At 48.7% G+C, this 71,608-nt stretch overlaps 3 protein-coding genes across 3 annotated transcripts; 2 read left to right on the top strand and 1 right to left on the bottom strand.

Moving 5' to 3' along the window:
* Nucleotides 1-12,689: 12,689 nt before the first annotated feature.
* Nucleotides 12,690-32,785, bottom strand: LOC138364985 (homeobox-like protein HDP1). The gene is made up of 2 exons (XM_069325076.1): nucleotides 32,446-32,785; nucleotides 12,690-14,263 (listed from the first exon to the last, which is right to left on the bottom strand). The coding sequence occupies exons 1-2, from the start codon at nucleotides 32,783-32,785 to the stop codon at nucleotides 12,690-12,692; spliced, it is 1,914 nt and encodes a 637-aa protein (XP_069181177.1).
* A 10,193-nt stretch (nucleotides 32,786-42,978) lies between these two features.
* On the top strand, nucleotides 42,979-43,404 carry LOC138364984 (uncharacterized). Its single transcript, XM_069325075.1, has one exon. It carries the CDS (start codon nucleotides 42,979-42,981, stop codon nucleotides 43,402-43,404), a length of 426 nt encoding a protein of 141 aa, XP_069181176.1.
* Nucleotides 43,405-49,261: 5,857 nt separating this feature from the next.
* On the top strand, nucleotides 49,262-58,451 carry LOC138364983 (paternally-expressed gene 3 protein-like). The gene is made up of 5 exons (XM_069325074.1): nucleotides 49,262-50,666; nucleotides 55,256-55,501; nucleotides 55,841-56,331; nucleotides 57,799-57,912; nucleotides 58,233-58,451. Exons 1-5 carry the CDS (start codon nucleotides 49,262-49,264, stop codon nucleotides 58,449-58,451), a joined length of 2,475 nt encoding a protein of 824 aa, XP_069181175.1.
* Nucleotides 58,452-71,608: the final 13,157 nt, after the last annotated feature.

The raw sequence follows: 71,608 nt of genomic DNA, 5'->3' as shown, positions 1-71,608 counted from the left end.
GCCACTGCAGCACTAGAGCCCTGACTCTACAGTTGCCTCGCCTGCCACTGCAGCACTAGAGCCCTGACTCTACAGTTGCCTCGCCTGCCACTGCAGCGCTAGAGCCCTGACTCTACAGTTACCTCGCCTGCCACTGCAGCACTAGAGCCCTGACTCTACAGCTGCCTCGCCTGCCACTGCAGCACTAGAGCCCTGACTCTACAGCTCCCTCGCCTGCCACTGCAGCACTAGAGCCCTGACTCTACAGCTGCCTCGCCTGCCACTGCAGCACTAGAGCCCCTGACTCTACAGCTGCCTCGCCTGCCACTGCAGCATAGAGCCCTGACTCTACAGCTGCCTCGCCTGCCACTGCAGCACTAGAGCCCTGACTCTACAGCTGCCTCGCCTGCCACTGCAGCACTAGAGCCCTGACTCTACAGCTCCCTCGCCTGCCACTGCAGCACTAGAGCCCTGACTCTACAGCTCCCTCGCCTGCCACTGCAGCACTAGAGCCCCTGACTCTACAGCTGCCTCGCCTGCCACTGCAGCATAGAGCCCTGACTCTACAGCTGCCTCGCCTGCCACTGCAGCACTAGAGCCCTGACTCTACAGCTGCCTCGCCTGCCACTGCAGCACTAGAGCCCTGACTCTACAGCTCCCTCGCCTGCCACTGCAGCACTAGAGCCCTGACTCTACAGCTCCCTCGCCTGCCACTGCAGCACTAGAGCCCCTGACTCTACAGCTGCCTCGCCTGCCACTGCAGCACTAGAGCCCTGACTCTACAGCTCTAACATCCACCTCAATTTTCTCATGGTATTCGTTTGAACATTCCAGGTGGCCACTCTATCACCTTTTACACACACGTGATATTTTTCGTATTTTTAGCCACAAAGAACAATGTTGTGGGTATATGTTCACTATTTTCTTTGTTGTGTCCGGGTGGCTGCCTGCTGCCTTTCTGGAGTCTATGATATATTGATCTATTGGCATTTGTGTGTGTCTTCTCTCTCTCTGCCTCTCTCTCTCTCTCTCTGCCTCTCTCTCTCTCTCTCTCTCTCTGCCTCTCTCTCTCTCTCTCTCTCTCATTCTCTCTCTCTCTCTCTCTCTCTCTCTGCCTCTCTCTCTCTCTCTCTGCCTCTCTCTCTCTCTCTCTCTCTCTCTCTCTCTCTGCCTCTCTCTCTCTCTCTCTGCCTCTCTCTCTCTCTCTCTCTCTCTGCCTCTCTCTCTCTCTCTCTCTCTCTCATTCTCTCTCTCTCTCTCTCTCTCTCTCTGCCTCTCTCTCTCTCTCTCTGCCTCTCTCTCTCTCTCTCTCTCTCTCTCTCTCTCTCTCTCTCTCTCTCTCTCACTCTCTCCCTCCCTCACTCCCTCCCCCTCTCTCTCTCTGTCTCTCTCTCTGTCTCTCTCTCTGTCTGTCTGTCTCTGTCTGTCTCTGTCTGTCTCTCTCTCTCTCTCACCCTCTCCCCCTATCCCTCCTTCCCTCCCTCCTTAAACTCTCTCCCTCACCCTCCCTCCCTAACTTCAGTGTTTGGTCACAGGCCTCAACACAGCGAGAACCAGGTCCACTTCTCTCTGGTCCAATAAGGCTTGATGAGTGTTTTCCATGAAAAGTATTTGCCGATTTTAAACACAAAATTTGCATATTGATTCATTTTACGTATTTGCCGCCCTCCTTCGGGTAGGGTAGAGTGGACAGGAGCAGGGGATTAGGGTAGTGAAGGGTAGAGAAGGGCAGTGGAAGGTAGTGGAGGGTATTGGAGGGTAGTGGAGGGTAGTGTAGGGCAGTGGAAGATAGTGGAGGGATGGGAGGGGTAGTGGAGGTTAGTGGAGGGTAATGGAGGGTAGTGTTGGGTAGTGGATGGTAGTGTTCGGTAGTGGAGGGTAGTGTTGGGTAGTGGAGGGTAGTGTTGGGTAGTGGAGGGTAGTGCTGGGTAGTGGAGGGTAGTGGAGGGTAGTGGAGGGTAGTGTTGGGTAGTGGAGGGTGGTGTTGGGTAGTGGAGGGTAGTGGAGGGTAGTGTTCGGGTAGTGGAGGGTAGTGTTCGGGTAGTGGAGGGTAGTGGAGGGTAGTGGAAGAGTGGAAGATAGTGGAGGGTAGTGGAGGGTAGTGGAGGGTAGTGGAGGGTAGTGGAGGGTAGTGGAGGGTAGTGGAGGGTAGTGGAGGGTAGTGGAGGGTAGTGGAGGGTAGTGGAGGGTAGTGGAGGGTAGTGGAGGGTAGTGTTGGGTAGTGGAGGGTAGTGGAGGGTAGTGGAGGGTAGTGTTGGGTAGTGGAGGGTAGTGTTCGGGTAGTGGAGGGTAGTGGAGGGTAGTGGATGGTAGTGTTCGGTAGTGGAGGGTAGTGTTCGGGTAGTGGAGGGTAGTGGAGGGTAGTGGAGGGTAGTGTTGGGTAGTGGAGGGTAGTGGATGGTAGTGTTCGGTAGTGGAGGGTAGTGTTCGGTAGTGGAGGGTAGTGGAGGGTAGTGGATGGTAGTGTTCGGTAGTGGAAGGTAGTGTTGGGTAGTGGAGGGTAGTGGAAGGTAGTGTTGGGTAGTGGATGGTAGTGTTCGGTAGTGGAGGGTAGTGTTCGGTAGTGGAGGGTAGTGTTCGGTAGTGGAGGGTAGTGGAGGGTAGTGGAGGGTAGTGTTGGGTAGTGGAGGGTAGTGTTCGGTAGTGGAGGGTAGTGGAGGGTAGTGGATGGTAGTGTTCGGTAGTGGAGGGTAGTGTTCGGTAGTGGAGGGTAGTGTTGGGTAGTGGAGGGTAGTGGAGGGTAGTGGATGGTAGTGTTCGGTAGTGGAGGGTAGTGGATGGTAGTGTTCGGTAGTGGAAGGTAGTGTTGGGTAGTGGAGGGTAGTGGAAGGTAGTGTTGGGTAGTGGAGGGTAGTGTTCGGTAGTGGAGGGTAGTGTTGGGTAGTGGAGGTGTTACGGCCCTCTCGGGACGCAACGGGGTTCTTACTCTGATGTAGTTAGAGGAAGATATATATCCGGCCCCAAGCCAGTAGAGGCTATCAAGGGATGCGATCCGTGACGCAAGTAACTTAAAGGGAGTAGGGAAAGAAAGGTAAGAACTTAATATAATATAATATAACCATCACCATTTAAATATATAAAAGTAAAACGTACACAAGGGGGGGGGGGTATTAACACTTTACAAAGGGGATCAACACTGTAGTCTTCTGCTGGAGACTATGGATCCTCGAAGCTAGGTGCTGAGTCCGTGGTGCTTTCTTCGTGGCCTCAAGACGTGTCCTCTGAGAACGCCGAGTCTACCCTGGCCACAGGTCAGCCACAACACAGGTCCACTGGGGGCACCGTCGTGGAAGCCGTCAACCACACGTCCAGCAGGTCTGCTGGCAGGTACTGAGCCACCAAGGCTGGTACGGCCACTCCACGAACGATAAAAGGGGTACGCCCTAGACAGGAGTCTCGTGTGATATCACCAATCACCCTCCTGTCCTCAATACCCCAGTGGATTATCGTCTCCAACCGTCGGTCCCGGGTAAATCCTTCCACTGCCACTCCACTGGCAGGCTTAACACACCACAGTGTTCTTCCGGGGGGGACGACGTCACGACAGCTGCAGCAAACTTCACTGTATGGAGACTGGCTGCCTCGGGTAGACTGACTCCACCTTCAACACAATGGTCCCAGGTCGGCTCTGTAAGCAGACACGTCATTAATAACCGGGACACTAATACACCACACTCACAGGCTCAGATACAAACGCCCGACATATCCACTCCCTAGATGGCGCTGTCGTCGGAGCTCCACCTCACCAGAGGTCAGGAGCGGCGGTGTTGAGCGCTGAACCAGACTGGAAACTGGTCCTCGAGGCCAGTACACGCTGTCCTCACTAGGTGTCGTCGTTCGTTTGGCGGGGGTTTCGGGAGCTGACCCACAGATGGCGTGTTTGTCACTGCTCCAGGCTCGGACGCTGAATCCGGGTCCGTAACACCTCCCCACCAAAAGGAATTTGGTTTGGGGTTCTATAAAAAACACAAACCAAATTAGCAGGGCGACACAACTCCAAATGGACTTACTTATACTATGAACTGGAGAGATGAGGCTGTCTTGTCCACAGAACTTTTCTACCGAGAAACTCTGGCACAAAGGGAGCTTGAAAATGGCAGACGATGACCTGCCTGACGTAATCTTCCACGTCTCCACTGCGATGTCAAGCAGGGGCGTCATCTCACATTTCTCGAGTACGGATTGGTTTCGACACGATCTGGGGTGACTCGACACTTCCCTATGTCGTGGCACCGATGATGGCTGACCACAGACGGCATTTCTGGTGCCAGTCCGATGGTCCTTCAGGGAGACAGGAACCTGGAATACAGGGGTCTGATAATTCAGAGTGATCGCGACAGTGGATAAGTCAATACTTACAGCATACCCTACTAGGTTCACACCTAGGCCCAACAGGGCTGCTTGTACGTCGCAGATGGCATTCACTGCCACCGTCAGGTCGACCAACGTTCCGCATAACGCTGTGTTGAGGCTCAGCAGTCACGCGGGGGGTGTCAACCTGTCGGAAACAGTCACTCACATTATCACATGTCGTACCTCCTGTATCATCTATTACCTCCCAGGTCCCTTCTTCAACTGCAACACTTGCAGTACAACTCTCCAATCCCTGGGACCTCTTCTCGATGTTCACGGGAGCCATCATCCTTCGGGTCGTCCACTGATCCTTACTGAGAACACAGAGAGCACATAGGAGAACAAAACAAAATACCGATAGGAAACATTTGGTAAGTCGAGGGTTAAGTTTCCTGAGCTTGTCATGTCCATAGCCGGCACCATCCACTCGCCTGGCTTGGACCGAAGAGGGCACTAGACCTTTTGAACACACCTCACATACCTCTGACGTCTGGGGAATCTCTGGCTGGTCCACTACACGCTGTAACTTGCCATACCGCAAGCACATCTCAGCTTTCGCTCCAGACTCGTTGGTATCCGTGGGTGTCTGCACACAAGGCCTCTCTTCTAGCTCAGGTACCTCTGCCTTCTTAACTTCATGTTCCTCGTCGAGAGAATCAGGAGACACTGCTAGATAACTGTCGATCTGCGGAGGAGAGGACAAATTAGACATGTTCAAATCCGGGTCTGTCTTTACCTGGACATTACCATTGCCTGTTACCTCAGACCTTGCTGCTCCGGTAGACTCGTCCGCTATCTTGGGATGATTGGTGCTCCAATCGGTCACCAAGTCGTTGGCTAGTACCACGTCAATCCTAGCCACAGGGAGGGTATCGACTACTGCCAACTCACATGTGCCGCTGAAATAAGGCGAATCAAGATGTACTGGCACTAAGGGGGCGATGTACTGTGTCCTAGGAAACCCAACCAGGATCACCTCTGGACTCCCATCCACACTTACTCCCTCGGGTAACGAGCTCTTCACGATCAGGGACTGGGCTGCTCCACTATCTCTGAGCACTACAATTGATCTACCAGTATGATCACTCGTTACATACCCGGTTGAAGTGTGAGGGGCCAACAAACTTGGTCCTTCCTGCGTCGTCGTAGACTGGTTTCCTACTGGTGATGTAACACAGCTCACCAACATCACCTCCCTTCGTGCGCTGCCACCTCTTCTACCTCGGCACCTAGCAGCTATATGCCCTTTCTGCCCACAAGTCCAGCACACCATATTCCTCCTTGGACTACGGTGTTTCGGACTACTAGGACTTGTTCTTCGGGGGCTACTTGGGGGCGTCTTCTTAGCGCTTCGTGGGACGGGTCTTTCTTCTTCTTCGTCGTGAGGTCTGTCAAACCGGCGCTGGTAATTCCTCGGGACGTACTTAGCAGACGGCCTATGAGTCAGGATATACTCTTCAGCCATGGTGGCTGCTGCACTCAAGGTCTCCACCTGCTGTTCCTCTAAGTACGTCTTGAGGTCTCCAGATAAACAATCCTTGAAGTCCTCGAGCAGAATCAGCTGTTCGAGGTCTTCTGTGGTCTCCACCTTCCGAGAGGCACACCATTCCTGGAAAAGTCGCTCCTTGATCGTGGCGAATTCGGTAAAAGTGTGCTCTGAGGTCTTCTTCAGGTTTCTAAACTTCTGCCTGTAAGCCTCAGGTACCAATTGGTACGCCATGAGCACCACTTTCTTCACCTTGTCGTAATCGCTGGAGTCGTCAAGGGATAACGTAGAGTAGGCGATTTGGGCCTTCCCAGTCAAGACTGACTGTATCATGATGGCCCAATTCTCCCTTGGCCACTCCAAAGAGGCAGCGACTTTCTCGAAGGCTGCGAAGAACTTCGAAACTTCTTTCTCATGGAATTTGGGGACCATTTTGATGTTGCGTACCGGATCGAAGCCACTGGTGTCCGTTGTTTGCCTCCGACCACCGCCTAATCGCAATACTTCTAGTTCATGTTGTCTCTCTTTCCTCCCTTTCTCGCTCTCGTTCTTCTCTCTCTCGTCTCTCTTCTCGTTCTTCTCTCTCTCGTTTCTCTTCTCTTTCTCGTTCTTCTCTCTCTCGTTCTCGTTCTTCCTTCTCCCGTCTCTCTTCTCTTTCTCGTTCTACTCTTTCTCGTTTCTCTTCTCTTTCTCGTTCTTCTCTTCTTTCTTCTCTTTCTAATTCTAAACGCCTCATCGCCAATTCTTTTTCTTTCATCTCCATTTCTTTATCTTGTCTCTCTCGTTCCATTTCTAATTTCTTCCATTCTATCTCGCGATTGATCTCTAGGGCACGCATTTTGACTGTTAGGAAGCTGATATTAAGCTCACCTGCATCACTGTCAATGTCACTGCCCTTATCTTCCTTTTCTGTGGAAGCTATTTCCTCACCTTCCCTTGTACTAGGAGTCTCGCCTTCCTGTTTCTCTTCTGCCTTCAGGTGCCGGTGAACCTTGGACAAGATCTCCACACGGGAATCACTGGCACGGATCTTGATCTCCAGGTAGGCGCTCACTAGTACAAGCTCTGGTTTGCTCAGATACTTTAATCTGGCAAGACAGTCCACTCTATTCAGAAAAGCCTGAACATCGTCCAGATCATCGATGGTAGCTTTGTCTGCCATTGTCACAGATGGAACACTTAACGAGCACTTAACACACTGCTTACACGTTAGCACTTAACACACCGAGCACTGTTCTACGCCAATATTGCACCAAACACTGCACTTGCCAATATTGCACGTAATCACTCCGGGCACCGCACTACCCAATATTACACTGAGTCCAAGCGAACACTTCGCTCTACAATATTGCACTAAATCACTGAGAACCGCACTGCACAATATCGCACTTAGTCACTCTGAGCACCGCACAGGACGTATAACGTCACAATCGTCACACAGGGGGAATTATATACAGGGATTACGCCACTTCACCACCCCTGTCAAACATACTTAACAAGGGGACGGATCCCGCTGGGGATGCCAATTATGTTACGGCCCTCTCGGGACGCAACGGGGTTCTTACTCTGATGTAGTTAGAGGAAGATATATATCCGGCCCCAAGCCAGTAGAGGCTATCAAGGGATGCGATCCGTGACGCAAGTAACTTAAAGGGAGTAGGGAAAGAAAGGTAAGAACTTAATATAATATAATATAACCATCACCATTTAAATATATAAAAGTAAAACGTACACAAGGGGGGGGGGGTATTAACACTTTACAAAGGGGATCAACACTGTAGTCTTCTGCTGGAGACTATGGATCCTCGAAGCTAGGTGCTGAGTCCGTGGTGCTTTCTTCGTGGCCTCAAGACGTGTCCTCTGAGAACGCCGAGTCTACCCTGGCCACAGGTCAGCCACAACACAGGTCCACTGGGGGCACCGTCGTGGAAGCCGTCAACCACACGTCCAGCAGGTCTGCTGGCAGGTACTGAGCCACCAAGGCTGGTACGGCCACTCCACGAACGATAAAAGGGGTACGCCCTAGACAGGAGTCTCGTGTGATATCACCAATCACCCTCCTGTCCTCAATACCCCAGTGGATTATCGTCTCCAACCGTCGGTCCCGGGTAAATCCTTCCACTGCCACTCCACTGGCAGGCTTAACACACCACAGTGTTCTTCCGGGGGGGACGACGTCACGACAGCTGCAGCAAACTTCACTGTATGGAGACTGGCTGCCTCGGGTAGACTGACTCCACCTTCAACACAATGGTCCCAGGTCGGCTCTGTAAGCAGACACGTCATTAATAACCGGGACACTAATACACCACACTCACAGGCTCAGATACAAACGCCCGACATATCCACTCCCTAGATGGCGCTGTCGTCGGAGCTCCACCTCACCAGAGGTCAGGAGCGGCGGTGTTGAGCGCTGAACCAGACTGGAAACTGGTCCTCGAGGCCAGTACACGCTGTCCTCACTAGGTGTCGTCGTTCGTTTGGCGGGGGTTTCGGGAGCTGACCCACAGATGGCGTGTTTGTCACTGCTCCAGGCTCGGACGCTGAATCCGGGTCCGTAACAGGAGGGTAGTGGAGGGTAGTGTTCGGTAGTGGAGGGTAGTGTTCGGTAGTGGAGGGTAGTGTTCGGTAGTGGAGGGTAGTGGAAGAGTGGAAGATAGTGGAGGGTAGTGGAGGGTAGTGTAGGGCAGTGGAAGATAGTGCAGGGTATTGGAGGGTAGTGAAGGGTAGTGTATGGCAGTGGAAGATAGTGGAGGGATGGGAGGGGTAGTGGAGGTTAGTGGAGGGTAGTGCAGCGTAGTGAAGGGAAGTGGAAGGTAGTTTAGGGTAGAGGAGGGTAGTGGAGGGTAGAGGAAGGTAGTGGAGGGTAGAAGAAGGTAGTGGAGGGTAGAGGAGGGTAGAGGAGGGTAGTGGATGGTAGTGGAGGGTAGAGGAGGGTAGAGGAAGGTAGTGGAGGGTAGAGGAAGGTAGTGGAGGGTAGAGGAAGGTAGTGGAGGGTAGAGGAAGGTAGTGGAGGGTAGTGGATGGTAGTGGAGGGTAGAGGAGGGTAGAGGAGGGTAGTTGAGGGTAATGTTGGGTGGTGGAGGGTAGAGGAAGGTAGTGGAGGGTAGAGGAGGGTAGTGGATGGTAGTGGAGGGTAGAGGAGGGTAGAGGAGGGTAGTTGAGGGTAATGTTGGGTGGTGGAGGGTAGAGGAAGGTAGTGGAGGGTAGTGGAGGGTAGAGGAGGGTAGTTGAGGGTAATGTTGGGTGGTGGAGGGTAGAGGAAGGTAGTGGAGGGTAGTGGAGGGTAGAGGAGGGTAGTTGAGGGTAATGTTGGGTGGTGGAGGGTAGTGGAGGGTAGTGGATGGTAGTGGAGGGTAATGTTGGGTGGTGGCGGGTAGTGGAGGGTAGTGGTGGGTAGAGGTTGCTAAAGAAGGGTAAAGGAGGGTAGTGGAGGGTAGTGGGGGGTAGTGGTGGGTAGAGGTTGCTAAAGGAGGGTAGTGGAGGGTAGTGGTGGGTAGAGGTTGCTAAAGGAGGGTAAAGGAGGGTAGTGGAGGGTAGTGGAGGGTAGTGGAGGGTAAAGGAGGGTAGTGGAGGGTAGTGGAGGGTAGTGGTGGGTAGAGGTTGCTAAAGGAGGGTAGTGGAGGGTAGTGGAGGGTAGTGGACAGGGGTTTGTGTAGTGGGAGCAGTAAGGTGAAGTGTGGGGGAGGGGGAGAGACTTCGGGTGGATGATGGAGGTGGAGAAGAAATTGTCGTGTCACTGATTTAATATATATGTGTTTCAGCCCCTGTCTCGTAACTCTTTATTGTATATGTACAGGGAACCAGACCCGTGTACCTATACACAGCGTGCAATATACACCACGTGCTGCCGCCTCATTGTGTGACTAAAAGTCAACGTTTCCCATCTGTGGTATATGTGGATATGATCAACAGATGTAAATTATCCAAGCAAAAGGTGCTGGCAAGACGCTGCTATTGCTATCTTTTCATTAATGGGGAAGGGTATCTTGAGATCTTGAGAGTATCTTGAGATGATTTCGGGGCTTTAGAGTCCCCGCGGCCCGGTCCTCGACCAGGCCTCTACCCCCAGGAAGCAGCACGTGACAGCTGACTAACACCCAGGTACCTATTTTACTGCTAGGTAACAGGGGCATAGGGTAAAAGAAACTCTGCCCATTGTTTCTCGCCGGCGCCCGGGATCGAACCCGGGACCACAGGATCACAAGTCCAGTGTGCTGTCCGCTCGGCCGACCGGCTCCGGAAGGGTTTCTGCTGAACACTCGCTCAAGAAAACTGCTCAGGGAACCTCCTATGTATACTAAATCCAATCACACAGTAACAGTTACTGAGAGGCAGCGGTTGCGTGCTCGAGCCACGCATTGCCACCAATGTCTGGTGGCAGGAAGCCCTTGGCGTTATTCATCTGTCAGTTGGGGACGGAGAGATGCCCGTTGACCGTCAGTGGTGGTGGTAGTTCCCTCACTTGTCCCCCTGCTGGTGGTGGTGTAGTGGTCCCCCTGCTGGTGGTGGTGTAGTGGTCCCCCTGCTGGTGGTGTAGTGGTCCCCCTGCTGGTGGTGTAGTGGTCCCCCTGCTGGTGGTGTAGTGGTCCCCCTGCTGGTGGTGTGGTGGTCCCCCTGCTGGTGGTGTGGTGGTCCCCCTGCTGGTGGTGTGGTGGTCCCCCTGCTGGTGGTGTGGTGGTCCCCCTGCTGGTGGTGTGTTGGTCCCCCTGCTGGTGGTGTAGTGGTCCCCCTGCTGGTGGTGTAGTGGTCCCCCTGCTGGTGGTGTGTTGGTCCCCCTGGTGATGGTTTAGTAGTGGTCCCCCTGCTGGTGGTGTGGTGGTCCCCCTGCTGGTGGTGTGGTGGTCCCCCTGCTGGTAGTGTAGTGGTCACCCTGCAGGTGGTGTAGTGGTCCCCCTGCTGGTAGTGTAGTGGTCACCCTGCAGGTGGTGTAGTGGTCCCCCTGCTGGTGGTGTAGTGGTCCCCCTGCTGGTGGTGTAGTGGTCACCCTGCAGGTGGTGTAGTGGTCCCCCTGCTGGTGGTGTGTTGGTCCCCCTGCTGGTGGTGTGTTGGTCCCCCTGCTGGTGGTGTAGTGGTCCCCCTGCTGGTGGTGTGTTGGTCCCCCTGCTGGTGGTGGTGTGGTCCCCCTGCTGGTGGTGTGTTGGTCCCCCTGCTTGTGGTGGTGTGGTGGTCCCCCTGCTGGTGGTGTGTTGGTCCCCCTGCTGGTGGTGTGTTGGTCCCCCTGCTGGTGGTGGTGTGGTCCCCCTGCTGGTGGTGTGTTGGTCCCCCTGCTTGTGGTGGTGTGGTGGTCCCCCTGCTGGTGGTGTAGTGGTCCCCCTGCTGCTGGTGGTGTGGTGGTCCCCCTGCTGGTGGTGTAGTGGTCCCCCTGCTGGTGGTGTAGTGGTCCCCCTGCTGGTGGTGTGTTGGTCCCCCTGCTGGTGGTGTAGTGGTCCCCCTGCTGCTGCTGGTGTAGCGGTCCCCCTGCTGGTGGTGGTGTAGTGGTCCCCCTGCTGCTGATGGTGTAGCGGTCCCCCTGCTGGTGGTGTGTTGGTCCCCCTGCTGGTGGTGGTGTAGTGGTCCCCCTGCTGGTGGTGGTGTAGTGGTCCCCCTGCTGGTGGTGGTGTAGTGGTCCCCCTGCTGGTGGTGGTGTAGTGGTCCCCCTGCTGGTGGTGGTGTAGTGGTCCCCCTGCTGGTGGTGTAGTGGTCCCCCTGCTGGTGGTGTAGTGGTCCCCCTGCTGGTGGTGTAGTGGTCCCCCTGCTGGTGGTGTAGTGGTCCCCCTGCTGGTGTAGTGGTCCCCCTGCTGGTGGTGTAGTGGTCCCCCTGCTGGTGGTGTAGTGGTCCCCCTGCTGGTGGTGTAGTGGTCCCCCTGCTGGTGGTGTAGTGGTCCCCCTGCTGGTGGTGTAGTGGTCCCCCTGCTGGTGGTGTAGTGGTCCCTCTGCTGGACGGGAATGGAAGCAGTACTTTTTGACTGGTTACATGTTATGCTGGTGACTGTGGTGGGTCTGTGTCTGGTGGCTGTGGTGGGTCTGTGTCTGGTGACTGTGGTGGGTCTGTGTCTGGTGACTGTGGTGGGTCTGTGTCTGGTGACTGTGGTGGGCCTGTGTCTGGTGACTGTGGTGGGCCTGTGTCTGGTGACTGTGGTGGGCCTGTGTCTGGTGACTGTGGTGGGCCTGTGTCTGGTGACTGTGGTGGGTCTGTGTCTGGTGGCTGTGGTGGGCCTGTGTCTGGTGGCTGTGGTGGGCCTGTGTCTGGTGGCTGTGGTGGGCGGTACATATCTGGTGATGCCCGAAATATAAATGGTATATTGTTGGCACTTTGCTGCCCATGCACAACTGCTAGAAGTTGGCTGGCAATCTGCAGGGCCATGGGTGCTAGGGTGTTATGATATGGGAGTGTGTGTGAATGGTGCTGTTGAATGACGCACTCGCACTCGCCTGCGCCGGTACCGAGTGTGAGTGCGATCAGTCCTAAGAACTTGGCCTCGCATGCTCCTTAATAGGGAGAGGCACAATGGAGTATGGTTGTCAGGTGCTGTGTGCTGTACTGGTGCTGACCTACGGGTAGTGCTGAGGAAGGGGCCTGAAGCCAGGAGTGTCGGAGGGCGCCACGTTCCTGACTCTTCCTGACGGGGGAAGTACAAGATACAATTTCCCCGATGCTCCATCGATGAGTCTGAGCAGAAGATGCACGATGTTTGAGGAACTGCTTCTATCATCTACTTCTTATCAACTGCACCTTTTATTATTATTATGGCCTCTATGAATGTCAATGGTCTTCGCTCCCAAGCCACGCAGCTGGCGCTCGATTCGAGGCTTCGGCTTTGCAAGGTCAATGTGGTATTAAAAAAAAAAAAATCAGAGATGTGGAACTCCTGGCTTGGCTGGCCGATAGTTATCGGGTTTTGTTGAGGCCCTCAAGGTTGTTGAGGCCCTCTAGGTTGTTGAGGCCCTCTAGGTTGTTGAGGCCCTCAAGGTTGTTGAGGCCCTCAAGGTTGTTGAGGCCCTCAAGGTTGTTGAGGCCCTCTAGGTTGTTGAGGCCCTCTAGGTTGTTGAGGCCCTCTAGGTTGTTGAGGCCCTCTAGGTTGTTGAGGCCCTCTAGGTTGTTGAGGCCCTCTAGGTTGTTGAGGCCCTCTAGGTTGTTGAGGCCCTCTAGGTTGTTGAGGCCCTCAAGGTTGTTGAGGCCCTCTAGGTTGTTAAGGCCCTCTAGGTTGTTGAGGCCCTCTAGGTTGTTGAGGCCCTCAAGGTTGTTGAGGCCCTCTAGGTTGTTGAGGCCCTCAAGGTTGTTGAGGCCCTCTAGGTTGTTGAGGCCCTCTAGGTTGTTGAGGCCCTCTAGGTTGTTGAGGCCCTCTAGGTTGTTGAGGCCCTCTAGGTTGTTGAGGCCCTCAAGGTTGTTGAGGCCCTCAAGGTTGTTGAGGCCCTCAAGGTTGTTGAGGCCCTCAAGGTTGTTGAGGCCCTCTAGGTTGTTGAGGCCCTCTAGGTTGTTGAGGCCCTCTAGGTTGTTGAGGCCCTCTAGGTTGTTGGGGCCCTCTAGGTTGTTGAGGCCCTCTAGGTTGTTGAGGCCCTCAAGGTTGTTGAGGCCCTCAAGGTTGTTGAGGCCCTCTAGGTTGTTGAGGCCCTCTAGGTTGTTGGGGCCCTCTAGGTTGTTGAGGCCCTCAAGGTTGTTGAGGCCCTCTAGGTTGTTGAGGCCCTCTAGGTTGTTGAGGCCCTCAAGGTTGTTGAGGCCCTCTAGGTTGTTGAGGCCCTCTAGGTTGTTGAGGCCCTCTAGGTTGTTGAGGCCCTCAAGGTTGTTGAGGCCCTCAAGGTTGTTGAGGCCCTCAAGGTTGTTGAGGCCCTCTAGGTTGTTGAGGCCCTCAAGGTTGTTGAGGCCCTCTAGGTTGTTGAGGCCCTCTAGGTTGTTGAGGCCCTCTAGGTTGTTGAGGCCCTCTAGGTTGTTGAGGCCCTCTAGGTTGTTGAGGCCCTCTAGGTTGTTGAGGCCCTCTAGGTTGTTGAGGCCCTCTAGGTTGTTGAGGCCCTCTAGGTTGTTGAGGCCCTCTAGGTTGTTGAGGCCCTCTAGGTTGTTGAGGCCCTCTAGGTTGTTGAGGCCCTCTAGGTTGTTGAGGCCCTCTAGGTTGTTGAGGCCCTCTAGGTTGTTGAGGCCCTCAAGGTTGTTGAGGCCCTCTAGGTTGTTGAGGCCCTCTAGGTTGTTGAGGCCCTCTAGGTTGTTGAGGCCCTCTAGGTTGTTGAGGCCCTCAAGGTTGTTGAGGCCCTCAAGGTTGTTGAGGCCCTCTAGGTTGTTGAGGCCCTCAAGGTTGTTGAGGCCCTCTAGGTTGTTGAGGCCCTCAAGGTTGTTGAGGCCCTCTAGGTTGTTGAGGCCCTCAAGGTTGTTGAGGCCCTCTAGGTTGTTGAGGCCCTCTAGGTTGTTGAGGCCCTCTAGGTTGTTGAGGCCCTCAAGGTTGTTGAAGGGACGTGTTCTTATTGACAAACTAGCTGTACCCGGCCACGTGTTGCTGTACCCGGCCACGTGTTGCTGTACCCGGACACGTGGTGCTGTACCCGGCCACGTGTTGCTGTACCCGGCCACGTGTTGCTGTACCCGGACACGTGGTGCTGTACCCGGCCACGTGTTGCTGTACCCGGCCACGTGGTGCTGTACCCGGCCACGTGTTGCTGTACCCGGACACGTGGTGCTGTACCCGGCCACGTGTTGCTGTACCCGGCCACGTGGTGCTGTACCCGGCCACGTGTTGCTGTACCCGGCCACGTGTTGCTGTACCCGGCCACGTGTTGCTGTACCCGGCCACGTGGTGCTGTACCCGGCCACGTGGTGCTGTACCCGGACACGTGTTGCTGTACCCGGACACGTGTTGCTGTACCCGGACACGTGTTGCTGTACCCGGCCACGTGGTGCTGTACCCGGCCACGTGGTGCTGTACCCGGCCACGTGTTGCTGTACCCGGACACGTGTTGCTGTACCCGGCCACGTGGTGCTGTACCCGGACACGTGGTGCTGTACCCGGACACGTGTTGCTGTACCCGGCCACGTGTTGCTGTACCCGGCCACGTGGTGCTGGCCGCAACGTTCGACTGGAACGTTATGTCAAAATTTTAAAGCATTCGGTGAAGAATTTTCGGAAATTACAGCGTGTGTTGCTATTACATGCATCAGATGGCGCTGTTATTTCCTTAAAAAAGCATGTTTTTACCAGTTTGAGGTGCAGTATCTATACTGTAGGTATATAAAAACACGCGCCTATTCGAATGCTACATTGTGTCAAAATTTTCAAGCAATCGGTTAAGAGGTTTCGAAGATTTCCCTCACATGAAAAACACATAAAAATCAGTTTTTCTAAAAAAAAAAAAAATTCTTGTAACAGAAGTGACATCTATATAGTATGTATATAAAAACCCGCTCGGATGAGAATGGAACGTTGTGTGAAAATTTCAAAGCAATCAGTGAAGAACTTTCGGAGATTAGAGATTTTGAACAAACGAACATTTCCATCTTTATTTATATAGATGGGCTCCTGTTTCTCTGTAACATATGGAGATGGACGATGATATGAACATTCCGGTTGAGAGAATATCTATTCTGCGGGCAGATGAGCCGTTATTAAGTGTTTGTTCCTTGTGGGTCTGCCAGAAGTCAGGACAGAGAGGCTTTCTTTCCTGGCGAGTTTTTGTATTTTCTAAGACATTATAATAGATGCATGGTTTTGGGGGACGATTTTCAGTAAAATCATGTGACGTGAGTAAAGTACTATCGCCCTCCGTGTCGTTCGCTACAGGCAAAACTCTGCGGTGTTGAGGATTTCAGGATGTGGTTGCTGACTAGGACGGTGGTGTGGAATATACATTTGTACCTCGGGAATTGTGTTTTAGGCTAGATAGATTTTATGTAAATCGAAGAGAAGGGAGTTGTCCGATCCTACGTTATGGTCCTACTGGCTTTCTCAAGCCACTGTACGATGGTTGCAGAGACAAGTTCGAGCAGCGAGAGGACGGTGGAAACTCTATTGTAGTTTGCTGCAGTAAGACGATGTTGTTGACAGGTTCGGGTTCGTTGGAGATCGTTAGTGGATTGAAATCTGAATTTTCCTTATCTCATGGCTAAGTGGGGGTGTTACGGCCACTATGGGTTGCAACCGGGTTCTTTGCTGGAGGTACCAAAGTACTAGTATCCGACCCCAAGTCGCTAGTAACTTTTAAGGAGTGAGCTTGGTAATGCAAGTAAAAAACAATGAGGGAGTTGAAAGGAATACGACACTTCATCCTTTATCAATATATTCACATCACTTTCCTATCACCTTAAATAGAATCACATACGAAGTATTACTACACTGATATATACACATGTGTCGCTCTCATAGGACACTAAGCACTCCTCGATGCTAACGCGATGAAGTCTTGTCAGCGTCCATGTTTCCTCAACACACAGTACCGTCCTCAACCAGTACTGGGAAACACCAACGAGTCTACCCTAGCCATGGGCCAGCCTATACACAGTCTCACTAGGTGCTCCTTGTGAACGCCCACAATCACTCTCCAGCCTGGTGCTGGCAGGGAACATCAGCCTGGCGCTGCTGGGCCTCTACACGAACAAATACAAGGGTAGCGAACCCCTGGCAGGAGCTTCTTGCAACGAGCTAGTTACACTCCTCCGTAGCACCTCACTGTCGGTCGTCTCTTCCTCTAGCCAGTCCCGGGATACGCCGAAGTCTGTCACTGCCACTTCACAGGCAGACAGCAGAACACTACACAGTTCTTCTCCGGTGGCGGCTCACTGCTCACATAAAGCAGAATGGAGTAGAGATAATAGGCTGCCCTGGGTAGACTGCCTGTCTTCGTACCACTGCAGCCCTACGTCGCCTCTGTGGATATAGACATGTCATCAGTAAACTGGCCAGTACTTGGGACACTAGGAAATACCACTTACGGACTCTGACATTAACATACAACTCCTCCCACAATAGATGGCGCTGATTTTCTAGGCGCCACCTCACCAGAGGTCAGCTACAGCGACTCTTCGGGCTGACCAAGGCAGGAATCTAGCGTCTCTTGCAGGTATCATACTGCCACCATCAGATGGCGTCGTCCATTTAGTGGGGGTTTAGGGAGCAGACTCACAGATGGCGTTGACGTTGCTACTCCATGCTCCGACGATTGAGTCGGGTTCGACACAGTGGGGAGTATGAAGAGTTCAGTGTCGGTGGTTGTTTAGGTTCTATAGCAAAGATAAAAGCAGCTGACTGGGTTGAGTTGTGGAATGCGTTGCAGGAAAGGTTGACCTACTTGTGTTTCTTGGTAAACACCAGGTTTGAAAGGTTTGCAGAAATTTTGGTATGCAAGGACCAGATTCGTAGTTTAAGGGACAATGTAGCTGATGGGGTGAAGGTGAGGGCTGGGGGTGACGAGCAGTTGTTCGGAGTCTCTCACAGGTTTTGAATCGGAAGGAGAAGACGGATCTCGATTCGATGTTGTTGACAGGTCATAACATATCTGATGATTTGACTTTGTCAAATACAGTTGCAGTGTTTTTTGTTCGTTTGGAAGGAACTTGAACGTTTGTGTAGGAGGCTGGAAAGGATTTGAGATTTGCAGGAGTACTTTCTCGAGCATAATCTTTAGATTTATCGCCAAAGGACCTTCAGACACAGGTAGCTGACGTCGGTCGTTGGTCATTTTGTCTGCCGCTTTGATATTTATCAGGCGGAATTCCTTGAGCCCGGGCGGTTAGCTGAGTTCCAGTCTCTTCCCTGGAAACACAAACCGTAACTGGCCCTATTTTCCGCTTGTTACAACTTGTAATAAAGTTGTTACATCTTGGCTTAACGTGTTTATGACGTATTAGAACGTTGTTACAACTTGCTATATTGGTTGTTATAACTGGTTAGGAGGTGTTAAAACTTGTTCGAACGTTGTACCAACGTCGTAGTTTCGGTGTGTGTTGGCGGGTTGGAATTGTACAAATGTTGCCCAAACCAGGAGACGTGTGTTTTATTTCCAAATGATGTCCTGTCATTCTCCTATATCAAGATTATAAGATCATTTCAAAGTTGTTGGCGAGTAGGAAGAGGTTGAGGATGCTCATTTTCATTGAGCAGTTTTGAATTGCTGGAGGGTAGTCGCTGGTACAGTGCAAGAATTTTATTAGAGATGATTTTCATGCATCGAGCAAAGTGGCACCTGCTGTCATGATAAAGATCTGGACTGGTTGAAAACTTTGGAGTGTGTAGACATAGGGTTTGTGTTGGGAATCCTTGGTATGTTCGGGGTTCTTGGTATGACGGAGGGAAGGAATGGTGCCCAACCACTTGGATGGTCGGGGATTGAACGCCGACCTGCATCACTCATTGTGCAGAAGGATTGCCTACAACTCTCACATTCACAAACTAGTTTCAGTGAAGGTGTCCATCATTCCGTCCGCTGTGATCCCGAAGCCTTTCATTATAGAAGTTCTCAGGGCATGATAATCAGCGTTTATGGTGTTCCAGGCCGCGGTAGATCTCAAGAACTCTTCCCCCTCAGTAATGTTGCAAGGGCCCCAACGTGCTGATCTTGGCCAGTCTGTGTTGGTGGCCATACATACAAATCATCTGATGATTGTAGGCATTGAGTCCTTGAATATCGTTCCTGATTTGGACTTCACCACTACTGAACAATTGCTTGCCTGAGGATCGTTCTGCCTAGCTTGGGCAAGCAAAGAAGTTACGCATTCTTCACTCTTCTTGGCCGTTCCACATCTGGAGTTTCCCTCCGGTTTCATGCACACTGCTTGATAGATGAGATCTGCAATCGCAAGTTAATCTCGTGGTCTCGTTTCTACTCGTTCTGGTTCTTCCAGTTGTTGAAAGCTCGTCTTTTAGTTTTCACTGAGTGTAGAACATGTCCACCCTCAGAAAGACTCGCTTAGAGAGCTGCACATGTCCATTGAGATCTCTCTGAAGAGGCCAGTTGAGAGCTCGGAAGCGAAGTTAAGCATTACCTATTCGCTCGGCGCTTCTCTATCTGCTTCTTCGTTGACTTCACCAGCTGTGGTGTCATCTGTGCCGATGCGAGTGTCAGGAAGCTCCTCGTCTCCACTACTGCCGTCTGTATCAGTCGTAGCACTTCTGCCAGGAGCTCGTACACTGCGTCTTTACACCACGCCTTCGTGAGGGTGTCGAATGCCTCGGGCACAGTTGTGTTCAACCATATAAATTTCGAAGTCTGAAGCCTTGAATTAAACACTTGCAGCCATCCTTGCGCACACACACTGTGTACCTAACTGAGCACACATTGCCAACTCTTTTCTGTAGTGCTTCTCTCACACGAGTGGTGCACTTAAACTTTAAGAAAAACTTTTACTCTATTTTTATTTTACAAAGTACATCTCGAGACTTAACTGGCAGGCTCTGCCTTAACCTAGAACGTTGGGAGCCAGATGTAATAACTGGGTTCTCAAGGGAAACCTGCAATTGCAACTTCCACCTGCAATAGCCCCACGCTGAGTTACCCAAAGAGCCAACAAGATATGAATACTCCAGTGGCCGAGATAGTAACACGAAGTAAGGGTCTCTTCCACTATGATATTGTAATGTTGCATTAAGGTTGTCGTCCTACCTAAACGGCTGCCGCTAGAGGGCATAAAACGCTAGGCTGTAATACAGAAAAATATTTGAATGAAGTAAAGCTGTGAAGCAGCTCTACTTTAGAGATGTTGTCAAGAATTATTAAGTCGGTCAGCGAGTCGTGCATCAGAGCAGTACGAGGAAAACGTTTGAAGCAAAATAATAGTTTATTACAGAAACTGAACACTATTACACATTCGCTTTATATTAAGAGAGAGAGAGAGAGAGTGACTGCCTGAAGAGCTTAACAAACAGGGACCAAGTCTCCAGTCACTTGTAAGGCCATAAAGTGAACCAACCTGACACAGATTACTCTCTTGGCACTGGCAAAACAAGGGATAATTGTGGGGTGTACTGCTATATACTTGACCATTTGTTTGAAACACCACAATCAATGCCTACTATATATTATCACAGAATTATATATAAATTGTACACAACAAAGATATATCAATTCCTGTAAAAGATAGCACAAAAACTTATGACACAATGAACAATGTAATCACTATTATATAACGGGCCCACCGACCATGTATATACTTAGTATATATAAAATACTCCAGTCTACCGAGACAGCAAATTAATACTTGATACAAACGAGTCACACAGACAACGTTCAGTGTGAAATAAATACACTGACTGAGGTGATAATGACTACGAGGGTCACAAGTGACCCCAAGTGCGTGATCACATGATCAGACTCTTAGCGCATTTGTTACGACGTCTCCACACACGACGTCAGCGAGACGTCAGAGAGACGTCAGCGAGACGTCAGCGAGACGTCAGCGAGACGTCAGAGAGACGTCAGAGAGACGTCAGCGAGACGTTACCATGGTCTACAGACCTTTGTCCGTTCCAGACAGTGAGGAAGTCTCACTTATTCACTGGGAGCCGGTCGGCCGAGCGGACAGCACACTGGACTTGTGATCCTGTGGTCCCGGGTTCGATCCCGGGCGCCGGCGATAAACAATGGGCAGAGTTTCCTTCACCCTATGCTCCTGTTACCTAGCAGTAAATAGGTACCTGGGTGTTAGTCAGCTGTCACGGGCTGCTTCCTGGGGGTGGAGGCCTGGTCGAGGACCGGGCCGCGGGGACACTAAAGCCCCGAAATCCTCTCAAGATAACTCAGGATGTCGATTCCTAAAAATCAATCACTATGTAGCAACATGAAAGCTTTAAGCACATACATATTGGCCAACTTCCCCCATTCATTCAGACACATCTACACCTCAGTGTCTATGCTACGGCCTCCCTCAGAACTCGTCTACACAGCTCCAGACGATGAATGGTGTTATCATCTGTTAGCAATGACTGCATCTTTCCAATTAGTCGCAAATGACATTACATGCAGGCAAGTCCGGTGGCAATGGAACAGTTAATGCACAAAGGAACACTGGCGCTACAGTTACAGGGAAGACCAGGTTATCCCAGCGTGCTAACACAACCTTTGTCACGCGGGCAGCGAACACTCCATCGTCACGACACACACCGAAACTACGACGTTGGTACAACGTTCGAACAAGTTTTAACACTTCCTAACCAGTTATAACAACCAATATAGCAAGTTGTAACAACGTTCTAATACGTCATAAACACGTTAAGCCAAGATGTAACAGCTTTATTACAAGTTGTAACAAGCGGAAAATAGAGACAGTTTCGGTTTGTGTTTCCAGGGACTCCAGCGTGACGACACAGTCTATGTACTTCTCGCCCGTATATGTTTACACCAGAGTGAGGATAACATATTGTCCTACTCACTTGCGCCACTTTAACATAAAAAGTTGAGCTAGGCACTTATGCGACTGTATGTAATAATGATTCCACTGACACACGAATCTGTACACCTGTTGATTGACGGTTGAGAGGCGGGACCAAAGAGCCAGAGCTCAACCCCCGCAAACACAACTAGGTGAGAACTAGGTGAGTACACGGCACTAAAACTGTTATTCCTCTCGATACTCCTCACGTGAGAATCAGTAGGCTATTAGAGGATTTTTTTTAAGTGAAAGGACAATGTAGTTATTATAACGAGTTAAGCAGTTTGGAGACTTTTCTCAGCCCAAACTGGATACACATGAAGAAGTGATTATTAACTTTAACTTTGAGTCCAGAGATGTTTGATTTGGCCGAATCAGGAGTCATCTCTACGACGGGGACTTTAGACACAGTGATGAGAGCGGGTCCAACACTGTGGCTGGTAGGCCCAGCTCCCTGTCTGGTAGGCCCAGCTCCCTGTCTGGTAGGCCCAGCTCCCTGTCTGGTAGGCCCAGCTCCCTGTCTGGTAGGCCCAGCTCTCTGTCTGGTAGGCCCAGCTCCCTGTCAGGTAGGCCCAGCTCCCTGTCTGGTAGGCCCAGCTCCCTGTCTGGTAGGCCCAGCTCCCTGTCTGGTAGGCCCAGCTCCCTGTCTGGTAGGCCCAGCTCCCTGTCTGGTAGACAGAGATCTATAAACCAACAGGGAGACAGTTACCATAACAGACCAATGACAGCAGCTTTTATAACATTAGGAAGAACTCAGCATCTTACAGACGCAGGGGAAGCACGTATGACCTCACACTTGGTGATGGTGCAGCACGCTCTCGTCAGCGTTCCCAACGTCAAGAAACTGTCGTACTAAAATGCCCTTACCCTAACCTAACCAGAGCACCCACGAACAAAAAACGGGACAGTGTGTCAATTCCGCGAGTCGCTACCATTTTCTAGTTCAACTTTTTTTTTCATAGTTAAAGTATACGTCAAAATGCGACGTGCTGTTAGTAGGACGAGTCGCATTGTGGCCTCACCTCTAGGCTGAGGAAGTCCCCAAGGGACTGCCTCTGGCTAGTCAACCTGTCAACCTGTCAACCTGTCAACCTGTCAACCTTCAACCTGTACTCCGACAAATTACGTCTGAATTTGGCCGTTTGACTGTATGGTCGAAACTGTATGTAATTTGAAAATTAAAAATAATTGGAAGTAAATTTTGAATTTAGTTTTTCCAAAACAGCAAGTTAAGGGTCCTCTGGTAGGTGAGGAGGGCAGGAAGTTCTCCTAAGGTTTCAAAACGTCATGAAACCCGTTAATTGAAAGTTTCCTCTCCTAACCTAACCGAGTTAACCGGAGGACTCAAAATAGAAAACGAAACAGTATGTCACTTTCATGAGCCGATTTCATTTAAAATTACGCCCATGTTTGGCCATACTGGGCAAACGAGCGAAAAGCGACGTAATTTTAAGAGGACGGGTTGTTGAGACTCCTCTACCTAACCCTATCCACTACCTCTTGACTCCTCATGTTATGCCCAAGGCTGAATAACATGTGTTCAGATAGTTGAACAACAGCTCACTGTAGCACTCTCCATATCGATGTACGGCGGCCATGTTTGAAAGGCTCGTGTCGTGATCTACTTAATTATAGCAGACACCACCACGCTAGCTGCATAATATAGCAGTTAACGACCATAAACATGAGTGCACAAGGCGACGGAATTCACTCAATTGCTCCCATCATGCACAACTCTTTGCACTCAAGGCAATGTGAATTCCTCGACTCTCTAAATAATATATGAAATAGACTCTCAAAGAAATTTGATATTTTCATATGAACGTTTCTTTTTTTGGAGAAATTCCCTTCGTCAGAGATGGAAGAGAACTAACCGAGAGAGGGAGATGACGAGATTTAAGGGAGGAGAGAGAGAGAGAGAGGGAGAGAATCATTAATGAGAAGAAGCGGTGTGTGAGAGAAGGGAAGGAAGATAAATGAGGAAGGGGAAGAGGGAACAATGAGGAGGAATGGAAGCTTGGCAGAACTTCCAGTCTGTCAAGAATTGGTGATAAGGAATAATATTAAAGAACAGAATGAGGGGCAGAATAGTGAAGAAACAATATGAAGCCTTAAAGTAACAGTAGATAGAGACACACACAACACGGGACAAGGGAAGCCAAGGAAAAAAGACACATATGATTAACAAATCTATTCATTCCTACGGTAATGAAATAGACATTGATAATTAAACTGCTTCCAGGTGCTGAACGACATCCACCAGTTCCAGACAAATAGCAAAAGCCAAGAAGTACAGGTCAGTCCACACTGAGAGCTAGTAATGGGGGACCATTAAACCATCAACCACTGAGGTAATTTGAACATTCCAGCAATTTTGCTTTAAAGGATTGATTCGACCTTGAACATTCCATTATTAGTGTTGAGACCATTATTACAATGAACAAAGAGCGCTGACTCAGGACAATTTCTTTGAGAACCCTTAATTAAAGGCAATATATTTTATTCCTTCCCAATTTATGGAACGATTGGCCAAGCTGGCACTAAGAATGAGTAGCATTTCATTCACTTGGTCCGTCAGAACCGCGAACTGTGGACGACACTAGTCGAGGTCCGCCGCCCTACCAACCAGGCTATGAACACGAACAATAACGAAGGATGCCAGAGGTATCCAACTGGGACTCGAGGCGTCTCGTGGGGGTGACACTTGACTGTGGAGGTGTCACCTGGCAACCCGTTCTCGCAAATTTAATAAGTCAATATTGACTTATTAAATATGTGCATAGGTGACATACTTAACATAATAGATACCCTTAAAAAGATTCATAGAAAACACCGACCTTACCTAACCTTGTTAGTATCTTAAGATAAGCATCTTATTGCTTCGTAATTACAATTATTACCTAATCTATAATAGGTATAGGTTAAGTAATAATTGTAATTACGAAGCAATAAGATGCTTATCTTAAGATACTAACAAGGTTAGGTAAGGTCGGTGTTTTCTATGAATCTTTTTAGGGGTATCTATTATGTTTAGTATATCACCTATGCACGTAGTTAATAAGTCAATATTGACTTTTCGAATTTGCGAGAATGGGTTGAGGTGATCAACGTCCTGGTCACAGAACTTGCTCACCATAAAATCGATAACAACATCCTAATAAAATAGGCTCATATGGAGATGACCCCTCCCCCCCCACCTCCAAGGGGGGCAGAACTCCCATAACTACTCACCTTCCTCATAACGAAGCCCCACTCGAGTTGCCAACTCACAGGTACCTGCTTACTGCTAGGTGGATAGTGACATTAGATGGAAGGAAACGTGCCCAACCACTTTTGTGATTGGGCACAAAAGGTTGGGCGCTTTTACCACCAAACATTATATAGTAATTATTTACTAAATAATTACAATTATACTCCAACATCAGCAGGAGTTACATAATGCTTAAAGTGCCAAGTCTCCCTCACCACCTTCCCTCTCCCTCACCACCTTCCCTCTCCCTCACCACCTTCCCTCTCCCTCACCACCTTCCCTCTCCCTCACCACCTTCCCTCTCCCTCACCACCTTCCCCCTCCTTCACCACCTTCCCTCTCCTTCACCACCTTCCCTCTCCTTCACCACCTTCCCTCTCCTTCACCACCTTCCCTCTCCTTCACCACCTTCCCTCTCCATCACCACCTTCCCTCTCCATCACCACCTTCCCTCTCCATCACCACCTTCCCTCTCCATCACCACCTTCCCTCTCCTTCACCACCTTCCCTCTCCTTCACCACCTTCCCTCTCCTTCACCACCTTCCCTCTCCTTCACCACCTTCCCTCTCCCTCACCACCTTCCCTCTCCTTCACCACCTTCCCTCTCCTTCAACACCTTCCCTCTCCCTCACCACCTTCCCTCTCCATCACCACCTTCCCCGTACCACCATATATTCTGTCTATCATCCCAACAAATTTCAAGTAATATTTTTTTAAGAATTTTAAAAAATTCTTAAAAAATTAAAAAAGAAAAAATTCGCGAAGTGAAAGTAAAGTACTTATTGTTAATAAAATAAAATACTATGCAAATAAGGACAAAACTGACATCGTGTGTCACTTTTAATATTATTTAATAGTAAGTAATAAATATACACATAAAAGCCTTGATTTTATAAAGATTTTTTTTTTATTTTCTTTGTAATTTGGTATACAGTTATTTATAATACTCATATAATACTTATATTATGTATAATACTCATATAATACTTATATTATGTATAATACTCATATATCGATGATCTAGTGACCTAGACCGTCTACATTAATCTAGTAATCTTGGTAAATCGCTTGAATGCAACTGACAAAGATTCGAGTAAATAATTTTTAACATATATAATTACATAAAATATGTGTTCACCGCCAGCTCTGCTGCGAGTATTGCTCCAACTTTTGATTAAATTCTTTTTATATTAGGAGCTGTAGATTGCTGTCGGTTAATTAATAACTATTACATATAAATACAAATATTTTCATTTTTGGACATACTAAATAAAATAAATACATTCAGCTTCAAATGATTTAATCCCCAGATCTTTTTCCAGTTTCGGATTAATCTTTTCACACATTCGTAAATTATATTGTAACGTATATTTAATTTAAAAATACTTGAAAGTCATTCGAAACATTGTTGTTAAGACTTCGTCTCATAGATTTATTAAATATTAATTAATCATTAATAACATTTTCTTTGTTACAAAAATATTGTTCTAAGTTAAACGTGTCGTTGTTAGATGTTTCATCAAACTGCAGTTTCCTTCACTTTATTCCTCTCACTCTCTAGTTACTAATTACTCTGAGTAAATTTACATTGTTCTCAGTATCTTTGAAGTTATTTTTCATCCATAATGAATAATATAAAAGACATAATGATTGATGAATAAAAAAACTGATGTAAATTCCACTGTGTCTCAAGAAAAGGTTTGTTAATGCTATTTGCTCGCAGTAAGTTCCTCTCATTACAATGAGAGAAAGCTATTGCATTTTCATTAAAATAGTTAAGTAATTGTTTAGCCTTCAGGATACAGGTTTTTGATCGTCTTTGGTACTAGCTGTAATTAATTAATGCTTCTACAATGTTGTTGCAAATGTAGCTTAAACCAGGAGTGGAAGAGGCCTCGATGTTCATCTGGTGTCACTTAATCTTCTAGTTTTTTGGACTGAGCGTCCGGCAAACAGTTCCAGAATAATCCAGCGTCGAGCGGACGAAGAGAAATGTGCACATGAAAGGCAAAATAATGCAATGCTTCCGGACATGATTCTACAGCCCACTTTCCAATTATATTAATGGTATGACTAGCACATGGAACACAAGTTGCTCTTTCAACACGTTATTCTAAACTCTCTTGTAATCCCATTTTTTGCAGACATGTTCACAGTATTGTTATATGTGTGGTCACTACAGCTTTAATGTCGATAGATCAGTCTTTTAATGATGCTAATAAAACATTTACACTTAAGCTGACTCGTGAAGACAACCGAAAATCCTTTCCTTAATATCTTTTTCAACAATTCATAAGATTAAATCAAATTGGTCCCCGCGTGTTTAGCTAAGGGTCTAATCAACAACTAGCGACAATACAAAGCATCTTTAACTTCAAAACTAACCATTTCCTGTCTTCACTTCCGTCAAGCTAAGTGACATTTCCTGTCTTCACTTCCGTCAAGCTAAGTGACGTTATTTTTAAGAGGTCGGGTTGCACACACAGCGGTAATATACAATATACGTTGCTCTGCCACGGTTGGTGAATCAGTTTTTTATGAAATTGTCAAATTTCACGAGATAATCTTGCAATTTAAGAAATTTCAAACAATTTAAATCCATGACTTCTTTGTGCCAAGAAACCGGTATTTGAAACTCAGTATTCCCCCATCTTTATGACTGAGTTTGTATGCCTCTTTGACTCTCCCGGGGTGGAGGCCAGACACTAGACGCTTATTCAAATTTACAGGATTAATGGTGATTTTATGAGGGGAGTCATAAAAGGGGTCGGCTGGTACTCCAGTCAGAGAAGGCATTGACCCACTGCTGATCGATCATGAAGTCTGTGGATGTGAATGTTCTGCTCCAGTGTTGAGGGAAGGGACGGGCGTTTGTGAGCAGGGAAGGCGGAGGAGGGTGCATATGAGCAGGGAAGTGGAGACTGGAGAAGGGCCTGAGTGAGTCAGGAACACGTGAGATGGGGAAGTGCGTGTTTTGGCACGGAGGTAGGAGACAGGAGAGAGACTGAGCGTGAAGGGCAGGGAGGCGCCTGAGTACGGGCGGGTGCCAGGTGGGAGGGAGTAGATGGGATGGACATACCTGGTTGATACCTGGTTGATGGCGTTCTGGGAGTTCTTCTACTCCCCAAGCCCGGCCCGAGGCCAGGCTTGACTTGTGAGAGTTTGGTCCACCAGGCTGTTGCTTGGAGCGGCCCGCAGGCCCACATACTCACCACAGCCCGGTTGGTCCGGCACTCCTTGGAGGAATAAATCTAGTTTCCTCTTGAAAATGTCCACGGTTGTTCCGGCAATATTTCTTATGCTTGCTGGGAGGGTGTTGATCAACCGTAGACCTCTGATGTTTATACAGTGTTCTCTGATTGTGCCTATGGCACCCCTGCTCTTCACTGGTTCTATTCTGCATTTTCTTCCATATCGTTCACTCCAGTACGTTGTTATTTTACTGTGTAGATTTGGTACTTGACCCTCCAGTATCTTCCAGGTGTATATTATTTGATATCTCTCTCGTCTTCTTTCTAGTGAGTACATTTGGAGGGCTTTGAGACGATCCCAATAATTTAGGTGCTTTATCGCGTCTATGCGTGCCGTATATGTTCTCTGTATTCCTCCTATTTCAGCAATCTCTCCTGCTCTGAAGGGGGAAGTGAGTACTGAGCAGTACTCAAGACGGAACAACACAAGTGATTTGAAGAGTACAACCATTGTGATGGGATCCCTGGATTTGAAAGTTCTCGTAATCCATCCTATCATTTTTCTGGCTGTCGCAATATTTGCTTGGTTATGCTCCTTAAACGTTAGGTCGTCAGACATTATTATTCCCAAATCCTTTACATGCTGTTTTCCTATTATGGGTACATTTGATTGTGTTTTATACCCTGTATTATGTTTAAGGTCCTCATTTTTACCGTACCTGAGTACCTGGAATTTATCACTGTTAAACATCATGTTATTTTCTGATGCCCAATCGAAAACTTTATTAATATCAGCTTGAAGTTTGAAGGTCTTCAGCCGAGATAATTTTAATACTGATTTTTGTGTCATCTGCAAAAGGATGATACGAAGCTGTGACTTGTATTTTTGTCTATATCTGATATGAGAATAAGGAAAAGCAGCGGTGCTAGGACCTGAGGTACAGAGCTTTTCACTGCACTTGGACTAGATTTTATATGGTTGACCGTTACTCGCTGAGTCCTGTTTGACAGAAAACTGAGTATCCAGCGTCCTACTTTACCGGTTATTCCCATTGACTTCATTTTGTGTGCTATCACGCCATGGTCACATTTATCGAAAGCCTTTGTGAAGTCCGTGTATATCACATCACCATTCTGTTTTTCTTCTAATGCCTCAGTGACTTTGTCGTAGTGTTCAAGTAGCTGTGAGAGGCACGATCTTCCCGCTCAAAATCCATGTTAGCCTGGGTTGTGAAGGTCATTGGTCTCCATGAAATTGGTGACCTGACTCCTAATCACTGTCTGAAATACTTTTATGATGTGCGATGTTAGTGCATCTGGTCTATAATTCTTTGCCAATACTTTGTTTCCTCCCTTGTGTAGAGGGGCTATGTCTGCTACTTTAAGTGCATCTGGTATCTCCCCCATGTACAAGCTCTTCCTCCACACTATACTGAGTGCCTGTGCTATTGACACTTTGCATTTCTTTATAAATATTGAATTCCTTGAGTCAGGACCTGGGGCCGAGTGCATGGGCATGTTTTCAATTTCTCTTTCAAAATTTAGTGCGCTCGTGTTGATATCAGTTATATTTACAGGGGTTTGAATATCCCGCATAAAGAAATTGTCTGGATCTTCCACTTTCATGTTGTTTATTGGAGTGCTAAACATGTCCTCATACTGCTTTTTTAGGATTTCACTAATTTCTTTGTCATCCTCCGTGCATGAACCTTCACTTGTACGAATAGGTCCAATACTGGCAGTGGTTTTGCTTTTGATTTCGCATATGTGTGAAGAAATATTTTTGATTTTTCTTTATTTCCTGAATTACTTTCTGTTCTAACTGCCTTTCTTCAGTTTCATATGAGTGTTTCAATTTCTGCTCGATTTCTTCAATCTCCCTATTTAAATTATTCCTTCTTTGACAGGAAATTCGTGTCTGCATAAGCAGTTCCGTTATTTTTTTCCTGCGTTTATATTGTCGTCTGCGTTCTCTTTCTACGTTGGATCTCTTTCTGCCTTTCCTCAAAGGAACATATTTCAGACAGACTTGATACGCTTCCGAAGTCAGTTTTTCTATTCCTTCTGTAGGACTTGTATTACTTAGAACAGTTCCCCATGGAATGTTTGTAAGTTCCCTGTTTATTATCTCCCAGTCTATCCCTTTATTATTAAAATTGAATTTACTGAATAGCCCCTCTCGCTTTATCAACGTTTTAGGTCTATTCTGAGTATTGATGGTCGTTTGCACTTCAATGAGCTTGTGATCTGAGTATGTGGTATCTGATATCGTAATGTCTCTGATAATGTCTTCATTGTTCGTAAAGACCAGATCTAGAATATTTTCATTTCTCGTTGGCTCCGATATCTGCTGACTGAGTGAAAATTTGTCACAGAATCTAAATAGTTCTCTAATCTGTTGTTGGTTGTGTGTGTACTCACCTAGTTGTACTCACCTAGTTGTGTTTGCAGGGGTTGAGCTCTGGCTCTTTGGTCCCGCCTCTCATCCGTCAATCAACTGATGTACAGATTCCTGAGCCTACTGGGCTCTGTCATATCTACATTTGAAACTGTGTATGGAGTCAGCCTCCACCACATCACTTCCATGTGCATTCCATGTGTGTGTGTGCGTGCTTGGATGCAGGAGCGCATGTGGGACTGATTGGTTATGCCTCAGAGTGTATGTGGGAGGACATGGAAGAGGTGTGTGTCCGGGGCCATGTGAAGGGTGTGTCCGGGGCCATGTGAAGGGTGTGTCCGGGGCCATGTGGAGGGTGTGTCCGGGGCCATGTGGAGGGTGTGTCCGGGGCCATGTGGAGGGTGTGTCCGGGGCCATGTGAAGGGTGTGTCCGGGGCCATGTGGAGGGTGTGTCCGGGGCCATGTGGAGGGTGTGTCCGGGGCCATGTGGAGGGTGTGTCCGGGGCCATGTGGAGGGTGTGTCCGGGGCCATGTGGAGGGTGTGTCCGGGGCCATGTGGAGGGTGTGTCCGGGGCCATGTGGAGGGTGTGTCCGGGGCCATGTGGAGGGTGTGTCCGGGGCCATGTGGAGGGTGTGTCCGGGGCCATGTGGAGGGTGTGTCCGGGGCCATGTGGAGGGTGTGTCCGGGGCCATGTGGAGGGTGTGTCCGGGGCCATGTGGAGGGTGTGTGTCCGGGGCCATGTGGAGGGTGTGTGTCCGGGGCCATGTGGAGGGTGTGTGTCCGGGGCCATGTGGAGGGTGTGTCCGGGGCCATGTGGAGGGTGTGTCCGGGGCTATGTGGAGGGTGTGTGTCCGGGGCCATGTGGAGGGTGTGTCCGGGGCCATGTGGAGGGTGTGTCCGGGGCCATGTGGAGGGTGTGTGTCCGGGGCCATGTGGAGGGTGTGTGTCTGGGGCCATGTGGAGGGTGTGTCCGGGGCCATGTGGAGGGTGTGTGTCCGGGGCCATGTGGAGGGTGTGTGTCCGGGGCCATGTGGAGGGTGTGTGTCTGGGGCCATGTGGAGGGTGTGTCCGGGGCCATGTGGAGGGTGTGTGTCCGGGGCCATGTGGAGGGTGTGTCCGGGGCCATGTGGAGGGTGTGTGTCCGGGGCCATGTGGAGGGTGTGTCCGGGGCCATGTGGAGGGTGTGTGTCACGGGCCATGGGGAGGGTGTGTCCGGGGCCATGTGGAGGGTGTGTCCGGGGCCATGTGGAGGGTGTGTCCGGGGCCATGTGGAGGGTGTGTCCGGGGCCATGTGGAGGGTGTGTGTCCGGGGCCATGTGGAGGGTGTGTGTCCGGGGCCATGTGGAGGGTGTGTCCGGGGCCATGTGGAGGGTGTGTCCGGGGCCATGTGGAGGGTGTGTCCGGGGCCATGTGGAGGGTGTGTGTCCGGGGCCATGTGGAGGGTGTGTGTCCGGGGCCATGTGGAGGGTGTGTGTCACGGGCCATGAGGAGGGTGTGTCCGGGGCCATGTGGAGGGTGTGTGTCCGGGGCCATGTGGAGGGTGTGTGTCCGGGGCCATGTGGAGGGTGTGTCCGGGGCCATGTGGAGGGTGTGTCCGGGGCCATGTGGAGGGTGTGTCCGGGGCCATGTGGAGGGTGTGTCCGGGGTCATGTGGAGGGTGTGTCCGGGGCCATGTGGAGGGTGTGTGTCCGGGGCCATGTGGAGGGTGTGTCCGGGGCCATGTGGAGGGTGTGTCCGGGGCCATGTGGAGGGTGTGTCCGGGGCCATGTGGAGGGTGTGTCCGGGGTCATGTGGAGGGTGTGTCCGGGGCCATGTGGAGGGGTCAAAGTGGGAGATGGGGATCGTTTGTGGTGACGGGAAATTTAGACAGTGTGACGGTGATTTCAGTGATGAAGAGTGTGGAGACATAGAAGGTGTGTGGGGAGAGAGACGGAGAGTGTAGGGAAGACCAGTTCACCTGATAGACCCGGGCACCGCCGGCAACCCTGTCCAATATCCATAAAAAAGAATGTCTTTCTGTTTGTATTTGTTTATTTCATTGTTTATCTGCCTGCTTTTCCAAGGTTAGAGGCCAGACTTTTGAGCTAAGCCTCGCCCAAGTGTCCATGGTGGGTCGTGGTTGGTGGCCAGTGTCGCTAGAGGAGGGCCTGGTAGCCTGGTGGATAGCGCGCAGGACTCGTAATTCTGTGGCGCGGGTTCGATTCCCGCACGAGGCAGAAACAAATGGGCAAAGTTTCTTTCACCCTGAATGCCCCTGTTACCTAGCAGTAAATAGGTACCTGGGAGTTAGTCAGCTGTCACGGGCTGCTTCCTGCGGGTGGAGGCCTGGTCTAGGACCGGGCCGCGGGGACACTAAAGCCCCGAAATCATCTCAAGATAACTCAAGATAACAGTGGTTGGGGACGTCGGCCCATGCCCACCTTTAAGTAGACATGGCTCCGATGTGCCACAACAAATGACTCACATGAAGCCTGAAATGTTCGAGTGATTGTCCTTAGAGTATTATCCATGGAATGGGATGCCGTTATCGACTTTGAATCAGTCGATAATGTTATTCTATCCATGTAATGGTGACGAGGAATAGCACTATCCATGTAATGGTGACGAGGTACAGCACTATCCATGTAATGGTGACGAGGTACAGCACTATCCATGTAATGGTGACGAGGTACAGCACTATCCATGTAATGGTGACGAGGTACAGCACTATCCATGTAATGGTGACGAGGTACAGCACTATCCATGTAATGGTGACGAGGTACAGCACTATCCATGTAATGGTGACGAGGTACAGCACTATCCATGTAATGGTGACGAGGTACAGCACACTGGCCATGTAGTATTACCCAGGTACAGTACACAAGCTGAATTGATGTTCATTAAAATAAAGTTAGCTAATCACTCGAGTGTGTTTACACATGCACACGCCCACACTCATGCGCACGCACTCACATGCACGCAGGCACGCACACGCAGGCACACACACACAAAGACCGAGACCGTGTGTTAAAGATAGTGTTTGCAAACGAGAACACAAAGGAGAAGATTCTAACAAGAAAGAGCCACCTGCAATATTTGGGAGAATTAAAAAATGTATTCCTCCAGAGGGACACGACGAGGGAGGAGACAGTCATGGTGGCAGAAGCAAGGAAGAAGTGCAGGGCGAGAGGGGAAAACCAGGAAATCACAGCTCCCAACACATCATCCCCAGTGTGAGGGGGGAACCCAAAACCAACTACCCAGTAACACCAGAGGGGAGGGAAACCCCACAACCCTCCTCTGCATAGAAACCCCCCCAACTCCAAACCGTCCCTGTACCCACTCAAATGCTCAGCCAAATCTCCCTCCCCCCCCACACCCCATTCCCACCCTGCTACCCCTCCCCTCCTCCCGCCGATTCCCCCTCCCCCTTTTCCTTCCTGTCCTCTCTTCCCCTTCATCCCATACCCTCCCTGTCCGTCCCACTTCACTTGACCCCCACTCCTCACCCCAGTATCGTCTGAGACCCTATTATCCACCTCAAAAATCCTCACACCCATGGAACAGCTTCTCCCACCATCAGAACACTCACCAAGGAGGCGATTTGAGAAGGGACAGAAGAAAGTGAGCCTCAAGGCAATGTTCACTAAAGTAGATGGAATTACGAATAAAGCAAATGAACTTGGGGAATTGGTACTAGAAGAAAACCCAGACATAATAGCACTCACAGAAACAAAGCTAACGAAAACCATAACAAATGCAATGTTCCCACGGGACTAAAATGTTATGAGGAAACAGAGAGAAGGAAGAGGTGGTGGTGGTGTAGCTCTGCTGTAAGAAAAGGTAAGAAAAGGCTGGGATTTTGAGAAGATGGTTATTCAAGGCTCTGAAGATTTCAATGACTACATAACAGGTATCATAACAAATGGGGGACAAAAAATTATAGTCATAGTCATATATAATCCACCACCAAATGACAGAAGATCCAGACAGGAATATGATTGAAACAACATGACCATCATTGACATAACAGAGAGAGCAGCTTCTGTTGCTAGCAGGAATGGATCTGGACTACTAATCATGGGACACTTCAACCACAGAAAGGTAGATTGGGAGAACAGAGACTCGCATGGAGGACCAGAAACATGGAGAGCTAAGCTGTTGGACGTGGCAACAAGGCACTTTCTAAGCCAGCACAGCAAGGAATCAACAAGAATGAGAGGAGAAGATGAACTAGCTGTGCTCGATCTGATATTTACCCTAAATAAGTGGGATATAAGGGAAGTTAAGATGGCAGTCCCCTTGGGCATGAGTGATCACAATGTATTGATCTTTGAGTACCTGGTAGAGCTGGGAATTATCTCCCCCAAAATAACTAGGAAACAAAAGCCTGGCATACCGAAAGGGGAATTATGAGGAGATGAGAAGCGTCCTAAGGGAAATACCTTGGGACACAGACCTTAGAGCTAAGTCTGCACAAGATATGATGGACTATGTCACCCAAAGTGTCAGGAGGCAGCAAACAGGTTCATCCCGGCCCAAAGGGAAAAATCCGAGAAGCAAAAGAAGAATCCATGGTATAATAGGGCATGTATGGACCTGAACAAAAGGGCGTGGAGGAACTTCCGGAATAACAGAAAACCAGAAAGCAGAGAGAGATACCAGAGAACTAGGAATGAGTAGGTTAGGATGAGAAGAGAAGCAGAGAAAAATTATGAAAATGGTATAGCAAACAAAGTCAAGACCGAACCAAAGCTACTCCACAGGGAGCCGGTCGGCCGAGCGAACAGCACACTGGACTTGTGATCCTGTGGTCCTGGGTTCGATCCCAGGCGCCGGCGAGAAACAATGGGCAGAGTTTCTTTCACCCTATGCTCCTGTTACCTAGCAGTAAAATAGGTACCTGGGTGTTAGTCAGCTGTCACGGGCTGCTTCTTGGGGGTGGAGGCCCGGTCGAGGACCGGGCCGCGGGGACACTAAAAAGCCCCGAAATCATCTCAAGATAACCTCAAGAAGATAACAGTCACATCAGGAGAAAACGACAGTGAAAGAACAGGTAATGAAACTAAGAACAGGCGAGGATAGGTATACAGAGAATGACAAAGAGGTGTGTGAAGAACTCAACAAGAGTTCCAGGAGGTCTTCACAATAGAACAAGGTGAGGTAACTGTGCTACGAGAAGGGGAAGTAAACCAAGTGGTCTTGGATGGGTTCGAAATTACGAGAGAGGAGATCAAGAGACACCTGCTAAGCTGGATGTTAGAAAGGCTGTTGGTCCAGACGGGATCTCGCCATAGGTACTGAAAGAGTTTGCAGAGGTACTTTGCTTGCCACTCTCCATAGTGTATAGTAGGTCACTGGAGACGGGAGACCTATCATTAATATAGAAGATGGCGAATGTAGTCCCAATATACAAAAAGGGCGACAGGCAAGAGGCATTGAACTACAGGCCAGTGTCCTTGATTTGTATACCATGCAAGGTGATGGAGAAGATCGTGAGAAAAAACCTGGTAACACAAACCTAGTAAAAAACCTAGCGGGACCAAAGAGCCAAAGCTCAACCCCCGCAAGCACAATCAGGTGAGTACATCTGGAAAGAAGGGACTTCCTGACAAATCGCCAACATGGGTTCAGGGAGGGTAAATCCTGCCTGACTGACTTAATAGAATTCTACGACCAAGTGGCAAAAATTAAGCAAGAAAGAGAGGGCTGGGCGGACTGCATTTTCTTGGATTGTCGGAAAGCCTTTGACACAGTACCGCATAAGAGGCTGGTACATAAGCTGGAGAGACAGGCAGGTGTAGCTGGTAAGGTGCTCCAGTGGATAAGGAAGTACCTAAGCAATAGGAAGCAGAGAGTTACGGTGAGGGGTGAGACCTCAGATTGGCGTGAAGTCACCAGTGGAGTCCCACAGGGGTCCTATCGATACTCGGTCCTATCTTGTTTCTGATATATGTAAATGAAGTCCCGGAGGGTATAGATTCATTTCTCTCAATGTTTTCTGACGACGCCAAAATTATGAGAAGGATTAAGACAGAGGAGGATTGCTTGAGGCTTCACAAGATGAATACAAGATGAATGAATGGTCCAACAAATGGCTACTAAAGTTCAACCCGAGTAAATGTAAGGTAATGAAACTAGGCAGTGGAAACAGGAGGCCAGACACAGGATGTAGAATGGGAGATGAAGTCCTTCATGAAAGGACAGAGAGAAAAATCTAGGAGTTGATATCACACCAAACCTGTCTCCTGAAGCCCATATAAAAATAATAACATCTGCGGCGTATGCAAGGCTGGCTAACATCAGAACTGCCTTGAGGATCCTGTATAAGGAATCATTCAGAATCTTGTACACCACATATCTAAGACCAATCCTGGAGTATGCGGCCCCACCATGGAGCCCGTACCTTGTCAAGCACAAGACGAAGCTGGAAAAGGTTCCGAGGTATGCCACTAGACTAGTTCCAGAACTAAGAGGCATGAGTTACCAGGAAAGGCTGCGGGAAATGCACTTTACGACACTGGAAGACAGAAGAGTAAGGGGAGACATGATCACAACCTACAAAATCCTCAGGGGAATCGACCGGGTAAACAAGGATAAACTATTCAACACTGGTGGGACGCGAACAAGGGGACACAGGTGGAAACTGAGTACCCACATGAGCCACATGGACGTTAGAAGGAACTTTTTCAGTGTCAGAGTAGTTAACGGATGGAATGCATTAGGCAGTGATGTGGTTGAGGCTGACTCCATACACACTTTCAAATGAGGTACCGGGGGCGTCCTGTGAGTACCGGGCCACCTGGTGAGGTACCGAGGGCGTCCTCTGAGTACCGGGCCACCTGGAGAGGTACCGGGGCGTCCTCTGAGTACCGGGCCACGTGGTGAGGTACCGAGGGCGTCCTCTGAGTACCGGGCCACCTGGAGAGGTACCGGGGCGTCCTGTGAGTACCGGGCCACCTGGTGAGGTACCGAGGGCGTTCTCTGAGTACCGGGCCACCTGGTGAGGTACCGGGGCGTCCTCTGAGTACTGGGCCACGTGGTAAGGTACTGGGCCACCTGGTGAGGTACCGGGCCACCTGGTGAGGTACCGGGGCGTTCTCTGAGTACCGGGCCACCTGGTGAGGTACCGGGGCGTTCTCTGAGTACCGGGCCACCTGGTGAGGTACCGGGGTTCTGAGTACCGGGCCACCTGGTCAGGTACCGGGGATCTGAGTACCGGGCCACCTGGTAAGGTACCGGGGCTCTGAGTACCGGGTCACCTGGTGAGGTACCGGGGGCGTCCTCTGAGTACCGGGCCACCTGGTTAGGTACCGGGCTCTGAGTACCGGGCCACCTGGTTAGGTACCGGGGCTCTGAGTACCGGGCCACCTGGTGAGGTACCGGGCCACCTGGTGAGGTACCGGGCTCTGAGTACCGGGCCACCTGATGAGGTACCGGGGCTCTGAGTACCGGGCCACCTGGTGAGGTACCGGGCTCTGAGTACCGGGCCACCTGGTGAGGTACCGGGGCTCTGAGTACCGGGCCACCTGGTGAGGTACCGGGCTCTGAGTACCGGGCCACCTGGTGAGGTACCGGGGCTCTGAGTACCGGGCCACCTGGTGAGGTACCGGGCTCTGAGTACCGGGCCACCTGGTGAGGTACCGGGGCTCTGAGTACCGGGCCACCTGGTGAGGTACCGGGGCTCCACGGATGTGTTTGGCCGGGGATAATCTCTCTAATTGAATGTCAACAGATGGAAGGAGCCCGTCCTTTGTCACTCACTGTCCAGCCGCACTCTGTCACTCACTCTCCAGCCGCACTCTGTCACTCACTGTCCAGCCGCACTCTGTCACTCACTCTCCAGCCGCACTCTGTCACTCACTGTCCAGCCGCACTCTGTCACTCACTGTCCAGCCGCACTCTGTCACTCACTGTCCAGCCGCACTCTGTCACTCACTGTCCAGCCGCACTCTGTCACTCACTGTCCAGCCGCACTCTGTCACTCACTGTCCAGCCGCACTCTGTCACTCACTGTCTAGCCGCACTCTCACTCACTGTCTAGCCGCACTCTGTCACTCACTGTCCAGCCGCATTCTGTCACTCACTCTCCAGCCGCACTCTGTCACTCACTGTCCAGCCGCACTCTGTCACTCACTGTCTAGCCGCTCTCTGTCACTCACTGTCCAGCCGCACTCTGTCACTCACTGTCCAGCCGCACTCTGTCACTCACTGTCCAGCCGCACTCTCACTCACTGTCTAGCCGCATTCTGTCACTCACTGTTTAGCCGCACTCTGTCACTCACTGTCTAGCCGCACTCTGTCACTCACTGTCCAGCCGCACTCTGTCACTCACTGTCCAGCCGCACTCTGTCACTCACTGTCTAGCCGCACTCTGTCACTCACTGTCCAGCCGCACTCTGTCACTCACTCTCCAGCCGCACTCTGTCACTCACTGTCCAGCCGCACTCTGTCACTCACTGTCCAGCCGCACTCTGTCACTCACTGTCTAGCCGCACTCTGTCACTCACTGTCCAGCCGCACTCTGTCACTCACTGTCCAGCCGCACTATGTCACTCACTGTCCAGCCGCACTCTGTCACTCACTGTCTAGCCGCATTCTGTCACTCACTGTCTAGCCGCACTCTGTCACTCACTCTCCAGCCGCACTCTGTCACTCACTGTCGAGCCGCACTCTGTCACTCACTGTCCAGCCGCACTCTGTCACTCACTGTCCAGCCGCACTCTGTCACTCACTGTCTAGCCGCACTCTGTCACTCACTGTCTAGCTACACTCTGTTACTCACTCTCCAGCCGCACTCTGTCACTCACTGTCCAGCCGCACTCTGTCACTCACTGTCTAGCCGCACTCTGTCACTCACTGTCTAGCCGCACTCTATCACTCACTCTCCAGCCGCACTCTGTCACTCACTGTCCAGCCGCACTCTGTCACTCACTGTCCAGCCGCACTCTGTCACTCACTGTCTAGCCGCGCTCTGTCACTCATTGTCTAGCCGCACTCTGTCACTCACTCTCTAGCCACACTCTGTCACTCACTGTCTAGCCGCACTCTGTCACTCACTGTCCAGCCGCACTCTGTCACTCACTATCCAGCCGCACTCTGTCACTCACTCTCTAGCCACACTCTGTCACTCACTGTCCAGCCGCACTATGTCACTCACTGTCCAGCCGCACTCTGTCACTCACTGTCTAGCCGCATTCTGTCACTCACTGTCTAGCCGCACTCTGTCACTCACTCTCCAGCCGCACTCTGTCACTCACTGTCGAGCCGCACTCTGTCACTCACTGTCCAGCCGCACTCTGTCACTCACTGTCCAGCCGCACTCTGTCACTCACTGTCTAGCCGCACTCTGTCACTCACTGTCTAGCCACACTCTGTCACTCACTCTCCAGCCGCACTCTGTCACTCACTGTCCAGCCGCACTCTGTCACTCACTGTCTAGCCGCACTCTGTCACTCACTGTCTAGCCGCACTCTATCACTCACTCTCCAGCCGCACTCTGTCACTCACTGTCCAGCCGCACTCTGTCACTCACTGTCCAGCCGCACTCTGTCACTCACTGTCTAGCCGCGCTCTGTCACTCACTGTCTAGCCACACTCTGTCACTCACTGTCCAGCCGCACTCTGTCACTCACTGTCCAGCCGCACTCTGTCACTCACTGTCCAGCCGCACTCTGTCACTGTCCAGCCGCAGTCTGTCACTCACTGTCCAGCCGCACTCTGTCACTAATACTCCGGCAGAATTTCCATCCCGTTAACGGCAGGCTGTCTCTATGGCAGGCTGTCTCCACGCCAGGCTGTCTCCACGCCAGGCTGTCTCCACGCCAGGCTGTCTCCACGGCAGGCTGTCTCCATGGCAGGCTGTCTCTATGGCAGGCTGTCTCCACGCCAGGCTGTCTCCACGCCAGGCTGTCTCCACGCCAGGCTGTCTCCACGGCAGGCTGTCTCCATGGCAGGCTGTCTCCACATCAGGCTGTCTCCACGCCAGGCTGTCTCCACGGCAGGCTGTCTCCACATCAGGCTGTCTCCACGGCAGGCTGTCTCCACGGCAGGCTGTCTCCACGGCAGGCGGTCTCCACGGCAGGCTGTCTCCACATCAGGCTGTCTCCACGACAGGCTGTCTCCACGGCAGGCGGTCTCCACGGCAGGCTGTCTCCACGGCAGGCGGTCTCCACGGCAGGCTGTCTCCACATCAGGCTGTCTCCACATCAGGCTGTCTCCACGGCAGGCGGTCTCCACGGCAGGCTGTCTCCACGGCAGGCTGTCTCCACGCCAGGCTGTCTCCACATCAGGCTGTCTCCACATCAGGCTGTCTCCACATCAGGCTGTCTCCACGGCAGGCGGTCTCCACGGCAGGCTGTCTCCACGGCAGGCTGTCTCCACATCAGGCTGTCTCCACGGCAGGCGGTCTCCACGGCAGGCGGTCTCCACGGCAGGCTGTCTCCACATCAGGCTGTCTCCACGGCAGGCTCTCTCCACATCAGGCTGTCTCCACATCAGGCTGTCTCCACGGCAGGCTGTCTCCACGGCAGGCTGTCTCCACGGCAGGCTGTCTCCACATCAGGCTGTCTCCACGGCAGGCTGTCTCCACGGCAGGCTGTCTCCACGGCAGGCGGCCTCCACGGCAGGCTGTCTCCACGGCAGGCTGTCTCCACATCAGGCTGTCTCCACATCAGGCTGTCTTCACGGCAGGCTGTCTCCACGGCAGGCTGTCTCCACGGCAGGCTCTCTCCACATCAGGCTGTCTCCACGGCAGGCGGTCTCCACGGCAGGCTGTCTCCACGGCAGGCTGTCTCCACGGCAGGCTGTCTCCACGGCAGGCGGTCTCCACGGCAGGCTGTCTCCACGGCAGGCTGTCTCCACGGCAGGCGGTCTCCACATCAGGCTGTCTCCACGGCAGGCTGTCTCCACGGCAGGCTGTCTCCACGGCAGGCGGTCTCCACGGCAGGCTGTCTCCACGGCAGGCGGTCTCCACGGCAGGCTGTCTCCACGGCAGGCGGTCTCCACGGCAGGCTGTCTCCACATCAGGCTGTCTCCACGGCAGGCTGTCTCCACATCAGGCTGTCTCCACATCAGGCTGTCTCCACGGCAGGCTGTCTCCACGGCAGGCTGTCTCCACGGCAGGCTGTCTCCACATCAGGCTGTCTCCACGGCAGGCTGTCTCCACGGCAGGCTGTCTCCACGGCAGGCGGTCTCCACGGCAGGCTGTCTCCACGGCAGGCTGTCTCCACATCAGGCTGTCTCCACATCAGGCTGTCTCCACGGCAGGCTGTCTCCACGGCAGGCTGTCTCCACGGCAGGCTGTCTCCACATCAGGCTGTCTCCACGGCAGGCTGTCTCCACGGCAGGCTGTCTCCACGGCAGGCTGTCTCCACGGCAGGCGGTCTCCACGGCAGGCTGTCTCCACGGCAGGCTGTCTCCACGGCAGGCTGTCTCCACGGCAGGCGGTCTCCACGGCAGGCTGTCTCCACGGCAGGCGGTCTCCACGGCAGGCTGTCTCCACGGCAGGCGGTCTCCACGGCAGGCTGTCTCCACGCCAGGCTGTCTCCACGGCAGGCGGTCTCCACGGCAGGCTGTCTCCACATCAGGCTGCCTCCACGGCAGGCGGTCTCCACATCAGGCTGTCTCCACATCAGGCTGTCTCCACGGCAGGCTGTCTCCACATCAGGCTGTCTCCACATCAGGCTGTCTCCACGGCAGGCTGTCTCCACGGCAGGCTGTCTCCACATCAGGCTGTCTCCACGGCAGGCTGTCTCCACGGCAGGCGGTCTCCACGGCAGGCGGTCTCCACGCCAGGCTGTCTCCACGGCAGGCTGTCTCCACGGCAGGCTGTCTCCACGGCAGGCGGTCTCCACGGCAGGCGGTCTCCACGGCAGGCGGTCTCCACGGCAGGCACGGACCCGCTTGACATGTCATAAACAGATATTATTGTCAAGTTATAATGTTATTATAATGTAAATCGTTGGTTAAAAATATGTATGCTGAAATGTTTTCTTTGAAGAATTTGCTTTCCTGAAAATCGATTTCTTGGGCATGCTAAAATAGTTTTCAAATTTCACATTAACGTGCATAATACGCCGTATTAACGTAACCATAGTTAATGAAACCTTAGCCTAAAGTACCCTTAACCTTAAGTAACCTTAACCTAAAGTAACCTTAACCTAAAGTATCCTAAACCTTAAGTAACCTTAACCTAAAGTAACCTTAACCTAAAGTAACCTAAGATAGAGTACATAATAGTACTAATTATGAAGTCGTTCCTAATCCCTGCCGCTTAGCGGGTCTTCTTCCTAAGAACTGGTTACACATTCCTTCTTTGAAGTTTACCCGAGCACGTCTGCGGAAGATTTCAAGTTGCAACAGTAGAGCTGTACGGTGAAGGTGCTCAACATGACCATGACAAGTTGGAACTGTAGAGCTGTACGGTGAAGGTGCTGAACATGACCATGACAAGTTGGAACTGTAGAGCTGTACGGTGAAGGTGATAAACATGACCATGACAAGTTGGAACTGTAGAGCTGTACGGTGAAGGTGCTGAACATGACCATGACAAGTTGCAACAGTAGAGCTGTACGGTGAAGGTGCTCAACATGACCATGACAAGTTGGAACTGTAGAGCTGTACGGTGAAGGTGATAAACATGACCATGACAAGTTGGAACTGTAGAGCTGTACGGTGAAGGTGCTGAACATGACCATGACAAGTTGCAACAGTAGAGCTGTACGGTGAAGGTGCTCAACATGACCATGACAAGTTGCAACAGTAGAGCTGTACGGTGAAGGTGCTGAACATGACCATGACAAGTTGCAACAGTAGAGCTGTACGGTGAAGGTGCTGAACATGACCATGACAAGTTGCAACAGTAGAGCTGCACGGTGAAGGTGCTCAACATGACCATGACAAGTTGCAACAGTAGAGCTGCACGGTGAAGGTGCTCAACATGACCATGACAAGTTGCAACAGTAGAAATGCACGGTGAAGGTGCTGAACATGACCATGACAAGTTGCAACAGTAGAGATGCACGGTGAAGGTGATGAACATGACCATGAGAAGAAAATGCAGCAGTACAACTTGATGAAGATGATGAACATTTTACCAGTGCAAGAGAATGCAGAGGCACAGTTCGGCGAAGGAGATGAATATGACCAAAACAAAGCAGGCAGAGGAGAAGAACAAGAGCAGGCAGAGGAGAAGAACAAGAGCAGGCAGAGGAGAAGAACAAGAGCAGGCAGAGGAGAAGAACAAGAGCAGGCAGAGGAGAAGAACAAGAGCAGGCAGAGGAGAAGAACAAGAGCAGGCAGAGGAGAAGAACAAGAGCAGGCAGAGGAGAAGAACAAGAGCAGGCAGAGGAGAAGAACAAGAGCAGGCAGAGGAGAAGAACAAGAACAGGCAGAGGAGAAGAACAAGAACAGGAAGAAGAATCCATCACACCGAGCTGAGTGATCGCCAGCGGGGCCGCTCCCAACACGGGCTTCAACACTCCCGCTGCCGTCGTTAAGCGCGAGTCAGCCTCCGCAGCGAAGCGATATCGTGCGGGCAAAAAGTAAGAATGTGTGTGGCATAGCGAGGAGGCGGCTGGCGGCCGGGAGGGTGCTCAACCCTCAGTATTGCACCGGATACTGCAACACTGTGTTACTGCAACACTGTGTTTTCTCCCGTCTCTCCTCTCACTCCGGCTGCCAGGATCTGAGTTGGAGAAAATGGGGAAATGTTTCTCAAAAATGGGTTGGACGGGGGAAAAAATATAGATTAAAGCCAAATTCCGAGTCTTGAGAAGAAGTGGAGCAATGTACCTTTGCTTAGACGATCGACGAAACAAACGTTGATGTTAAGCAACGAGCAAACGCTGTGCAACACTGTGCAACACTGTGCAACATTGATAACACTCATGGAAAAACTTTGTACAACATGCACATTATTAACACCTCTCTTGGACAACCACTGGTTGACAACTGTCTTTACTTCTGTCATGGTTGACTTTGCTGATGTTGCTTCTGTCATGGTTGACTTTGCTGATGTTGCTTCTGTCATGGTTGACTTTGTTGATGTTGCTTCTGTCATGGTTGACTTTGCTGATGTTGCTTCTGTCATGGTTGACTTTGTTGATGTTGCTTCTGTCATGGTTGACTTTGTTGATGTTGCTTCTGTCATGGTTGACTTTGTTGATGTTGCTTCTGTCGTGGTTAACTTTGTTGATGTTGCCTTTGTCATGGTTGACTTCTTAAAGATGATGTTCTTGTTAAAGTTGACGATGTTGTTGTCATAAATGACTGCTTTGCATATGTTTATAGTTGACGACTATGGTGAGTTTATGTTGATGTTCCTGGTGTTGTTGTGGTTGACTGTGTTGATTGTCGGAAAATCCGACACCATTTAATAATAATATCATACAGACAGATAAGAGCTGTGTTGTATAAACAAGTTACCCATAGAAAACGTAATTTGTAGTGGAATTACCGTCTATAGAGAACGGGATATCATCACCACATACTATTATAGTTCACCAGCTATTCTGCTGGGAATTATTCTTAAATACATTAGTCTTTGGACTTTACCATCATAAAACATCTCATATAAATTAACTTAATTATCAATATTAAAGTAGAGTAAATGTGACCCTTCTATCACTTTCTGAAATCTGGACAAAGTAGGCCAGGCGTCAGTGGGGAAGGAGGGCAGCCATTGTTATATTGAGACCAGAGGCTCACACGGGAGCAAATTCGGCTCCTGTTAAATTTACTTGGACGTAGTGTTATGGAACCCAAAGGTGTACCATTGTCAACACGCTGTCTACAAATTCAAGTTAAGTGTCTATCCGAAACCCGTTTATCATTCATTTATGGCCATTAATGTCAGGATATAGGGTTAGCCGGTTAGAACGCGAAATCGCCTCATACTAAAGGTAATTAAGCCAGGTCTTTAATGTTCCATGTACTGTATAGTGTTTTCTCTGATATAGCTTGTCATATATAGGATTCTGGCTTCACAGCTAGCGCACTTTTGACAGGTCAAGACGAGGATGCAAGATTATGTGCACCAGTTACTGGATGATAGAAGCTACCTCAAAGAGGATAATTTGGTGTCTACACTCTAGTTATACCTGGTGGACTAACCTGCTGTACTATAAGAGAAGGAACCTCATCAATGTATGTAGCTATTACTGTAATTTGATTGGCTGCATATGTGTAATATAAACCCCCCCTAATGTGTAGAGGATCGATTTGTGAGATTAAGAGATTATTGCAGAAATACAGTCCACTTATCATTATACAAATTGCTATCGAAGTATATAAATTAACGTAAATATAAATTCATATAAATTAAATAAATATAAATCTCACAGGTCGGTTCTCACATTGATGTTCCTGGTGTTGTGGTTGACAGTGTTGATGTTCCTGGTGTTGTTGTGGTTGACTGTGTTGATGTTCCTGGTGTTGTTGTGGTTGACTGTGTTGATGTTCCTGGTGTTGTGGTTGACTGTGTTGATGTTCCTGGTGTTGTGGTTGACTGTGTTGATGTTCCTGGTGTTGTGGTTGACAGTGTTGATGTTCCTGGTGTTGTTGTGGTTGACTGTGTTGATGTTCCTGGTGTTGTGGTTGACTGTGTTGATGTTCCTGGTGTTGTGGTTGACTGTGTTGATGTTCCTGGTGTTGTGGTTGACTGTGTTGATGTTCCTGGTGTTGTGGTTGACTGTGTTGATGTTCCTGGTGTTGTTGTGGTTGACTGTGTGGATGTTCCTGGTGTTGTGGTTGACTGTGTTGATGTTCCTGGTGTTGTGGTTGACTGTGTTGATGTTCCTGGTGTTGTGGTTGACTGTGTTAATGTTCCTGGTGTTGTGGTTGACTGTGTTGATGTTCCTGGTGTTGTGGTTGACTGTGTTGATGTTTGGTACGACCTGGTTGTGGGTTATAATAATATATGGTGTAATAAAACCTGGCGACTTACACATCAATTCACCCCACAACAGTGGACAAGGCTCTCCAATGCTAATTAATGATAATATGAGTCCATAACCTGGCTGCTGGCGGCCCGGCCCCCTGTCAAACGTCACAACATGTCGTGCTATTACACACAGAGATCACAATAACGTGATGCATCAATGAACAAATTCACAAGGGCCGTGACGAGGATTCGAACCTACGTCTGTGAGCATCCCAGACGCTGCCTTAATCGACTGATTAACTCTTTTAACCATGTCGTAGCTCAGTTGATTAAGACAGCATCTGAGATGCTCACAGACGTTGGTTCGAATCCACGTCACGGCCCTTGTGGATTTGTTTATGTCATATTATCCTAAGAGATGACGGTAGCCTAACCATGCCCATTAAATAAGTAAAAAGGGATTAACAATATTTGTTAACCCAATCCCCCACACACCCTTGTAACAAAGTTCTGGCTGATGAAAGTTACTTTACTGTTCTCTACTCCCCTTGTAATAGGAGCACGGACTCACTTAAGGCAATTCAGTAATATTACACTGCCGCCAAAATTACCATTACCCTCAACCGGCAATCCCATACTATGTATCCTCTTGCAAAGCACTTTAGATGACACTAAAGAGGGACGGCAAGAAGCTTTTAACAACTACCAAAGTATATACACACACAGAAGAGGTGGCACTACATAACAGAACAGGACCTACTGACATTGTTACGGGCTCACTATAGCCCGTGCTACATGGACATTCGTTCTGTGTAGCTAAATCTAAAACAACAACAACATTACTGACATTGACGACTGCGGCTGAAGGCACTACACCTTCCCTGTAACATGTCCCGGCTCCGACTGAATTCTGAGACCCTTGCCTGCTGGCAGCATTACAGAAAAAACTCTCGTACTGTGTACATCCTGTCCTTTTAAGTCAACTTTGCCAACTATAACATAACTATCTCATAAATTTATATTCCTACTGGCTATGTAGTATTTAATCTATATAAATAATAATGTAAATGTTCGTTTGTTCAAAATCGCTAATCTCCGAAAGTTCTTCACTGATTGCTTTGAAATTTGGACACAACGTTGAATTCGAATACGAACGTGTTTTTATATACTTACTATATACATGCCACACCTGTGACAGGTAGAAACATGTTTTTTTAAACAGTATCTGTTGCACGTAAAGTGCAACAGATACTATACTAAATTTGTTATGACTGGATTTCAATGTTTCCGATTACATAGATAAATTGAATTTTCATAGATTTTGATTGATTTTCATTTTGATTTAATTATTTTTAGTGACATAGCATTGCAATTGCGCTATGTTGTTTACCATACCGTTCATTTCATTATGTTACGTCTGTGACAGGTAAAAACATGCTTTTTTGAAAAACTATTTTTGATGTGAGTTTTCATGTGAGGGAAATCTCTTAAACCTCTTTACGTATTGCTTTGAAATTTTGACACAAAGTAACAATCAAATACACTTGTGTTTTTATATAACTACTATATACATGCCTCACCTGTGACAGGTAAGAAGAAGCTTTCTTATTAAAACAGTGCCATCTGTTGGGCGTAAGATCAACACATGCTGTAATCTCTGAAAGTTTTTCAACAATTGCTTTGAAATTTTGACCCAACTTTCCATTCGAATATGCACGTGTTTTTATGTACCTACTATATTGAGGCCACACCTATGACAGGCAAAAACACGCTTTTTTGAAAAACAGCACAATCTGTTGCACATAAAAGCAACACACGCTATACTAAATATATGTTATGATTCCATTTCAATGTTTCCAATTGCATTGATAAATTTAATTTCCATTAATTTCGATTTATTTTCATTTTTATTTAATTATTTTGTGTGACACTGCACTGGAACTGAGCTGTGTTGTTTACCTTCATTTCATCAGTATAGTTTATTTCTATATTTTTTCATTGTTTTTCATTTTGTTTTTTAACTGTTCTTATTTTCAGTGATTGGAACATCAGATCAATGGGGAATGATGGGGAGGACGAGGGGACGGGAGAGTGGGGAATGGTAGGGAGGACAAGTGGACAGAGGAGTGGGGAATGGTGTGGAGGACGAGGGGACAGGAGAGTGGGGGATGATGGGGAGGACGAGGGGGCAGGAGAGTGGGGGGATGATGGGGAGGACGAGGGGGCAGGAGAGTGGGGGGATGATGGGGAGGACGAGGGGGCAGGAGAGTGGGGGATGATGGGGAGGACGAGGGGGCAGGAGAGTGGGGGATGATGGGGAGGACGAGGGGGCAGGAGAGTGGGGGATGATGGGGAGGACGAGGGGGCAGGAGAGTGGGGGGATGATGGGGAGGACGAGGGGGCAGGAGAGTGGGGGATGATGGGGAGGACGAGGGGGGTAGGAGAGTGGGGGATGATGGGGAGGACGAGGGGGCAGGAGAGTGGGGGATGATGGGGAGGACGAGGGGGCAGGAGAGTGGGGGATGATGGGGAGGACGAGGGGGTAGGAGAGTGGGGGATGATGGGGAGGACGAGGGGGCAGGAGAGTGGGGGATGATGGGGAGCACGAGGGGGCAGGAGAGTGGGGGATGATGGGGAGGACGAGGGGGCAGGGAAAGGTTGCTGTGGCTCACCAGCCACAGCAACGCGTGGCCGGGTACGGCTAGTTAATTAATAATGCCAGTCTAAAACCTAGCCAATAGTTGGCATATTCTCAAATAATGATGTCCCCTGCACCGCCGTAACACCAGGAAGTAGCTCAAGGGATAATAATTAAACACTCTCTCTGCTTTATTCTCTCAACCGCTTGCTCTACTGCAACTAGGCCACACTGGTCGTTACACTGTTGTTGTCATAATTGTAATTTGAAGTTGAACTGTTTTCTTAACTGACGAATGTGTTGATAGTGAAGCTTTTTTCATAGTTAACAACGATGTTAATGTATATAATGTTGCCAGAGTTGATGACTCTAGTGATGTTCCTGTGTTACCGCAGTTGATGAGTGTGATAATGTTGCTGCAATGGTTTTAGATTATTGTGATATTGTCAACTATGACAACTGTAGGAACCAGCAGAAGGAACCATAGAACAATACCCAGCAGAAGGAACCATAGCACAATACCCAGCAGAAGGAACCATAGCACAATACCCAGCAGAAGGAACCATAGCACAATACCCAGCAGAAGGAACCATAGCACAATACCCAGCAGAAGGAACCATAGCACAGTACCCAGCAGAAGGAACCATAGCACAGTACCCAGCAGAAGGAACCATAGCACAGTACCCAGCAGAAGGAACCATGACACTATACCCAGCAGAAGGAACCATAGCACAATACCCAGCAGAAGGAACCATGGCACTATACCCAGCAGAAGGAACCATGGCACTATACCCAGCAGAAGGAACCATAACACAATACCCAGCAGAAGGAAACATAACACAATACCCAGCAGAAGGAACCATAGCACAATACCCAGCAGAAGGAACCACAGAACAATACCCAGCAGAAGGAACCACAGAACAATACCCAGCAGAAGGAACCATAGCACAATACCCAGCAGAAGGAACCATAACACAATACCCAGCAGAAGGAACCATAGCACAATACCCAGCAGAAGGAACCACAGAACAATACCCAGCAGAAGGAACCATAGCACAATACCCAGCAGAAGGAACCATAACACAATATCCAGCAGAAGGAACCATAACACAATACCCAGCAGAAGGAACCATAGCACAATACCCAGCAGAAGGAACCATAGCACAATACCCAGCAGAAGGAACCATGGCACTATACCCAGCAGAAGGAACCATAGCACAATACCCAGCAGAAGGAACCATAACACAATACCCAGCAGAAGGAAACATAACACAATACCCAGCAGAAGGAACCACAGAACAATACCCAGCAGAAGGAACCATAGCACAATACCCAGCAGAAGGAACCATAACACAATATCCAGCAGATGGAATCATAACACAATACCCAGCAGATGGAACCATAGCACAATACCCAGCAGAAGGAACCATAGCACAATACCCAGCAGAAGGAACCATGGCACTATACCCAGCAGAAGGAACCATAGCACAATACCCAGCAGAAGGAACCATAACACAATACCCAGCAGAAGGAAACATAACACAATACCCAGCAGAAGGAACCATAGCACAATACCCAGCAGAAGGAACCACAGAACAATACCCAGCAGAAGGAACCATAGCACAATACCCAGCAGAAGGAACCATAGCACAATACCCAGCAGAAGGAACCATAGCACAATACCCAGCAGAAGGAACCATAACACAATACCCAGCAGAAGGAACCATAACACAATACCCAGCAGAAGGAACCATAACACAATACCCAGCAGAAGGAACCATAACACAATACCCAGCAGAAGGAACCATAGCACAATACCCAGCAGAAGGAATCATAACACAATACCCAGCAGTAGGAACCATAGCACAATACCCAGCAGAAGGAACCATAGCACAATACCCAGCAGAAGGAACCATAACACAATACCCAGCAGAAGGAACCATAGCACAATACCCAGCAGAAGGAACCATAGCACAATACCCAGCAGAAGGAACCATAACACAATACCCAGCAGTAGGAACCATAGCACAATACCCAGCAGAAGGAACCATAGCACAATACCCAGCAGAAGGAACCACAACACAATACCCAGCAGAAGGAACCATAGCACAATACCCAGCAGAAGGAACCATAGCACAATACCCAGCAGAAGGAACCATAACACAATACCCAGCTTCATGGAACAGTAAGTACCATACCCACCACCACCACCATTTACATGGAACAGAAGACTCTTTTGGGAAATTTCCACACCAAATATACAAACTCTTATGTAACCACCTAAAGATGTCGTTAATTTACATAATTAATTCATAAAAAAGTTGCAGAAAACGCGGTTATGTTCCCAAAGTCGACTTCACAATCGTTCAGCCAACGTTTTGGCTAATTTATTATCAAATCTACCTGACTTACGTTTGGTTACACAATAAAATGAACTTACTAAATTAATTAAAGAAAATAAAATTTTGCCTTGAGGGGCGAGTTTATTGGGCAGTGCCACTCATCCTGTGATATATTGCCATACAACCCGTTCTCGCAAATTTAATAAGTCAATATTGACTTATTAGTTGCGTGCACAAGTGACATACTAAACATAATAGTTTCCCTTGAAAAGCTTCATAGAAAACACCGACCTTACCTAACCTACTTAGTATTTTAAAATAAGCATCTTATAGCTTCGTAATTACAATTGTTACTTAACCTATTATAGGTATAGGTTAGGTAATAATTGTAATTACGAAGCAATAAGATGCTTATCTTAACATACTAAGTAGGTTAGGTAAGGTCGGTGTTTTCTATGAAGCTTTTCAAGGGAAACTATTATGTTAAGTATGTCACCTATGCACATATTTAATAAGTCAATATTGACTTATTAAATTTGCGAGAACGGGTTGTGCCATAGCAGCATGTACAACACTTCCCGCTGGGTTGTTCATCCTGTCACTTGTACCCAGACACAACTTGAACTTGCCTAACTGTCTCAAGTGAATAGCTCCTCAAACAAGTAGATTATCATCTGTCAACCTTAAAATCTTACGTTATCCTGCGGGTGCAAAATGGGGGAATCTTTAAGAACATTATCAATATTTTACAAATAGTGTTTTCCTAATTCAAACAATGTGGGGTTTATTATTCTACACGTATTTCTAATGTCCCTCACGTGTTCACATTCTCTCAGGTAGCGGTAAAGGCAGTGTCCGTCACTCTCATCACAGATTTTGCAATTCCGCTGCTCAACTGTTATTTCCATTCCGAATCTTCATGGATATTTGTATCCAAGACGGATTCTTGCTATTACTGATTCTCTCCCACAGCCACTTTCTCTTAGCCCATAATGATTCGAATTGCCAGCTGCAACCATGTTGTACCATCGTACGGATTCATTGGTTTGAGCTTCTATCCTCCTTTCCTCAGTTACCTTGTCATGGTGAATGGTCCTGACAATGCCTCTAATTTGTAAAAGAGTCTTTGGCTATGAAGTATTCAATATGGTCTCCTTCAGCTCCTTCAGCAGCTAGCACTTCTGCTCGTTCATCCCCACATGTTCCAACATGGGAGGGGATCCACAGAAACTTGACGACTCTTCCCTGGTTGATTAGTACTCTCACAGCTCTCTTAATTTTAGCGACTATCGCAACATTACTGCCCGATTTTTACTTAGGCTTTGTAATCCTTATCTTGAATTAGTGCTGATCACTGTGCCATTAGTGTTTCGTTCAAGGAATCTAACACCATAACAATGGCAGTTAGCTCTGCTTGCGTTGAAAAAGCATAGTTCTCAATACGTGTTTTTCTTCATTTCTCGGTTGAAAGGTATTATTCCTAATTATAGTGTAAGCTGCACCAGCCCTGCCATTGGCAGGATTTGATGACCCGTCAATGTAGATTTGATCTAGTTCATCTCCGGCTTCTTCATAAATTTTCTCGAGATACATGTGCCTCATTTCTTGTGCTATCATGTTGGATTTTTTCGTTGCCATTTCATTGATAATAATCCTGAATGAGTCATCCTCCCAGGCAGGTAACCTCTCTACAGGCATGAGTTCACGGGCTTGCTATAGAAGGTGAGATTCTTCGAGGTAGCAGACTGATCTGTGATACCATTTTTGATTCTCCTGTTTCCTCCTGTAAGTAACACAGAACTCAGATTTTCTTGGCAATATCATTGTAATATGGATCTCTGGCTATCATTATGGGACTCTGGCTATCCTAATTGCAAGCTTAGCATTCAGTTCCTTAATTCTGTTTTTAACACTGGGGGAGGGGCAACTTCTCTCATAGAATAGGCATTTTGGCAGTTCTTTGAACTCCACGAATGCTTGTCATGGCTTTATTTTGAATGCTTTCAAGTTTTTTATATCGCTTTGGGAGTAGGTGCATAAAACTGGTGCGGCATAGTCTATGACGGAAAGCACATAGGCTGTGTACATCATTTTAAGCACGACAATAGAGGCTCCATGCTCATTCCAGGTCATAGTTTTCAGTGCCCTGAGTCGACTTTTGCATGTTCCTATGAGTTGATCGAGCTCCTCTTTCTTCCCCTTGTGAGAGACGACAATGACGCCAAGGTACCTGTAGTGGTCAACCCATGCAAGTGTTACACCATTAATTTGTAGTTCTTCATTTCTCCCCGCTTGTGATGAGAGTTTGCTTTTGTCTTGTGTGTAGAAAGAGTGAAACCGAGCTCAATACATTTCCTTTCAAGGAGTTCAATGGACTGTTTAATTTTTGCCTAGGTTGGGGCTTGTATTAGCACAACTTCTGCATACTCACTTGTTGTTTTCCTTCCGGAAAATCAATATTTGCAATGGCGTCATAAGTATGTTGAATAGTGGGCTTAAGACCCCTCCTTGGGGGTCCCGAGTTCCATATTTATCTTTCTTGAGACTGCTCCATTGAAGCCGACCTTGGCTTTCCTCCCTGTGAGGTAGTCTTCAACCCATTTCATGAGTTTCCCCTTGACACCCATGCATGCAAGCTCGTCCAGGATCGCAATCCCCTGCGCATTGTCCAAGGCTTCTTTGATGTCAACAAACAGAACGTACCTAGTCGTGCCATTATCCAAGTAATTAACTATACAATTTGCTGTGCTCCATCCTTTAACAAATCCATTGACGCCCCACCCCTAACCTGCCTATTTTGTGCAACAGTCGGTTGAGGATGATCTTTTCAAGCATCTTGCACGTGCATGACACGAGACTGATAAGTCTGTAATTGCCAGGGTCATTGGGCTTCGGTATGGGAATGATTATTGTGTTTCCATTGCGTGGGCAACACTCCACTTAGGAATGGTTTGTTAAACAGGTGACAAACAATGACATGTTAAGCATACTAAATTAATTGTATAGTAAATAGTTAGATTTGATCTCAAACTCATTCTTTCTCCCAAATCTCAAATATAAACAGATGGTTCTGGACCAGGGAGAGAGGAAGGAGGCAGCCATTGTACTGAGTGTGGTGAACGAAAGCGGGCCTCCCACAACACAAATTTCCTCCTGCGAGTTCTAGAAAACCGTGTGACATACAAGAAAGGAGTAAAGTCACTATTTGTTGCTGCAACTTGTAAGACAGGAGGAAAGTGCCACAGTTCGGTTAGTATATTTGCTAAGATTATATTGGTCAATTATTTCTGTGTCTAGGACTAATCGTTAGGGCATAGGAAAACAACACCCAACAGGGTAAGTTGTTCACTAATAATCACTCAAATTTCATATGTAACACTTGTACTTTGCAAGTTATTGTCAGTTTTTTTACGATATAACTTGTTGGCTGGTAAATTGTGATGCATGAGACGACAAGTTGAGGTGTACCACCCAGACGCCCTTAACACCTGTCCACCAGTTATACAGGTGTCCAAGGGTATCTGATGTTGGATGATCAGCCAACACTACTGAAACACCTTAAGCCATTAAATACTTTAACTAACGTAGTGTAATTTAACACATTAATAATTATATCTACCATTTAATTATGGTAAGATTAAAATATGAAACCCCCTAAAATATGTGAAGGAAAGTTTACTGGTGACAATAAATGCTAAAATAGTCCGTTTTGAAGAAATGACACAATTAAATAAAGTTTCTTGAATTAATAATCAAATCAATCACCGGTAGGTTTCCCCACATATTTTAACATTCTTTGAACTGGGATAGTCTAGAGACTAGAGTATTATTACATTAAATAATCAATGCATTTAATATTAAACTCATAATATTGAACATAAACAATTGAGAGGTGGGCCGAAAAAGCAGAGCTCATTCCCCACAAACACAACTAGGTGAATACATATCTCCAATCACAGACTGGCTAGTCAGTAGTCAGCCTCACAGCATTTTCGCTGAGTTTATCTGAGCATTTTCGCATTTTCACAGCATTTTTGGTAACTGTTATATCCGTGGAGTTTACCGCATACGTTAAAACCACCCAAATTGTGGCTATGCCTTTGCAGAGTTTATCCACATTAAATTTATGGTGTTTAATTTCACGAAGTCACTAATAAAAGAATAAATGGAGTTGCGCCCTAGCTGCCGTGGGGTGTGGATGTGTTGCCTGAACCCTCCGATAGTTGGTGGTTGTTTGCTGATCGGATGGGCATGTGGGCGTCCCTGCCCTCCCTGCAGTTGCTGCTTGGCTGGTGTTGACGTAGCATGCTTTCGATGAGAGGCATTCTTTCCCCTGTTGTGAGAGTGAACTCCGTGGGCCTGGAGTTTACAGGCCATGTTGGTTACCCTGCAGTTGAGCTTGTCATGTGTGACATGCTCCGTGTTCCGGTAGATGTCGTCTACGGTGTTGAGCTGGTAACTGCTCACCAGGTTATTGTCAAATTAGTGAGGAAGGAGGTGTACCATGAGTTCCTCCATCGTAACGTGGGGCGTTTCTTGTCGCTGCCAGATAGTGCCGGCTCTTTGACCATTATGGACCCTAGTGGTGTCCTGACATATGTGAGTGTGCATGGGGCGCCCTTGGAGTTTCCCGAGGACCTACTCCGGCGTTACTTCCAGCGGTTTGGCACTGTCGTCAGTGTGTGGGTGAACACGCTGTCCTCGGGAAGGTATACGGGTATGCATACGAACATTTGTACCCTAGGGATGCGCCTGAGGTTGGACATTCTTTCTTCAATCCTGCTTCTGGAGTACTACATCCGGGTATATTATGCCTGGCAACCCCATACCTGTTTTCGGTGTGACCTGTTGGGGCATCAGGCTGCCGGATGCTCTGGGGCTGCAGTCGCTCCTGTGAACCTGTTCCGGGAGGAGGAGGATTTCCTGCCGCTCCCTGTTGGGGTGGATTCCGTGGGCGAGGATGTGGACGTCCCGTTGGCTGATGCGGATCCCCCTGCGTAACCCGGCGGTCCTCCAGATGATGTGGCCCCTCCTCCAGGTGTTACAGTACCGTTGGCTGATCTTCCTGCTCCTGTCGCTGTCTCAGCTGCTCCCATGGGTCTTCCGCATGGTCTCTGCGAATCGTCGACGTCTTCATCTTCCTCGTCTCTTGCTGCTGCGACTGTCCCTGCATCCTTGCCAGGTGTCACGACTGTGCTGGGTGCTGGGCAAGGGGAGGCTGCGGAGCATCCTGATGTGTGCGGCCCGGTTCCCTCTGTGGTTGAGGCTGCTGCCATTCTGCGACGGGCATCGGTTCACACAGCTTGTGAAGCCCATCTTTCTGGGTCCACCTCCGGCTCTGAGGATGTGTGGTCGGAGCCCAAGCGTTCCCGGCGTTCCTTTACTGCCTGGGCTGATGTGGGAGATTTCGATGTCAGTGGGTCTTCGGGCGATGATGTGGTGGTTCCGGGTGCTTCGCGCTCAACGTCGATGGTGGTTGCTGACGTCCACGTGCTTGCTGATGCCGATGTTTGTGAATATGATTTACTTTCTGTTCTTTCTTCTGCAGAAGGTTCTTCGCAGTGGGGGTGTGGTCACTCCTACAGACGTGGGTGGTGAGGGTACTGGTGCTTCTAGCCATGGCCTCGTGCTGGTGGTGAAGAAGGATGCCCGGCGTGGGTGGGGGGGGGGTCCCTGCAGGTGCAACGTCCGGTGGTTGACGTGGGGTCCTGTGAGGCAGCGGAGGAGGCTCCCAGTGTGCTGCCCATTGCCCAGCCCATGGGAAGAAGCCCCTGCCTCTCATCTTGGCCTCCAGCATGGCGTATGATGATAAGAACCCCTTGCTGTTTGACATTGTTGACCGCATGCATCCTGTTCCATGGAGCCCTCCTTCCGTTTGGGTTCCGCGGGCTCGGTGTTTTGTTGTGGGTGTGCCGGAGTTGATGCCTCTTCCTCGTACGGTTTATAGTAAACCGGTACCGGATAACATCATGTTGCTTTGGGAGGCGTATTGTGTTCGATTCCCGGCAGTGGAGTGGTCGGATAAGTATGAGCTGTTTGAGTAGTCTGTGTGCTTGGTGTGTTGGGGCCTGTGGTTTGGTGAGCTATGTGTTGTACTTATTGTGCGCCCTTCACGCCGGTGTTAAATGTTTCATTCTCATGATCTTGTTTTATTAGAATTATTGTATTTCTTAGCATGCTTTGCATGTAAATATAATAATAAAAAAAATAAATGAATCAATACTACCAAATAACACCGAGGTTAATGAGAGGCCACCAACACCAATTGTATATAATTTCTCTTGAGTAGAAAATTATTTAACATATAAATTATAATCTCAATTAAAATACATTACAGTGGTCTCTACTGCACAACAATATTCTATAGCTTGTATTAGGGTAGAAAGTTACCATTGACTAGAGTTGAACGAAATATTGATCAACCTAGTCCCATTTATATTGACACTGACTAGTGTTTATTGGTCACCTAGTCCCATTTATATTAACATTTACTAGTGTTTATTGATCACCTAGTCCCATTTATATTACCATAGTCTAGAGTTGTACTAAATGTTGAACAACCAAGCACCATAATTGTGCAGACCCTTCTATAGGGTGGGACCTATACCAGCACAAGTTGTGTTATGTATCTATATTTATTTTCCTATTTTATATGTTTACCTATAATCATTTCACCTTTGAGTGTTAATAAGTGTCTCTGTACCATCCAAGGGTGATTATGATGGGCTAATTTGATGTACTACAACATTGACACTTATTACCACTCAAATCATTTGTGTGTATGATTATACATATATTACTTTATGTGCGAACCTACAAGGAGGTAGGATATTGTAGCCTAGTGATAGGATATAAACCCTACGTTATCACTACTCAATATTGTTCATTTCTATGAACAAATACCCTAGTTATCTTCACTTAGAAGCTATGGGATGATGTGAGCTAAATTAATCAGTCATAATGGCTGATCCACAGAGAATAAAGCATGTCAAAGCAGCAGAAAAGGTTCACCAAAAATTGCTCAACAAATGTGAGAATTTGTCACAAGAGTCTCCAGTTGATTTCATCCAGCCGGAAATCGATCTACGGGTGACTGATAACGAATCAAGTGAAAGGAATTATACAGTTATACAGTGATGCGCTCCTTGCTAGTAACACTGACCCCTGATGATATGGATCAAATCATGGCAGAACTGACAATGTATGAGTATCATACTCAGACTAAGTTGAATCTTTGGCTCAACTTACTAGGTGGGCATAAAGTAGCACCTAACATAGTAGTGTCTCCATCTAGTGCAGCACAGTCAGAGGCACGATAACCTCCACTAGACTTACCAACCTTTGCTGGACTGGACGCAGAAAATTGGGTCTCTTTTTGGATGTCTATTTACACTCATGTTCCTTCTAAGGCATCCATACCAAAGGTGACAAAGTTCACGTACCTTCAAAGCCTCCTCAAAGGGGAAGCCATGAAGGTTATAGCTAATCTGTCTCTTGGTGAGGACACCTATGACATAGCTATACAGTTCTTGAAGGACAATTACTACACCCAAGAGCTTAGTATAGCTAATGATTTCTATCAATTGATGGATTTAAATCCTTCCAGCAATCGACCAGATACTCTTTAAGACTTTAGGTTAGAAGTGGAGTCGCTTGTGAAATCCCTTAGCACCAAAAGTGATGTGCAGAATTCCGAATGGTCACTAAAACTGTACATTCAGGGAAACTTCCTCGAGATGTTTTAGGAGAAATCTGCTCTCACAATATGACGGACATCCTATCCCTAAATGAAATCTTCGAGGGATTGAGAATAACTGTCAAAAGAATGAAAGCTCACAACAAAAATAAATCAGACACTGAAAAGTCATTCACTGATAAAGCAGTTAGACCAAAGTGTACGACAAGCACTCCTACTAAATCTAAATCAACCACCTCCACTCCAAGGTAGAAATTTGGCAGTGTGAGCACATATGCAGTGGGTCCCTCCATGCCTACAGTTACTGTGTCAGCCAAGGCAGAGACTTTCAAAGGTACTATAGACTGGATGACGTGTTTGGTCTGTAATGAAGAGTATTCCATATTCCACTGCACTAATCATATTACCCTGATCATATTACACGTGTAAAGCAATTCAAGGAGTTACATAAATGCACCAGGTGCATCAGGTCTCATAACACCGATACCTGTACAATCCAACTACGCACCTGCAACAGGTGCAGTAAAGGGCAGCACGATTCAGTACTGTGTGGGAATATTAACATAAAGTCCCTTAATGCCAAAGTGGAAGTCGAGACTTCCACCACCGTCCGAGACTTCAAAGTACAACAGGATATATGTGTCCAATCGACAAATTCAAAGAATAATGCGATTTAGCCAACTGCCCAACTTACCCTTAAAAACAGAAGGGCCGAGGTCAACACCCACGGGTTATTTGACCAAGGGTCCCAAAAAACATTTGTTATCCAAGAAGTGGCAGATAAATTAAATTTAAAACCTGTTTCACAGGTAAAACTAAATATAACAGGGTTCTTGACTAACACAGCACCCCAAGTCTATAAGGTGGTCCAACCACTAATACGTTTAGGTGTTTATGCCCGACTTGTACAGGCCTTTGTAGTAGACAAAATTCCCTCTGACCTATATATTTATGGTCTAGTGACAACAGCCAAATTCCTACAAGAAAAGGGAATTAAGTTGGCTGACAGCAAAATCACATCTGACCACTTCTCCAACATTGGATTCCTTGTAGGTGCAGATTATTACCATAATTTCATCACTGGATAAACAAAAAAGCAGAGAATGAACCTGTTATTGTCTGCAGGAGGCAATTTCCTCACAGGCCCAGTATTGAGTCTGAAGCAACCCCACACCTGTAGACAACCAACAAGTCAACCCAGTGATGGTTGCATGATTAGGCAGAGAATAGTCACCACATAAGTTCAGAGACATGTCTGAAGATGAGCTTGATCCCCCAGTACATACATTATGGGATCTAGGCACCTTAAGCATCGTTCCTGAACAACCTAGTCCAGATAATGATTGTACATAGAAACAATACCTGGACTCAGTTGTCTACAGGGACAACCAGTACTGGGTCAGGTGACCATGGAAGCTGAATCCTCCTCAGTTGCCAATAAATTATTTCATGGCACAAAACCAATGAAGGTCTCAGGTGTTGCACTTAAATAGACAACCTGAGAACCTGAAGTTGTACCATGGTATAATCCATCAACAACTTGATAACAAATTCATTGAAGTTGTAACCAATGATGACCCCTAAGGAGGATATTATTTGCTGCACCATGCAGTACTGAAAAATTCAGCCACTACTCCACTGAGAATAGTATTTAACTGAAGTGCTAAAACAAAGCAGAATAGTGTCTCATTGAATGACTGCCTTCAAACTGGCCCTAGCCTGACTCAAAGGCTGTACGATGGGCTGTAAAAGTTCTGCATAGGGGACTTGTGCATACACCGCCGATATAAGTAAAGCATTCATTAGAAGAGGCCTCCAAAACGAGGACTGAAATTACACCAAGTTCCTATGGATAAAGATTCCTAGTAATCCAAACAGTGAAATAATCAAATACAGGTTTGCTTCAGTTTTGTTTGGAACGACTTCTTTACTGTTTCTGCTTCAAGCAACATTAGACACACATTTGAAGACGTCCAATAGCCCAAATAAAACTGAAATTTGCAATAACCTGCAGGTAGACAACTTCCAAGGAACAACCAGGAGTGAACTACTAAACATATATAATGAGGCCAATCGAGAGTTGTTGGAAGCAAATACGGCTCTCCAGTCATGGTCCTCCACTAATGTAAAACTAAATCAACTAATTGAGTTAGAATTTCCCGACTACCAAGTACCTCAGAGAATGAGAGTAAAAGGAGTCGAATGGAAAACAACATCTGATCAATTAACAATAAAATTGGTGGAGCCAGTAACCACCAACATAACAATGAGGAAACTACTATCGCAAGTCAGCAAACTCTTCGACCCCCTTTGAGACTATTAAGTCTCATCTTGATAAATCTTATTTCTGTGTCTAGGACTGATCGTTAGGGCATAGAAAAATAACACCCAATAGGCTAAGTTGTTTACTAATAAACACTCAAATTTCATGTGTAACACCTGTACTTTGCATGTTATTGTCAGTTTTTTATGATATAACTTGTTGGCTGGTAAATTGTGATGCATGAGACAAGTTGAGGTGTACCACCCAGACGCCCTTAACACCTGTCCACCAGTAATGCAGGTGTCCAAGGGTATCTGATGTTGGATGATCAGCCAACACTACTGAAACACCTTAAGCCATTAAATACTTTAACTAACGCAGTGTAATTTAACACATTAATAATTATTTCTAGCATTTCATTAAAATATGATGCCCCCCGAAATGTGTGAAGTTACTTGTGATAATAACTTATAAAATACATTCCACTTAGAAGTAATAAATAGAAGTGAATACAGTTTATTGAATTAATAATCAAATAAATCACCACCAATCTTGAGGGTAGATTTCCCCACAACTCTTCAAGCAGCTACTTCAACCTAACCCATCTCATATGCCATGCCATACAAAACACTTTGTATGGCAATTATGGAAGTTTTTCTTTGTTTACTATCCTATTCAAGAGAAGAAACTACACTTAAAAGTTAACTTTGCAGTTTAGATAAAAACAACAAAACCGCTTTTATGGTTGGTAGAACGTACTATAAAATGCTTGAAAAAGCGAGCAATACCAATAACAGATTGCAATCGGATTTGTGTATTTTGGTTTCATTGGGCAGAACAAGAGGACAAAAGCTGGGAATGTTATATAAGGGATGACCGTGGGTCTAACAGCCCGTTGCATGTAGGCCCGCACAATGGACACGGCTCCTGAATATACAGTTGCCAATCCCACGCGGTCACTACCAAATATGTCATCACAGATTGCAACTTTTATTGCCTTGTGTATTTGTGTAGTGTGGCGTACAGTCCCGCCGGTCTCTCCTGCCTCGCGCCACAGTGGTCATTGGGCACGGACTTGTTATGAACCTTGCTGGAAGGAACACGTGCGTGACTGTCACGACCAGACTGGCACTCAGGAACACGTGTGTGACTGTCACAACCAGACTGGCAGTCAAGTACACGTGCGTGACTGTCACGACCAGACTGGCACTCAGGAACATGTGCGTGACTGTCACGACCAGACTGGCACTCAGGAACATGTGCGTGACTGTCACAACCAGACTGGCAGTCAAGTACACGTGCGTGACTGTCACGACCAGACTGGCACTCAGGAACATGTGCGTGACTGTCACGACCAGACAGGCAGTCAAGTACACGTGCGTGACTGTCACGACCAGACTGGCACTCAGGAACATGTGCGTGACTGTCACGACCAGACTGGCACTCAGGAACATGTGCGTGACAGTCACGACCAGACTGTCACTCAGGAACATGTGCGTGACTGTCACGACCAGACCGGCACTCAGGAACATGTGCGTGACTGTCACGACCAGACCGGCACTCAGGAACATGTGCGTGACTGTCACGACCAGACCGGCACTCAGGAACATGTGCGTGACTGTCACGACCAGACCGGCACTCAGGAACATGTGCGTGACTGTCACGACCAGACCGGCACTCAAGGTGCTTCTGGATCCCGGTTGAGAAATATTGAGAGTTGTTTTAACTGGTTGGTGGTGTGCGAGAGCTGGGAGACCTGCCGCTTTAACTGTTAGTTCACTGAAATTTGCGACAGTTCTGAGAACTGTCTTCTGAGCACAAGGCATTATAGACTTAGGGCCGCAACCCCGCTGTAGTGACTCGGACCGGCTGAGTCACTCCCATTCTCCCTCCCTCCTTCACCTTCCCTCCCTCCCTCCTTCACCTTCCCTCCCTCCCTCCCTCCCTCCCTCCCCTCCTTCACGTTCCCTCCCTCCCTCCCTCCTTCCCATTACCTCTCCCTCCTTCACGTTCTCTCCCTCCCTCCTTCATCTTCTCTCCCTCCCTCCTTCACGTTCTCTCCCTCCGTCCTTCACGTTCCCTCCCTCCCTCCTTCCTTCACGTACCCTCCCTCCCTCCTTCCCATTATCTCTCCCTCCTTCACGTTCTCTCCCTCTTTCATGTTCCCTCCCTCCCTCCCTCCATCACGTCCCCTCCCTCCGTGTCCCAAAACATGCAATATACGCAATATAAGTCTCATTAAAATGAGACTTATATAGACAAACTTATTGCATAAAATTAGAATGAGAATACATATAGAAAAGATAACGATTATAGACAAATAATATCATGAAGTAATTTTCCTTCGACAGACCCAGTGACGCTCCTGTATCACAGTAACTCTTAACACTCAGCTCCTGTATCACAGTAACTCTTAACACTCAGATCCTGTATCATTCATGTCGTTTCTACGGGAGTTGAAATACTTATCAACACGCAATGTGTTCGTGACAGGAACTCTTTAATAATTCCCAACATTGAGCGGCGAGTGTTCTTGTCTTCCCTCCTGACTACTTCATGTATGCTCTCCCTAACACCTGCGGAGTCATTATGTTCATCACTCTTTCCTAAGTTGTATTTCCTGATGGTCAAAGTGGTTTTTCTGGGAAAGTATAAGTGGCCAGAGATAAGTGATTCTGAAAACGTAGCTCCTGGTGTTTCGCTGGATAATTGTGCCTCTTAAGTCTCAGGATTATAATTTATGTGTGACAATTTGTTTTTTCCTTCAGGTGAAGGTGTGGACATCAGGCTCAGGATTCACAGACACTTAAGTGTCAATACACGAAGCCTCGATCACGGCCCTGGAAACACAAACCGAAACTGTCTCTATTTTCTGCTTGTTACAACTTGTAATAAAGTTGTTACATCTTGGCTTAACGTGTTTATGACGTATTAGAACGTTGTTACAACTTGCTATATTGGTTGGTATAACTGGTTAGGAGGTATTAAAACTTGTTCGAACGTTGTACCAACGTCGTAGTTTCGGTGTGTGTTTGGGGGGGGAGGCTTTGGTTACATCAATTCAACAGGTAATGAACCGCAGTACGCTAAAGTGATAATAATATTAATTTTGTGTTGAAAAAATCTAAATTCTAAAGCTGTATAATATATATAGACTAAACCACCAGACTGATGTACATCAATCTGGTGGCTTAGAAGATTGAATTGAAAGATGTACATGTTTCGAAAATGGATCGTACAGTGCGTGATGTATCCCTGACCCAGGCCAGGGAACACCAGCCCGTGTGAGGATGGTCTCCCTGAACACCACCATAACATTTCTTACATCAGTAAAACAGCTCACTAAGTTCTCCACTTGGCGCTCACAGACTCCAGCAATTCCCTGGGCAAGAGGCTTGTTCAATATGTTGTTCTGTTGTTGTTGTTGTTTAAGATTTGCTACCTGGTACAAAAGTTCCAAGTAGCACGGGCTATGGTGAGCCCGCAGTCCTGCGTTGTTCTATTTTTTTTTTTTGTATATACAATAGTTTTTACAATGTTGTAAAGCCGCCAGCCCGTACAGCGCCTCGAGCAGGTCCTTAATCCTAATATTTTCCCGGGAATACGACCCGCCAAGTCGTTTAACAACCAGGTGCCCTGGTTGTTACCTGGTTGATGGGGTTCTGGGAGTTCTACTCCCCAAGCCCGGCCCGAGGCCAGACTTGACTTGTGAGAGTTTGGTTCACCAGGCTGTTGCTTGGAGCGGCCCGCAGGCCCACATACCCACTACAGCCCGGTTGGTCCGGCACTCCTTGAAGGAAACAATCTAGTTTCCTCTTGAAGATGTCCACGGTTGTTCCTGTAATATTTCTGATGCTCGCTGGGAGGACGTTGAACAACCGTGGACCTCTGATGTTCATACAGTGTTCTCTGATTGTGCCTATGGCACCTCTGCTCTTCACTGGTTCTATTCTGAATTTTCTTCCATGTCGTTCACTCCAGTACGTTGTTATTCTACTGTGCAGATTTGGGACCTGTCCCTCCAGTATTTTCCACGTGTATATTATTTGGTATCTCTCTCGTCTCCTTTCTAGTGAGTACATTTGGAGAGCTTTGCGATGATCCCAATAATTTAGGTGCTTTATCTCGTCTATGTGTGCCGTATATGTTCTCTGTATTCTCTCAATTTCAGCAATCTCTCCTGCTCTGAAGGGAGAAGTGAGTACTGCGCAGTACTCAAGACGGGACAACACAAGTGATTTGAAGAGTACAACCATTGTGATGGGATCCCTGGACTTGAAGGTTCTCGTAATCCATCCTATCATTTTTCTGGCTGACGCAATACTTGCTTGGTTATGCTCCCTAAACATTAGGTCGTCGGACATCATTATTCCCAAATCCTTGACATGCTGTTTTCCTACTATGGGCAGATTCGATTGTGTTTTGTACCCTGTATTATGTTTAAGATTCTCATTTTTGACGTATCTGAGTACCTGGAATTTATCACCGTTAAACATCATGTTATTTTCTTCAGCCCAATCGAAAACTTTGTTAATATCTGTTTGTAGTTTATCAATGTCTTCAGCAGAGGTAATTTTCATGCTGATTTTTGTATCATCTGCATAGGATGACACGAAGCTGTGACTTGTGTTTTTGTCTATATCTGATGTGAGAATAAGGAACAGTAGTGGTGCAAGGACTGTACCTTGAGGTAAAGAGCTTTTAACTGCGCTCGGACTCGATTTTACTTGATTGACTGTTACTCTTTGTGTTCTGTTCGACAGGAAATTGAGTATCCAGCGTCCTACTTTACCAGTTATACCCATTGACCTCATTTTGTGTGCAATCACTCCATAGTCACATTTGTCGAATGCCTTTGCAAAATCTGTGTACACGACATCTGCATTATGTTTTTCCTCAGTGATTTTGTCATAGTGGTCAAGTAGCTGTGAGAGGCACGATCTTCCTGCTCTATATCCATGTTGGCCTGGATTGTGGAGGTCATTGGTCTCCATGTTGGCCTGGATTGTGGAGGCTCTATATCCATGTTGGCCTGGGTTGTGGAGGTCATTGGTTTCCATGAATCTAGTGACCTGACTCCTGATCACTCTCTCAAATACTTTTATTATGTGGGACGTTAGTGCAACTGGTCTATAATTCTTTGCCAATGCTTTGCTACCACCCGTGTGTAGAGAGGGGAAACTGTGTAAGCGAGTACACTGGGTAAGCGAGGACACTGTGTAAGCGAGTACACTATGAAAGTGAGTACACTGGGTAAGCGAGGACACTGTGTAAGCGAGTACACTATGGAAGCGAGTACACTGTGTAAGCGAGTACACTATGGAAGTGAGTACACTGGGTAAGCGAGGACACTGGGTAAGCGAGGACACTGGGTAAGCGAGGACACTGTGTAAGCGAGGACACTGTGTAAGCGAGTACACTATGGAAGCGAGTACACTGTGTAAGCGAGTACACTATGGAAGTGAGTACACTGGGTAAGCGAGGACACTGTGTAAGCGAGGACACTGTGTAAGCGAGTACACTATGGAAGCGAGTACACTGTGTAAGCGAGTTCACTATGGAAGTGAGTACACTGGGTAAGCGAGGACACTGGGTAAGCGAGGACACTGTGTAAGCGAGTGTACTCGTGAGTGAGTAAAACCCATTTTACTGCTGGGTGAACAGAGGATACAGTTAAAGATTGACGTCTGGTCAATCCTCCCAAGCCAGGATACGAACCGAGGCCAAAGCGCTCGCGAAGTGCCGAGCGAGCATTTTACCACTACGCCACAGAGACTACTTATCACCCGTACATCCTTAACAACTGTGCCTATTTTGCCTGAGCTTCTCATAAGGAAACTTAGCGAGTAAATCAGATTCTCGCTTACACAGTGTACTCGCTTACACAGTGTACTCGTTTACACAGTGTACTCGCTTACACAGTGTACTCGTTTACACAGTGTACTCGCTTACACAGTGTACTCGTTTACACAGTGTACTCGCTTACACAGTGTACTCGTTTACACAGTGTACTCGCTTACACAGTGTACTCGTTTACACAGTGTACTCGCTTACACAGTGTACTCGTTTACACAGTGTACTCGTTTACACAGTGTACTCGTTTACACAGTGTACTCACACATTGTACTCGCTTACACAATACTCACTTACACAGTATACTCGCTTACACAGTATACTCGCTTACACAGTATACTCGCTTACACAGTATACTCGCTTACACAGGGTACTTGCCTATAGAGAGTACTCACTTACACAGTGTACTCACTTACACAGTGTACTCGCTTACACAGTGTACTCGCTTACACAGTGTACTCGCTTACACAGTGTACTCACTTACACAGTGTACTCACTTACACAGTGTACTCACTTACACAGTGTACTCACTTACACAGTGTACTCACTTACACATTGTACTCGCGTACACAATGTACTCACTTAAACAGTGTACTCGCTAACAGAGTGTACTCACTTACACAGTGTACTCGCTTACACAGTGTACTTACTTACACACTGTACTCACTTACACAGCGAGTACATTAAGTAAGCGAAATTATTCTCACACCTTACATAACTATACCATAAAATGTGAAGAAATTCAGAAATTTCTAAATAACTTATCACAAAAGTTCATGACATGAACAAGTATTTCAAAGGGATTTACTACCAGAATTTTTTTGACAATAATTTAGAGGTAGTTAAGTTTACGTGAGTGCGTGCCGGTGAGTGCGTGCAGGTGAGTGCGTGCAGGTGAGTGCGTGCAGGTGAGTGCGTGCAGGTGAGTGCGTGCAGGTGAGTGCGTGCAGGTGGTTGTAATTTTCCTACCGCCGCCCCCTGCTTGCGTGTGACATGCTCCTTGTAATTACAACTCTCTAAATTAACAACCATTCACTCATTGTGTTATGGCGCCTTGAGGGTATTATTTTAATAAAAGGTGAAGAGGTTATTGATTTATTCAAGTCAGAAAACTACGTATTAAATCATCATTTCTTTAACACCTTTTGTTAAGCAAATTTTTGGGATTCATTTTCTGGACTGTTTATGAGTTTCTGTTTGCTTCTCCGCGAACACTGAGAGGACCCAATGGGTAGAGGGCGCTGGGAGGGTATGGCCGCGGGTAGTACAGGGCGCTGGGAGGGTATGGCCGCGGGTAGTACAGGGCACTGGGAGGGTATGGCCGCGGGTAGTACAGGGCGCTGGGAGGGTATGGCCGCGGGTAGTACAGGGCGCTGGGAGGGTATGGCCGCGGGTAGTACAGGGCGCTGGGAGGGTATGGCCGCGGGTAGTACAGGGCACTGGGAGGGTATGGCCGCGGGTAGTACAGGGCGCTGGGAGGGTATGGCCGCGGGTAGTACAGGGCGCTGGGAGGGTATGGCCGCGGGTAGTACAGGGCGCTGGGAGGGTATGGCCGCGGGTAGTACAGGGCGCTGGGAGGGTATGGCCGCGGGTAGTACAGGGCGCTGGGAGGGTATGGCCGCGGGTAGTACAGGGCGCTGGGAGGGTATGGCCGCGGGTAGTACAGGGCGCTGGGAGGGTATGGCCGCGGGTAGTACAGGGCGCTGGGAGGGTATGGCCGCGGGTAGTACAGGGCGCTGGGAGGGTATGGCCGCGGGTAGTACAGGGCGCTGGGAGGGTATGGCCGCGGGTAGTACAGGGCGCTGGGAGGGTATGGCCGCGGGTAGTACAGGGCGCTGGGAGGGTATGGCCGCGGGTAGTACAGGGCGCTGGGAGGGTATGGCCGCGGGTAGTACAGGGCGCTGGGAGGGTATGGCCGCGGGTAGTACAGGGCGCTGGGAGGGTATGGCCGCGGGTAGTACAGGGCGCTGGGAGGGTATGGCCGCGGGTAGTACAGGGCGCTGGGAGGGTATGGCCGCGGGTAGTACAGGGCGCTGGGAGGGTATGGCCGCGGGTAGTACAGGGCGCTGGGAGGGTATGGCCGCGGGTAGTACAGGGCGCTGGGAGGGTATGGCCGCGGGTAGTACAGGGCGCTGGGAGGGTATGGCCGCGGGTAGTACAGGGCGCTGGGAGGGTATGGCCGCGGGTAGTACAGGGCGCTGGGAGGGTATGGCCGCGGGCAGTAAACTGACTTATAGTGTTGTGAGAGAGAAAATTCGTCTCTGTCAACACCTGCAGAGTTGAAAACCTGAAAACAGTTGTCGGGGACTTCCTGCCGTCAACAGTAACAGCTGTCAGGGACTTCCTGCCGTCAACAGTAACAGCTCTCAGGGACTTCCTGCCGTCAACAGTAACAGCTCTCAGGGACTTCCTGCCGTCAACAGTAACAGCTGTCGGGGACTTCCTGCCGTCAACAGTAACAGCTGTCAGGGACTTCCTGCTGTCAACAGTAACAGCTGTCAGGGACTTCCTGCCGTCAACAGTAACAGCTGTCAGGGACTTCCTGCCGTCAACAGTAACAACTGTCAGGGACTTCCTGCCGTCAACAGTAACAGCTGTCAGGGACTTCCTGCCGTCAACAGTAACTGATGTCAAGGACTTCCAGCCGTCAACAGTAACAGCTGTCAGGGACTTCCGCCGTCAACAGTAACAGCTGTCAGGGACTTCCTGCCGTCAACAGCTGTCAGGGATTTCCTGTTGTCAACAGTAACAGCTGTCAGGGACTTTCTGCCGTCAACAGTAACAGATGTCAGGGACTTCCAGCCGTCAACAATAACAGCTGTCAGGGACTTCCTGCCGTCAACAGTAACAGCTGTCAGGGACTTCCTGCCGTCAACAGTAACAGCTGTCAGGGACTTCCTGCCGTCAACAGTAACAGCTGTCAGGGACTTCCTGCCGTCAACAGTAACAGCTGTCAGGGACTTCCTGCCGTCAACAGTAACAGCTGTCAGGGACTTCCTGCCGTCAACAGTAACAGCTGTCAGGGATTTCCTGCCGTCAACAGTAACTGATGTCAGGGACTTCCTGCCGTCAACAGTAACAGCTGTCAGGGACTTCCTGCCGTCAACAGCAACAGATGTCGGGGACTTCCTGCCGTCAACAGCAACAGATGTCAGGGACTTCCAGCCTTCAACAGCAACAGCTGTCAGGGACTTCCTGCCGTCAACAGCAACAGCTGTCAGGGACTTCCTGCCGTCAACAGCAACAGATGTCAGGGACTTCCAGCCGTCAACAGCAACAGATGTCGGGGACTTCCTGCCGTCAACAGTAACAGCTGTCAGGGACTTCCTGCCGTCAACAGTAACAGCTGTCAGGGACTTCCAGCCGTCAACAGTAACAGCTGTCAGGTACTTCCTGCCGTCAACAGCAACAGATGTCAGGGACTTCCTGCCGTCAACAGTAACAGCTGCCAGGGACTTCCAGCCGTCAACAGTAACAGCTGCCAGGGACTTCCAGCCGTCAACAGTAACAGCTGCCAGGGACTTCCTGCCGTCAACAGCAACAGATGTCAGGGACTTCCTGCCGTCAACAGCAACAGCTGCCAGGGACTTCCTGCCGTCAACAGCAACAGCTGTCAGGGACTTCCTGCCGTCAACAGTAACAGCTGCCAGGGACTTCCTGCCGTCAACAGCAACAGCTGTCAGGGACTTCCTGCCGTCAACAGTAACAGCTGTCAGGGACTTCCTGCCGTCAACAGTAACAGCTGCCAGGGACTTCCAGCCGTCAACAGTAACTGCTGTCGGGGACTTCCTGCCGTCAACAGTAACAGCTGTCAGGGACTTCCTGCCGTCAACAGTAACAGCTGTCAGGGACTTCCTGCCGTCAACAGCTGTCAGGGACTTCCTGCCGTCAACAGTAACAGATGTCAGGGACTTCCTGCCGTCAACAGGAACAGCTGTCAGGGACTTCCTGCCGTCAAGAGTAACAGATGTCAGGGACTTCCTGCCGTCAACAGGAACAGCTGTCAGGGACTTCCTGCCGTCAACAGTAACAGATGTCAAGGACTTCCAGCCGTCAACAGTAACAGCTGTCAGGGACTTCCAGCCGTCAACAGTAACAGCTGTCAGGGACTTCCTGCCGTCAACAGTAACAGCTGTCAGGGACTTCCTGCCGTCAACAGTAACAGCTGTCAGGGACTTCCTGCTGTCAACAGTAACAGCTGTCAGGGACTTCCTGCCGTCAACAGTAACAGCTGTCAAGGACTTCCAGCCGTCAACAGACATCTTGAAGAACTTGACAATGGTCCAGGACGGACCGTAACGTGGTCGTCTCCTCGTCTTCAGGTGTGTGGGTCTGCTCATCATATCTTCACCCACGTCACTCATCGTCTGCACGTCTTGGAGTACGGAGAGTGTTTGTACTCTGTACTGGGAATAGTGAAGAGAATACAGATTACTTCTACCGGGGAGCCGGTCGGCCGAGCGGACAGAACGTTGGACTTGTGATCCTGTGGTCCTGGGTTCGATCCCAGGCGCCGGCGAGAAACAATGGGCAGAGTTTCTTTCACCCTATGCCCCTGTTACCTAGCACTAAAATAGGTACCTGGGTGTTAGTCAGCTGTCACTGGCTGCTTCCTGGGGGTGGAGGCCTGGTCGAGGACCGGGCCGCGGGGACACTAAAAGCCCCGAAATCATCTCAAGATAACCTCAAGATATACCATCCAGGTGGACTTTATCTCTCGCTGTGAACGTGATACAACATACAGTGCTTGGCTGTATGGTGAGTGATCACGGTAGCAACAATGTGACAGGTGCTGGACACGTCTTGGTGTTGGTAACGTGTACGAAGGTTAGTTCTCGACTCACATTTGGGATTTCCGTGATCGAATCCCGTGCGGGACAGAAATTTGACACACACTGACACACACTCACACACACACACACCTGGACAAGCTGCAGGAATGGTCGAACAAATGGATGTTAGAGTTTAACCCA

This window comes from Procambarus clarkii, chromosome 15 (genome assembly GCF_040958095.1).
Source record: "Procambarus clarkii isolate CNS0578487 chromosome 15, FALCON_Pclarkii_2.0, whole genome shotgun sequence".
Taxonomy (NCBI): Eukaryota; Metazoa; Arthropoda; class Malacostraca; order Decapoda; family Cambaridae; genus Procambarus; species Procambarus clarkii.
The sequence above is the reverse complement of the archived record's forward strand: the minus strand, read 5'-3'. Positions and strand labels throughout refer to the sequence as shown.

What these genes read in the sequence shown, in the direction of transcription:
- LOC138364985 (XM_069325076.1), bottom strand. Translation starts at nt 32,785, where the DNA reads ATGGATAGTGCTGTACCTCGTCACCATTACATGGATAGTGCTGTACCT. An exon ending in TCGAACATTTCAGGCTTCAT is followed by an intron (nt 14,264 to 32,445) that starts GTGAGTCATTTG and finishes GGCCGGGTACAG; the next exon opens with CTAGTTTGTCAATAAGAACA.
- LOC138364984 (XM_069325075.1), top strand. Translation starts at nt 42,979, where the DNA reads ATGCACGGTGAAGGTGATGAACATGACCATGAGAAGAAAATGCAGCAG.
- LOC138364983 (XM_069325074.1), top strand. Translation starts at nt 49,262, where the DNA reads ATGGCACTATACCCAGCAGAAGGAACCATAACACAATACCCAGCAGAA. An exon ending in ATACCCAGCTTCATGGAACA is followed by an intron (nt 50,667 to 55,255) that starts GTAAGTACCATA and finishes GTGTTCCGGTAG; the next exon opens with ATGTCGTCTACGGTGTTGAG. An exon ending in AGCCGGAAATCGATCTACGG is followed by an intron (nt 57,913 to 58,232) that starts GTGACTGATAAC and finishes GTTCCTTCTAAG; the next exon opens with GCATCCATACCAAAGGTGAC.